Source organism: Camellia sinensis, chromosome 2, assembly GCF_055761805.1.
Source record: "Camellia sinensis isolate YWXY chromosome 2, ASM5576180v1, whole genome shotgun sequence".
NCBI lineage: Eukaryota > Viridiplantae > Streptophyta > Magnoliopsida > Ericales > Theaceae > Camellia > Camellia sinensis.
Genome location: NC_138962.1, coordinates 205,733,745 through 205,805,833, shown reverse-complemented (window position 1 = coordinate 205,805,833; position 72,089 = coordinate 205,733,745). Strand labels below are relative to the sequence as shown.

Sequence of the window (72,089 nt, the reverse complement as noted above, 5' to 3'; positions counted from 1 at the left end):
GATTTCATTACCTGCGTAGACCGCATGCTTATGATCAAATTCGTTGCCTGTGAAGACCGCATGCTCCACTCACGTGTTTGCATGTTCACAGCATTGTTATGCTCCCCACTCGCTTTGCGCTGTCACGCATCTCAAGTACACTATCTATGCATGTTGTTAACGATATTATGCCTGTTAAGTTTGTTTTCTTTGCAGGCACGATATTGTATGTGCGGTTCATTTGAGGCTGGTGCAACCAGATGAACCGCACAGGTATTGTATCCTCCGAGTGAGACGTATCGAGAATTGCATAATTCTCTTATATCCTTTCTGCATTATAGTGTAGTTTGGTGTATGCTAGCTTAAAATTGTCGCATGTATGCTTCATTACAGCTTTCTTTGCATGATCATAAGTTATGCTCGGCTTCATGCATTGTCTTGCATTTTGCCCCTGCCTTCGGGCGCATACCTTGTTGGTCTTTCATGTTTGTCTAAATCTTCGGCCTTGTCAAAAATGGGTCGTCTCTGGGCTTTGACATTCACTCCCGTCATTGTTATGACTTTCGAGTTCTGTCAAAGAGGGGCAACTGTAGACACCCCATTTTTGACCGTCCTCAAGACTTGGACGTCACCGTTTGAACACTCGGTGATCATCCATGTTTGTGTTCGTTTGGAGTTCCCGGAGGTCTCGGCTACGCGCCTTGCCTCAAGATCTCCGAATTCGACCATTAAGTGTCTGGTTGTGCACCAAACACTTGCATCTTGCCTTGGAGAGGCAGCGAATGCCTTGTGAGGCATCCCCACACACCACCGGCAGCAGATAGAGGCCACTGGCTGGCCTTTTGATGCCATCGGCACTTTTTATTGCCGGTCGGCACTGTTTCTTGCCGGTCGGCACTATTTTCTGCCGGTCGGCACTAAATTTTGTCAAAATGACATTTTTGGGCAGCCGACCACTGTTCATCCACTTTATGGAGATATTTTGTGCCAGCTGTGATAGCTGGCACCAACTCTTCCTCCCTCCATACACGTGTATGGAGGGATTGCCCTCTAACCAAGCTTGTTGTATAAGCTTTGCAAGAGGGAGTCCTATAAGAGGAAGGCTCTCCTCTTGGCTCCAGGTTAGAGACTTAGAAGCAAAAAACCAGAGCTTAGAGATATAGATACACTCTATCTCTATATCTCCCTCTCTCTCTCCCTTTGTGTGTGTTTCCTTGGCCTAAAGGTGGATTTTACCTTACTTTCGCACCATTACACACACCATTACACCTTGCTCCGAGATTGAGGGACTTGGGGGTTGTTTCTTGAGTTTTTGGACTGATTTTGATCAAAAGAAGAGGGCTAGACCATTTGTTCTTCAAAGGTTCTTCAAGGGTGAGCATCTTGCTTTATATTCCCCAAACTTGCAATAGTTTTTTACCTATCTTGCTTGCTGATTTAGCTTTTGTGTATAACATAAAAAAGGCTTATATTTTCATGCTTTAGAACTTTCATCAAGGTCGTTTTGTGGTTTGAGTGCAAACTCACCTTGTTAGGCCTTGTTTGGCCCTTTTTGTTGCCTCTTTGATAGGGCTTTGTTTATTTGAGTGTGTTGGTCTTTTCACCACTAAAAACCAATTGATTTTCAGTGATAAAGAAGGTGGTTTGAAGTCTTGCATAGGGGAGGGACACCCCTCTCCCTTCATTGTTTTGCTTCTTTACCTTTTGGTTTAAAAAGGTAGCATGTGTGCTTGATCATTTTTGGCCTTATTTCAGAAGTTTTTTAGGTGTTTTAGGTCATATGTAACCTCTGTTTTTGGCCGGATTTGTGCCTCCTAGTATGCTTATAGTACTTGCTTTGTATTGTTCCATTTTGCTTAGAAGTGCATCTCATGATTAGGCCATGATTTTTGCATGTGTTGGCTTGGTTCCATGAAGATGTTAGCACTATTTTTCCATGCTTAAAGTCTGTTGGTTATCCATTTGGTCATGTTTGACATGTTTGATAAGGTTGCTATGCATTTTGGATTGTGAGCCCTCAAGTATATGAGTCACAAGCATGCCGTAGTTGGTCTACTATAATGAGTTGAAGTTGTTTGCCATGTTATTTCAGTCCCTAAATCATGCTAGCATGCTTGCATTCATCATTCCTTTTGTGCCTTGAGGGTGTGCCCTTTTATGCCTACATTTGAACTTTAATGCATACACTCCTTCGGAGTCATTTTAGCTGCCATATTAGGAGGGTTTGGAGTCCTATTTTGTTTGCAAAAAACTCTGTTTTTACTTATTTTAATCATGCCATGAGAGGTCATGTTGGTGGGGGTAAAATGTCTCTTTTTTGTGCCATAACCTTAGGGCTTTTGGTTTGCTTGTTGGCATGAACATTGGTCCACCTTTCGGACACTTTTTGCCACTGTTTTGGGGTGGGTTAGGGCCTGCCACTTTATGGTTCAAAACCCTCTTGCATGCTTGTCTCATGTTTGTTACATAATTGCTTCATTAAGTAATGTTTCATGTTGATCCCATTGCTCAAATGGCCTAAGTTTGCATTGCACTTGCATATTGCATGCTTAGCATTACATACTTGTCATATTAGTTGCATGATATTCGGCATGTCTTGCATAATTAGCATCATGTTGCATTTTGAGCCATGTGAGCATAACATGCATTGCATTACTTGACTTGGGGTGTCAAGCCAAGTGTGAGAATCAAGGGACATTCATACTTCAAGTGATGTAATGTGCCTTGATTCTCGGTCACCGAGGCCTTTGACTCCGACTTGATAAGGCTTTGGTTCTCATTTTGTTTGTTGCATGCATATTTATATCAAGTGGCAAACTTGATCCCTTGGGCTATCATGCACCATTGATGGCTCGAGGATCGAGGATCATGCTTCCTTGAGTTCAAAGCATGATAGGAAGGATGACCATGCTCATATATGCCTGAAACCCCATGCCATGCACTGTCTGTTCTGTGTTTGCTGTCAAAACTGTCTTCTGCAGGAAGTTTCTGCCGACCGGCAGAATTTAGTGCCGACCGGCAATCTCTGAAGTGCCGATGAGTTCAAGAACAGCTGGTGGAAATTGTAGAGTGCCGGTGGGAATTCTGTCTGGCCGGTGGTGCTCTGCAGTGTGTAAAGAACCTGTTCTGGAGTTTTGGAAATTTTCAGAAAGACAGGGCAGTATAAACAGAGGTGGCGGGGGTATGGTACGGGTTTTTCAGGCGAGACGGTTTCGAGCATGCATCACTCGCGCACCCCAAGGCAGAGGCTGCGGCCCCCCCCTTTTTCCCTCTGTTGCATTCTTTCTTTTAATTAATTAGAAATTCTGTAATAATTTTATTTGCTTATTATTTGGGACTGTAATATTTTATTTGGTTCCTCCGAGCGAGGACAATTGTGTAATAAGTGTGCGTGAGTGTGTGTATGTCTTCCAACCTCACGTCTTTCTTCCCTTTTATTTACCTGCTTATGATGGTAGATTAGGGCACGTTTAATTTAGCATACCTTATGCTATGCATGCGTGCATTCATGCATTTGTATTTCATGCATTAGGCTCGGTATATCACGCTAACTGCATTTGTATTTCAATTCAAATTTGAATACGTGATTGTTGATCGCATTTCACATGCCATGCTTAGGTTAGCCGAGCCTACTTTGATTGCATCATGTATGTGTTGCATTAGGCAATCTAACATGAACTAGGACACGCATGTTTGCTAACTAGTTTATTGTTTTGGCACGGAGTACGATGTAAGTGTTTATGCTTTAGCATCTCGCATGCGTGTGAATGTTAACATGACAGTATGCTTGCCATGCGGCTAAATGCTTATGTGCTAAACTATTTGAATGCCTGTGGGTGAAGGTTGGATTGTTTGAGTTGGAAAAACTCATTGGAATCCGTGTTTTAGCCTACTTGCGAGTAGCAAATTCCAAAATACTTTTCAAAAAACAAACGGATATGCAATGCTTATTTCCAAATTAGGCAATCTAGTCTATACTTGTTTGCTGCGCGCATAACATAGTAATTCTAGGCTAAAAATTGGAATAAGAACACATAACGTTTTCAAAATCAGATATCACGGTTAGTAGAGGCCGGTCTTCAAACCGGGCGAAAGGGGGTGCTCATAGCTGACCTTCCCCGATTGTACCCAAGCTCCCGAGCCGAGACAACTCCGGTGATGACGGACATGTGGCCTTCGGCACCGAGTCAGGGTTTCCTAAATTTCCCCATTAAAAAAAATATTTAAATGGCGACTCTGTATCTGGCAAAGCAGTCCATGTTTGGCACTACTTTTTCAAAAATCTGTTTCTCAAAACGATTTGCCAGATTTGGACTCTTTGGTTCAGATTAAGAACCGTGACACAAATAGAGTCCGAACTGTAGCGAGGTCCCTCGTGGACGTGTTACACCAGGGTTCATAATCCATAATCTAAACCCAACAATAGAACCCCAACTCTTCAAACCCTAAATCCCCAATTTCCATGGTATAACACTATATGCTCAAAATGTCGATTTTGCATTTATATACTCAAAATATCACAAATCTATCTATTAATGTAAGCATTGAAGGAGAACTAGGACCTCTACCTCAAGATTGGAAGCTAAGGGTGAAGACCCATCTTCAAACTTCAATGAAATCCCCAAAATAATCGGTGAAAGTCTTGATCCTTGCTTGTTCTTCAACCTTGATGCAAGATTCATGGTGGATTGTTGGTAAGAATGGATGAAATCAAAGTTTTGGAGGTTAGGTTTTCGGGCATAGAGGAGGGGAGAAGAAAAGAGGATGAAAAAGTGAATTTTTTTGGCCAAAATGTCACTTTATAATGTTTGTTAGCGACTTGGTCACTCGATCGAATAAAATCTCGCTCGAGCGAGAATACTTTCAGCACAGAAATTCAAAATTTAAACAGGTGTAACTCTCTCATTAGGACTCTGTTTTAGGTCGTTCTTGTGTCCAAATTGAAGCCCCGGAAACAAGCTTTCCAATGGTTCTAGCCTTGTATTCAAATTCAAAGTATGGAAGGAGAAAAGGGAAAAAGAGTGACGGCTGGTCAAAAACTCAAACTCAAACTTGGGGCTTTTTATCTAATCTTACCTAAATACCTTGTTAAGGCTTCAATCAAGGTTCCAAACATCACAAAAGGGTCCTCAATTATAATATTTGAAGTTCATTTGCCAACCCATCAATATCAAGAGTCCGACAACCATACAAGTTTTAAGGTGACGGGCACCACTTTGCATCAATCCATTGTGAATTAAAATCCGAGTCATTACATCTTCAGTATTTTCAGCATCATTTTCTTTTTCTTCTTCTTTTTCTTCTTCTGCTTATTCTTTTTCTTCTTCTTCAGTGTCATCAAGTTCTTCATCACTTTCCCCACTCAATTGAGCACTAGTCACCTGTAGGTCAACATACAGTAGATATTAGTTTTTGAAATAATTGAAGTTTACGAAACTAAAAAGTTTCTCAATAATAATTCAGTGTATAAAAATAGGGAATTTTCCCAACTTCAATTGAAATTCAAATGAGATGAGGATGTGACATGTCTTATTGTCAGCTTACATAGTGATATGACTTTTACACGTTTATATAATTTGATAAGATTCCACTTGATCACCCTTGGGCATGCTTCGCTAACTTCAGAATGGATGATCAGTGTGTGCTCACACAACCAATACCACAAACAAATGTAAAGAATTTTTGTCATTTGAATAAGAAATAATACTTTCTATTATTAACAACAAACTAACAGAATAGAGTAAAGATGTACTTACTAAAAGAGCCATAACACATCCTATGACTTTTGCTGGAGTTCTGTGGTATTTTTCAATTGAAAACATTAGTGTGTTCCTTATTACTTCTGCCCAATTGTATTTTCTCATTGAGTTTATATCTTCCATGTAATTAAGAAATATCCATCCAACTGTTGTTCTTGATGTAGAGAAAAAAAGCTTCAAACAAGTGTACATACATAGCATCCTAATTACATATTCGGTGTCTTCTTTCTTGTCGCCTTTCAATGCTTTTTGCAACAAGTCCACGATGGTTGTGCTTGATAGCCTTTCAGTTTGTATGGATCTTCTTGGCAGAAATGACGATATACTTTTATTTCCATAACCAAGATGCATCGGCTCATCTCCACAAGATATACCGAAGATGGACTTGATGTTTTTTGTTGTTAGCTTTACAGTTTCTAGTCATAACTGGAAAGAACCACTGTTGCCTAGCTAGTATGTTTGAATTATTTTGAATGTAACATCATCATATTTTCTGCATTGTTTATAATTCAACTTGTTCTTCAATATTGCATCAAACAATAACCAGAATAGAGTTTTCTTCAACCTTTTAATATGCTTGTTCCTGAGTTTGATGTGTTGTAATAGCTTCACTATTGTCACCATGTTTGATCTGAAAGTTACTTCCCATTCTCTACACTTTCCCTTTAGCTTTTTCTCCCTCGAAGTTGATTATTTATGCTTTCTTATTGTTTTCCTTGCATTGCTCTTCAATCTTGGCGTTTTCATGAGTTGATTTCCTGTACGGAAAGTCAACATAGACAATATATTAACACTGAGAATGCGTCCTAAAAGAATCAATCCAATGTCATTCTCATGAAGTCTAAATTTGATAACATTCACGACTATAAAAACAAAATCAACATTAAAACTGACATTGAAAGCATGAGAATATTATTAACTAGGGATTTTGACTCAAATTCATTCAGAATATGAGAACATTGACAGTAATCGTATCAAAATAAACAATAAAACCTAAATCAAAAGGAATAGAACATGAATAACTAGAGTTTTTCAGTCATATTGATTTAAAACTTGAGAACATTTACAACAATCATGTCAAACTCAACATTGAAACCTAAATTGAAATCAAAAGAATATGATTAAGTCTGGGTTTTCATTCAAATTGACTAAGAATCTGACAACATTAACAGCAATCGTACCAAAATCAACATTAAAACCTAAATTGAAAGCAAGAGAATATGATTCACTAGGGTTTTTCACTTAAATTGACTAAGAATCTGAAAACATTCACAGGAATCATACTAAAATCAACATCGAGACCTAAATTGAAACGAAGAGAATATGATTGACTAAGGTTTTTCACTCAAATTGATTAAAAATACGAGAACATTGACAACAATAGTACCACACTCAAAATTGAAACCTAAATTGAAAGTAAGAGAATATGATTGACTAGGGTTTTTCACTCAAATTGACTAACAATCTGAGAACATTAATAACAATCGTATCAAAATCAGCAATGAAACCTAAATCAAAAGGAAGAGAACATGAATAACTAGGGTTCTTCAGTCAAATTTATTTAAAACTTGAGAACATTAACAACAATGGTACCAAAATCAACATTGAAACTAAATTGAAAGAAAGAGAACATGATTAACTAGGGTTTTTCAATCAAATTGACTAAGAATCTGAAAACATTAACAGCAATGGTACCAAAATCAACATTGAAAACTAAATTGAAAGCAAGAGAATATGATTAACTAGGGTTTTTCACTCAAATTCACTAAGAATCTGAGAACATTAATAGCAATGGTACCAAAATCAACATTGAAACTAAATTGAAAGCAAGAGAACATGATTAACTAGGGTTTTTCACTCAAATTCACTAAGAATCTGAGAACATTAACTGTAATGGTACCAAAATCAACATTGAAAACTAAATTGAAAGAAAAAAATATGATTGATTAGGGTTTTTCACTTAAATCGATTCAGAATCTGAGAACATTAACAGCAATGGTACCAAAATCAACAATGAAACCAAAACTGAAAGCATAAGAACATGATTAACTAGGGTTTTTAACTCAAATTTATTCAAAATATGGGAATGAAACCTAAATAATCAGGGTGCTAGAGCTACCAAACATGATTAACAATGAAACCTAGTTCATCAATTGTACCAAGTGCTTTTAAATTGATTCAGAATCTGAGAACATTCACAGCAATTGTACCAAAATCAATATTGAAACCTAAATTGAAAGTAAGAAAATATGATTAATGAGGATTTTTTACTCAAATTGACTCAAAGTATGAGAACATTCACAACAATCGCACCAAAATCAACATTGAAACCTAAATTGAAAGCAAAAAAAATATTATTAACTACGATTTTTCAATCAAATTTGAGAACATTAACAACAATGGTACCAAAATCAACATTGAAGCCTAAATTAAAAGCAAGAGAAGATGATTAACAGCAATGGTACCAAAATCAACATTGAAAACTAAATTGAAAGCAAAAGAATATGATTAACTTGGGTTTCTCACTCAAATTGATTCAGAATCTGAGAACATTCACAGCAATTGTACCAAAATCAACATTGAAACCAAAATTGAAAGTAAGAGAATATGATTAATGACGATTTTTCACTCAAATTGACTCAAAATATGAGAACATTTACAACAATCGCACCAAAATCAACATTGAAACCTAAATTGAAAGCAACAGAATATGATTCACTACGGTTTTTCACTCAAATTCACTAAGAATCTGAGAACATTAGCAAAATCAACATTGAAACTTAAATTCTAAGCAAGAGAAGATGATTAACTTGGGTTTTTCACTCAAATTGATTCAGAATCTGAGAACATTCACAACAATCGTACCAAAAGCAACAGTGAAACCTAAACTGAAAGAATGAGAACATGATTTTGGTGCCATTACAGTGAATGTTTTGAGATTCACAAACAAAAACAAAAACAAGAGTTTCGAAAACAAGAGTTTCAAACTCAACATTCAAACTGAAATGAAAATCAAAAACAAAAATTTCGAAAATGAAAGATTTCTCAAAAACTAGGGTTTAAGATACTTGAATCTTACTTGTTTTCACCATTTTTTCTTGTTCAGATCAGAATATTTGATGATCTAGTTTGTTCTTCTGAAATCTGAGACAAGACTGATGAAGTAAGACGAAATGTGATGCGAAATTGATAAAGGTGAGAATGAAATCTGCGAGGGTGAGAAATGGCGGGATGAACTGTGAGAATGAAATTGCGAATCTACAATTTATGTTTTGTGTTTTTGATTTGGTAAGGGTAGTTTCATAGGTCACCTATGTGAGTGCAAAGTGGGGCCATTTCTTTAAGAATTGGTAAGGCCAAATTCTTTAAAGCCACTCATTGAACCAAGCTAGAGTTCTAGGGTCATACCGGACACACCAATGAGAACAAGAACAATGGTTGGACTAACTCCTATGTGACACTACAAAAATTGCACTTTTGGCGACAAGAAATTGCACTTTTGGTGACTACTTTTGGCGATGACGTCAATTTTTCATAGCCAAAAGTTTATTTTTGGCAACGCAGTAATGAATTTTGTTGGTAAAAGTAGACCATTACCGACGCAATTTACTACTGTCGCTAAAAAAAGCATATCATTCACTAAGCGCCAAAATTTTTGGTTGGCACCAAAATTTCAAAAAATTTAGGTACGAGACTTATTTTTTAGCAACACAATGAGCGTTGCTATTAGTGTGCTTACTGTTGACGACGATAAGTTGGCATGGGCAAAGAGTTAAACATTTAGCGACGATAACACTATTCGTCAGTAAAAGTTTACTTAGTGAAACGAGGTGATTTAGTGAGTGTTTTTATTATAACTTTTGAAAGAGTTTTCAATATTCTAGTTATTGAATTGAAAGAATAAAGTGATCATTGAACTAGATCACAAAATGAACTCAATCAAGTCCAAACACACTCTTAAGTTGAGATAACTAATTTGAGATAATTTAAACTCTTCCAAAGAATATTGTTAGATTATCAATTTCAATATGTTTGGTTTTATTTTCAGAAACTAGTTTCAAAATTTATTTTTTTCCAAAAAACTAAAAAAAAAAAAAATTGGGTGAAATTTTTTTTTAAAAAAAATACTTATTATTTTTGTATAATTTTATCTCTTAGGTCATAAATAATTTTTTAAATTTTAAAAAGATATTTTTAATATATATTGCTCTCAAATTAGTTTTAATTTTTTCAAAAAAACAAATCTAAAAATTATTTTGGGTTTTTTTTTTTTTTTTGGTGATCTGCCTCTAAGGCGATGAAATTTCCCTCTCAAAATTCCCTCTTTTTTTTTTTTTTTTTTTCAGGATAGGTAAATCCCATCATCAAATCTCCCCTCATCAATCTCCATGATTTTCACTCTTGCACACCCTTCTCTCACAATTCATAGGAAAAAGATAATGAACGCGAATAGAATCGAAGACGAGGACACATGGCTCGCCGAAGGCATCACAGGGATTCAGCACAATACTTTCTATATGCATCGCGCACTGGTAATTCATCAGACCTATCAATCAATAGTTCTTCTATCAATTCTTTCATATTCAAAACCCTAATTCTCCGATTCGTGTGTTATCAGGACTACAACAATCTCAGAGAAACCTTATAATATTCGGCGCAAATGTTGTCTGAGCTCCGAACATCTAGACTATCTCCACACAAATATTTTGAACTCTGTATATATATCCTTTGATCATCGTCGACGATTGATTTTTTTTTCTGTTTATTTACTGTATCAAAATTTAATTGATTATTTGTTTACTGTTGTGATGTGTCAGATATGCTAGCCTTTGATGAATTAAAAAGACTTGAAATCTTCTTTAAAGAGGAAGATAAATATGGTTGTACGGTCTCTGACCTCTATGAACTCGTCCAGCATACTAGAAACATTTTACCCAGATTGTAAGTTGGAATCACTTGTGATTTGGTCATTCAATTCTATTGTTTTGTTTCTACTAATCACAATATTCATGCATTTCTTGTAGAATTTATGTAACTCCTAAACTATTATCTGGTTCTTATTCTGCCCAATTTATGGAATTCATTTGTTTTTTGGCGAAATTCAAAAAAAAAAAAAAAAAAAAAAAAAAAAAAAAAAAAACTGAAGGTTTGACTCTAGTGACAAAATCAAAATAAACATTGAATTTTTAATTTTATCAATTTAAACCATAATATTTTGATTTATGTTCAGTCTAAATCATCCATCTATTTTAGTCATTAAACGCAATGTAGGTGTACATAAAATATCTAACATGTAAATTTTTTGTTGAGTTTGATGATTAAAATACCAATTTTCCATCAATTTTATTTAACAAAAACAAGCAAATCAAATTTCATAAGAAAGTGAGCCAATTGAAAAACAAGGAAAAATTACATATTCTGTTTTTTATTTTTTGACATGCCAGTCTTTGAGGGGTAATAAAGCCATGGTTAACAAGAAATAGCTTGAAATGAAATTAGAATATTGTAACATTTTTTTTGTTGTTTTGGAGATCATAAGATCATGACATTGATGAACAAAGACCCTATCCTAGGATGTTCTAATCAAATTTCATAGTTCAATTTCTAGCATAACTTCTAAGCACAAAATTTTCGAACTTGTATGTGCTTAAATGCGTTAATTTGCTTCTTTCTTGTGCTTTAGCTGCATTGCTTTCAGGCACTCACTAAAATTAAAGTTCTACAAATCAGAAAAATAAATTAGAAGCAGAAAACCAAGGGCTGCTTTTGAATTTTGGTTCACAGCTTGATCAGAGCTTAAAAGACCTGCACAAGACCATCTGGGGGTCAGTTTCTCAATAGCAGCAACAATTGAAATGCATGGAAGAACACGTCTCTTCATTTCTTGCTAGTAAATATGATATATGAACTGAATGTTGATGTCTCTTTCATATGTTAAACTTGTGAGTTAATTTTGTTAATCATACATCGTTTTCTCTCAGGCCATTCAGATACTGGAATAGGATCTATGAGCCTGAGATTGCAGTAAGCTTAGTCAAGAGCTCAGGATCTGTGAGCTCGAGATTGCAACAGAAAAATCTTAAGCTGGAGAAGCGATCTTGCTTGCCCACCCCTCCTGATTCCAGCAATTCAAGAAGGCAACCCAACAAGCAACAACCAGAGTCGAGTTTTCCAGGTGGGAATCGTAGACCAAAATCTGCAAACTTGTAGCAAATCGACGTCCAATCCAGTGAGATCAGAAGTGAAACAAGGAATTTGAGTTACCTGGAAGACGATATTTCTATGCGATCAAATGGAAACATTGTCTCAGACTCAAGGATAGACACGTAAGTCACCAGTTTGGAATGCTGTGCTGAGACCAATGGCAGCCACAGTCCATCCATGAATGCTGCCAAGTACTCAGTTTCTGGCATAGACTGCAAATTTGAAGGACAAAATAAAACAGCTTGAGTGTTTGGAAATTTACGATGATCTTCATAAGAATTATCGGAAATAATGTTGTTGGCTTCGCACCTTATCATCGTCGAAAGTACCTAACAACACTGCAAAAGATGGCCACGTGACCTCACTTGAACCTTCATTGGCTCCTCAATAGTTCTTCAGATATATCCTTCAAGGATAGGTGAAAGCTTTGATTTTGGTCTTTGGCCAGTCTGTAGGGGAAAGGAAATAGGTATGGACAACAAGACATTTGTGGCCATGCTTTTTTGATCATTATGTAATTAAGTTCTGAATATGAAGACTTGGGAATATATTTTCACATTTAATAAAGTTAATAGTGAATCATTTCTCATTTGCTGCCTTAATTATAATAATCACTTCTCATTTTTACCAAGAGACAGTAAATTACTCGCGGTGTGTTTGTTTTCTCAGGCTTGCCCCATTTGCTACGCTGCGGTGTTTGGTGATGTGTCAAAGCACTAGAGTTGTCGCTAGCAAGCACAAAGAGAAGTACCTCCATTTGTATTTTGTCTTTGTCTTTCTGAGTTTAGTTTTCGTTTTTCGTTTTCGTTTTCGTTTTTCCACGGTTTCTAAACTAGGTCTACTTTATTAGCTTCTGTAGTAAAATGAAAGATCATGAACGCAATAGGGAATGATTTTGTTGTGAAGCTCATTACAATGGCTTTTATTGGTTCAAGTTTGTTATATTAGTAGATGGTTAAGATGAAACCCACTTTATGTGGAGGTTAAGACTTCTGTGCCCCTCTCGTGAAGTAATGGGGAAATTTGCCAAGTTTCTTACAGTGATTTGTATTGCACTCCTAGGTATTCTCTATTTACCCATCAATGTCGGTTTTTAAGTACGAGTACCTTTTTGTTCAGGGTAGTTCGAGTTTTTTCCTCCAAGTATGCCATGGGTTACTTCAAAACCGTAGAGTCTAGTTCGCTCTTGAACTTTGATGTGGCCTCGGTTGAAGATGGATTTATTATTCTTGTTTTTCATTTTCCTCATTGGTTCAAATTCTCAACTAGTTAATTTGGCCCTTTAACCACATTTAGGTTATTTATTTATTTATTATTTTTTTAATTTAAAATTAAACAAATAATTTATAGATATAAACACTTGACAACAATATAATGTGAAAAAGTAATTCAAACAATGTTTTGGGTTAAGTTAAAAAAACGGTTGGCAATATTTTTTTTATTTTTTATTTTTTTTTTTTTTGAAATAGGCTTATCACCTATTTGTTGTAATTTCAGGATGGGATAAAGTTCGTGTTTTTTTTCTTGTTGAACCCAAATCAAGTTTGTTTGTTACTATTTATTTAATTTTGAATTGAATAAAAGAAGTATATAAGTGTTAAAGACCCAGCTAATTGTAATTAAGCATTTTAGTACTTTTTCTTTTCGATGTGATTTTTGGTTGTTGGAATGAGTTTTTCTTTGCATGCAAACAGCTCAAAAAAAAAAAAAAAAAAAAAAAAAAAAAAAAAAAAAAAAAAACTAATGAAAGGAAAGTTTTAATTTTGATATTCTTAGTTTACTTTGACAAAGTATTGAAATTTGAATTAGTGGTAGTATTTATTGAAGAACAATTGAATCTTTCATTGTTATTCTTTTATGATTAGATACATTGTATATTTATACAGATGATGTAACAACCTCCTAACAAACTATAACAAACTTTAACTACTAACTAATCTTGAGTTAACAAACTCTAACTACTAACTAACTATCTTGAGCTGAAGCAGAGTGAGCTACTGGTGTAGAACTTGAGACTGAGTTAGCTGCTAATGCTGCTGATACTGAGGTTATCATCCCCATGCAAGCTGATGGGAGGAGAGGTGACCAGCAGCTTGGATTGAAGGTACTGGAACCGAGCAACAGACAGTGGTTTGGTGAAGACATCTGCAATTTGCACAGCAATGGGTATGTAGTGAAGAATAAGCTTCTTGGAAGCAATTTTGTCTCGGATGAAATGACAATCAACTTTTATGTGTTTAGACCTTGTGTGAAACACAGGATTAGAAGCTAATGCGATGGCAGATAAGTTGTCACACCAAAGAATAGGAGTGCTTACAAGAGGGAGAGAAAGATCATGAAATAACATTTGTAACCAACTGAGTTCAACCGTAGCATGAGCAAGAGAGCGATATTCAACTTCTGTGCTTGATCGAGAGATTGTAGGCTGCTTTTTAGCAGAACAAGACATGATATTAGAATCAAGGAAAACACAATATCCAGAGGTAGATTTGCGATCAACAGAGTCACCAGCCCAATTAGAATCAGAAAAGGCCTGGAGCTCAAAAAAACTAGGACAAAAAATCAAGCCATGAGAGAGTGAACCTTGAACAAACCGAAGAATCTGTTTGAGTATAGCAAAGTGAGCATTAGTGGGTTCATGCATGTATTGACAGCCTTGATGCATAGCTAAGGACAAATCTAGAAGAGTAAGAGTTAGATACTGTAAAGCACCTATTAAACTTCTGTATAACTGAGGCTGGTTAAAGGGAAGATTAGCAGCAGGAGTGAGAACAGGTTTCATAGACATAGGAGTAGGACATGGTTTACAAGAGGTCATCCCAGCTTTAAGAAGAATGTCAGAAGCATATTTAGATTAAGATAAAAAATAAGAATCACCCACTGCTTGAATAGAAACGCCCAAGAAATAAGAAAGATCACCCAATTCCTTCATGGCAAAAGCAGAGTACATCTGGTGAATGAGAACTTGAATATGACAGGGACTACTGCCAGTAAGTAAGATATCATCCATGTACAAGAGAATAACAGTAATGGTAGTGGAAGTCTTATGAATAAAGAGAGAGAGTTATCACAATGACTATTCACAAACCCTTGAGATAACAAGAACTTAGAGAAAGTAGAATACCAAGCTCGGGGAGCATATTTGAGGCCATAAAGAGCCTTCTGTAGCTTGCACACATGATGAGGAGATAAAGAGCTAACAAAACCAGGTGGTTGACTCATATATACTTCCTCATCCAAAGTGCCATGTAGAAAAGCATTGCTGATGTCAAGTTGTTTCAATGGCCAATGATAATGTAAAGCCATACAAAGCAAAACCCTGATGGTGGGATGCTTAGCCACAGGGCTAAATGTCTCAATATAATCAATGCCCTTTTGTTGTAAAAATCCCTTAGCAACCAACCGAGCTTTATATCTGGCAATGGAGCCATCACTGTTTCGTTTGATTTGAAAAACCCACTTACACCCAATAGCCTTCTTAGTAGAAGGAAAAGGGACAAGAGTCCAAGTGCCCTGAGTAACTAAAGCATTATATTCTTTAAGCATAGCAGAATTTCAAATGGGTGAAGTAAGAACTTGTTGATGAAAAGAAGGTTCAATATCTGTAAAGGAAGGAGTAGTACAAGCTACAAGACCCTTAGTTTTAGATCTGGTAAGCATGGGATGAAAATTAGCAGAAGAAGTAAAAGGTTGAACAAGGGGAGCCGAAAAAGGTAGAGAAGGATAATGAATAAAAAGAGAGTCAATAGGAATAGAGTGAAAAGGAGGAGAAATGGTAGATGTCTGACCAATAGGTGAAATAAGTGGAGAAGGTAAAATCTGAGAAGCTACAATATGCTGAGATGAAGGTCTAAATAGAGGAAGAGCAGAAAGGCTGACAAAAGAACAGTTCTGAGGAACTGTAGAGGGAATAGCAGAAGAGCTAGTAAGAGAACAGACATGAGGAGCTACAGAGGAAGAAAGCAGAGGTGCTGCTGGTGGACAAAGCTGAGCAGCAGCTACAGCAGACTGAGATGAAGGCTAAGCAGTAGTAGGTGTAGGCCAAAAGAAAGAGTGTAGATGGGATAAAGACTGAGCAGGAGCAGATGAATAAGTGGAAAAAGGAAAAATATTTTCATGAAACTCTACATGTCTAGAAATATAGACTTGACCTGTGGTCATGTCCATACATCTATAGCCTTTATAAGAGGAGTGATAGCCAAGGAAAACACATAAAGAGGACCGAGGCTGTAATTTAGAATGAGTATAAGGTGTTAACCAAGGAAAGCATTGGCAGCCAAAGACCTTTAAAAAAGAGTAATCAGGTAAGACATGATAGAGAAGCTCAAAAAGAGATTTGTGAGACAATTTGGCACTAGACATTCTATTAATGAGATGAATGGCAGTAGCAACTGCATCAAACCAGAATTTAGTGGGAACAGAAGAATGGTGAAGCAAAGCAATAGTAGTTTCAATAATGTGTGTGTTTACGTTCAGAGACACCATTTTGTGGGGGAGTATAAGGGCAAGAGAGTTGATGCACTATGTCTTAAGCCTTTAAGAATTTAGTCATGGAAGAGTTCACAAATTCAGTGCCACCATCAGTCCTTAACACTTGAAGTTTAGTAGAAAATTGAGTCTCAACATATGCTTTAAACGCTAAGAATTTTGAGAAAACTTCACTTTTGTAACATAGAGGATAAAGACAAGTAGAACAACTATAATCATCAATGAAAAGCACATAATACTTGTATTCAGATAAAGTAGAATGAAAAGGCCCCCATACATCACCATGAATGAGAGAAAAGGGGTTATTCACAGTAGAATTTGACAGTTTGAAGGGAAGTCTATGACTCTTAGCCACGCTACAATGTGTACAAGGACTAAGAGCAGACTTGGTTTTATTGAAAGTAAAAGACAAATACTTCTTTAAAGTAGTAAACTTCAACTGAGATGGATGGCCCAATTGTTTGTGCCAAGTGTGTTCAGAAGCACATGCAGAGGTCTTTGTCAAGAAAGCAGTAGATGAGGCAGAAGAAGCATACATAGCAGTAGGATGGTAAGAAGAAGACAACAAAGATGGAAAATGATACAGGCCTTTAGCATTATAGCCCTTGTGTAAAATGGCCTTGGTGTTCTTGTCCTGAACCACACAGGAAGAAGCATCAAAAGTAATAGTGCAATTATTATCTTTGGTGAGTTGATGAACAGAGAGAAGATTGGAAGAGATAGGAGCATTGTCACGCCCCAAACCCGCACCTAAAAGTTTGGGCATGACCACTTTAGAAACGGACATTTAACTTGATATATATATATATATATATATGAGATATGGGGCCTGAACGGAAGCATTAATATTTTAAAATAACAGAAAACCATCTCCATTGAGCTATAACTACCATGCCAGGATCACTAACGAAACATAAGGCAAATAAACATATAGTGACATGCATCTGAGAATTTTGCTATATGCTTATACACATAAATATACAGACCCAGCCCTCAAGATTGGGCGTATAACAAAAGCATTGAAAGGTAAAAGTAATATATACACTTCCTCTTTAAACAGACAATCGGGGTACAAAATCAAAAGTTTAGTAAAACTCCATAAAATGAGTTGCCTTCATCTATGTGCCTGGACACCCTGAGGTTGACATAAGAGGAACGGATGCCTTGGGTTGAGACTGACCTCCAGGTGGAGTGCCTACACACATAGACATAACATAAAGTGAGCCAAACTCAGTGAATAGTAGTACGTAACAATTTAACAATTAACTTGAATTACAATGTACATGTATAAGGGCAGAGGACATATAGTTAGCTTTATCCTGTAATTATTTTCAGAATGGCCTTAGGCCTATGGTTTTCAGCCCTTAAACAGAACGGCATTAAGCCCTTAAACAGACGGCATTAAGCCCTTTTCATGCATGTATGAACTCAAGAGGTGGCTCGCACGGATTCTAGAGGCGACTCGCATGGCAGCACTTAGTTCCATGCAGCACTTTGTTTCATACTAACAGATCATACAGAATGGCCATAGGCCCAGATGTCACAAATTGGCTATAGGCCTCACAGATGTTACAGAACGGCTATAAGCCTCATAACTTTCACAGAACGGCCATAGGCCTCATAACTTTCACAGAACGACCATAGGCCTCATAACTTTCACATCGGCTTTAAGCCCAGTTCACATATGTATGGACTCAAGAGGTGGCTCGTACGAATTCTAGAGGTGGCTCGCATTGCAGCACTTAGTTCTATACAGCACTTTGTTCCATACTAGAAATCATTAGGTCTTAAAGACCAAACCATCCATATCATGTCAGAGCATAGCATAACATAAACAGAAATCAGAGTTCATACTTGATTATACTTGGTACTTTCAATAGATCTAACAAATCAATATAGGGCATACTTGTTAGTTCCATAACGGAACCTCTGGTACCGGGAACTTGTAACATACTTGAACCACGGTATTATTACCCCCGGACAAGGGCCATAAGACCACGGTATTCTTACCCTCGGGTAAGGGCCTTGTGCCAAGGATGCCATGAATACTTATATATATGTGGACAATCATTCATTAATTCAAAACGTAACATATCAGAAAATAGAACATTTCTTGCCATATCATGTTATTATAGTACTGTAGACACCCCATTTTTGACCGACCTTAAGACTCAGACGTCACCGATTGAGTGCTCGGTGATGTTGCATATTGTGCTCGTTCAGAGGTCGCAGAGTCTCGGCCGTGAGCCTTGCCTTCGGACTTTCGGACTCTTTTGTGTTTTGCCTCGGTTTGCGAACCAGGTCCCGTTTTCTCCGTCTTCTCTTCCCAAAGGGAGCGAGAGATCTCGTAGATCATCTCTCAGTGGCTGTAGGCTACGTTTCGTGGTTGTAGGCCGTTTTTCCCATTTCGGAGCCCGGTTCCCGATTTTCAGAACCGTCGGCCGTGTGCCTCGGTTCAGGACCGCTTAACCACCTCCGTTTGCTCCGATTTTTGGTATACACCCCACCACCATCCATTCCAACGACTTGGAGCTATTTTTCAGAGCTTAGGAGCACCATTTCTCAGACCAAGAGCTGCTGGTCCATTGGTCTTCAAGGGTAAGCTTTTTTTCCTCTTTTTTGTTCCTATCTTGATCTATATCTAAGCCTTGCTTGAAAGCATTTTTTGGCTCCGACCCAAACTGAAAATAGTCATATTTTGACCCCCTCTTAATGTTTTATCAAGGGTCTTTTGATGTTTGAGGCTCCCTTTTTACACTTTGTGTTTAAACCTTCTTTTAGGCCTATTTCTTTCATAGTATTTTAAGCTTAATTGTGCACTATTTTGGGCTCGGCCATAAACTGTAAAATACCTTTTTTTGAACCCCTCTTCAACTTTGTTGAAGGACTATTCATTTTTTGGGGCCAGCAGCTACTACTTGCTTCTTTACCTCTCTTTTGAGGCCATTTTTGCATGTTAGCTTAGCCCTACTTGTGTTCACCTTTTGGCCTTGCTTAAAACTGGAAATATGCTTGTTTTAGGACTTCCTTGATTCTGTCTTTATTCTTCATATTCAAATAATGCATGCTTTGTATAGCTATAAGTCATTCCATGCGCCTAGTTTCGAGTTTCGGGTCTCATTTCATGCATCAGGTGCCATGTTTCCATGTTTCAGGGCTGTTTTGCATCATATTTTGGTACTGAAATTTGCATGTTTGCATATCATGTTTCATGCCTTGCCATGCTTTGTTAGAGTGGCATTTGTGCCTTAGGTTCGGTCCTCGGTTTGCGTGCACGTGTGCACGCATCTCGAGTGTCTCATTTTCATCTAATGGCCACTTATGTGAGTGTGGCTGAGGTCCACTCATGTTGGTGTAAGTCCATTATGCATTGTGTATGCCATTTCATTTCATAGCATTGCGTATGCTAGGTTGTATGTTAGCGCATTGTGTATGCCATGTTATCTCATGCATCGTGTATGCCATTTCATAGCATTGTGTATGTTAGGTTGTATCTTAGTTGCATTTCATGCATATCATGCATATTGCATTGTGCCTGGGATAGGAGTTAGCCTGAGCACGGGAAACAAGGGACGTTTCGTACTTCGAGTGACGGAACGTGTCTCAATTCCCTGTCACCGACACTCTGGATTGCCCATGATGGAGTTAGGTCTTGTTGTGTTTTCATATGCATTCATTCTATATTGAGTTGCACAATTCGACTCCTCGGCCATCATGCATCAAGATGCGTGATTGGTGGCACGAGGATCGAAGCATGCATACATTTGTGAAAATACATTGCCATGCCCCTTTCCTGCTCTCTTTTGCAGCAAATCAAGAATCAGCAGTCTTCCGGGGCTTGGCACGTTTTCCAAAAAATTGTTGCAAAACAGAGGCTAATTGGGGCATTGCAGTGGATTTCCATGCCAAGCAACCCGAGCATGCATCATTCATCATCCGGAGCGGAGTCGAGGCAGTCCCTAGCTTGTATGCTAGTTTACAGCTTTCTTAGTTTAATTTGTTAATCAATTAGAATTCTGTATTCATTCGGACTGTATTATTTATTTGGGACTGTATATCATTTATTCGGACCCTCTGTGCGAGGGCATAATTGTAATAAGTGTGCGTGTGTGTGATGCATGTCTTCCAACCCCACGTCTTTCTCCCTTTTATTTACCAGCTTATGATGGTTAGATTAGGGCATGTTTCAATTAGCATACAGTATGATAGCATGTTGCATTCATTCATCTGTTTTGCATGCACCGGGCTCGGCGCATCATACTAACTGCATTTGTATTTCAATTCCAAGATTGAATACTTGTTATCTATTGCACCTCATATGCCATGTTTAGAATAGCCGAGCCTGCTATAGTTGCATTTTGCATGTGTTGCATTAGGCATTTCTGTATAGTTAGGATCATGCATGGATTTCTAACCTAGCTTCTGTTTTGGCTTGGAGTACTCGGTAAGTTTTACGCTTTAGCATCCTTGCATGCGTGTGACTGACTGCCATGACAACATGCTTACCATGAGGCTAATTGCTTATGTGATATAACTGCCTGAATGCCTGTGGGTGAAGGTTGGGTTATTTGAATTGGAACAATTCATCAAATGTGTGTTTTAAAGCCCACTAGGTAGTGGCAAAATCATGTTTTCTAAGCCCACCTGAGGGTGGCAAATCCACGTCTTAGCCTACTTGCGAGTAGCACCATCAGACCATTTTCAAACAAACAAACATGAAATGTTTTGTTCTAATTCAGGCGATCCAGTCTATACTTGTATGCTGTGAGCATCACATAGTAAATCTAGGCTAATAACCGGAATAAGAACGCATAATGTTTTCAAAGATAGATATCATGGTTAGTAGAGGCCGATCTTTGATCGGGCGAGCGGGGGTGCTCACGATGTGACCTTCCCCAATCGTACCGAAGTTCCCGAGCCGAGGCAACTTTGGTGATGACGGACATGTGGCCTTAGGCAAACGAGTCAAGGTTTCCTAAATTTTCCCAAAATAAAATATTTAGGTGGCGACTCTATATCTGGCAAAGCAGTCCATGTTTGGCACTTCTTTCAAAATCTGTTTTCTCAAAACGATTTGCCGGATTTGGCCTCTTTGGTTCAGACTTAGAACCGTGACAATTTTAGAGTCCTGAACTGTAGTGAGCCCAATATCAAATGGAACGGGGGGGACTCGTTCCTCCCCGGGGCGTTCGGGGACATCTACAGTTTCTGGCGACTCTGTTGGGGAATTTAGAGAACTTGACTCAAACTCATGATATCTGGTTTTGACTACACTTATGTGTTTCTTTGCATTGCATTTGCATTGGTGCGCCTAGAACACCGTGTTTGCCATCTGCTATTCCTGAACGGTTTGTCGGAGGCTTGTCTTGTCAAGGCATGACCATAAGGCTGACCGGTTGTGGGCTCTGCCAGTATGAGAACACAAACCCCGGTTTTACCGGGGCACCCTTTTTGACCATTCGACCTAGTGCATATTCGGATCCATAGTGACCATTCCAAACTAGGACAGGTGCTTACCCGTTTATAGGTTGTTTGAAACCGCTGCGTGCGTAGTGAAACCCTAGCTCCTGACAAAATAGGACAGGGAAACCCTACCCCAACATAGGGGTGTTTTGGCTCTCACTTATCTGTTATGTGCTTTTAGAGTGTGTCTCTACAGGAATGCATGTATCAGTTTGCAAGTTTGGGCATCAGGCCTGCGGGCACCAGTTCAGTATTTTGGGATTCAGTTTACCCGAGGGTAACAGGTTACAGGCCGAATTTTGGGGCAGAATTCAGTAGAGGGCACAGTCATCCCGTTATGCTCATATCTGTTCTGGTGAAATCAGGCTGAGATGCTGCATGTTTTCTCTTTTGCTAGATAGTCCTGGAACCATAGCTTCAGAAGGCTCCAATATCCCCCAGGTACACCGAACTTGTGTTGATAGACTTTGTCGGGTCAGAGATTCAGTTCAATGGCAATAGAGGCAGGGTAAAAAGGTCAGTCAGGCGCAGACCACCAGTACAGTAGCTACCAGCTCAGTGGTCTTTGAACAGCCTTGTTGAGATTTTGAGTCTACTGTAGAGATAGATATATTGGTGGTTCAATCAGATCAGGACAGTATGTCAGGCTTAGAAGAGATGGTGTGCCAGCTCCAGAATAGTATGAAAGCCATGCAGCAAGATGATGTCCGTCAAGCGGAATTCGCCAAGCAACAGGCTGTGGTTATAGCCCAACAGGCAGAGACAATTGCCAGGTTAGAGCAGCAAACCGGAGTATCTACTTCACACCAGGCTCCTCCCCCATCAAGAGTTCCCATACTCAGGGAGGCAACCCACGTCCAGGATGATACGGACATTCCAGGTGGGCCAGCTCCGCCCCCGGTTCTACCCCAGCTATCTAAAGCACCAATCAACCCATCGGACTCCCCCTTTGAGTTCGAGACGGATCCCATGGCATTGAAAGTGAGCAAGCTTGAGAAATTGTTCAAAACGTCTCAGGGGGCCCACTCTATTCCCGATATAGAGGACGGTTATGCCGACTCAGTGGTGACATTGCCGGATCGGTTCAAGATGCCACATATCGATCGATTCGATGGCTCTGAAGACCCAATGGTGCACCTCCAGTTGTTTTCTGATATCTTGAGGCCAATGGGTTTGACAACAGCCCAGAAATTGTCACTATTCGACCGAACCCTGTCTGGGATAGCCGCAATCTGGTATGCAAAATTAGAGAACTCTGTGAAATGGAACTGGGAAGAGCTAGCTGAGGCCTTTATTGCTCAATACTCCTACAACACACAGATCGAGGTCACAACTCGTGATCTTGAAGTCACCCGCCAAGAGCCAAAGGAGGGTTTCTCAGAGTTCGTGACGAGATGGAGAGCGAAGGCCTTAATGATGACTACAAGGCCTTCCGACAAAGATCAGATCAGGATGATTATCTGGAATCTGCATGGCAAGTTGCTACAAAAGATGGTCGTTCTACCTCTGTTTACCTTTCCAGCCCTTCATGAAATGGGGGTTCAAATCGAGGACGCCATCAAACAGGGGGTCTTCGCAGAAGATAATGAGCCTTTGAAGAGGAATGTTGCTCGCAGTTCCAATGCTACTACTGATGGTAGCACAGCTGCGAAATGCTCAGAAGTAGACACTATCACCACTTCCCTCAATGGCCAAAAATCAACCACTTCAACTCGGCCCCAAGCCCGAAAGTTCAACCCTCTTTACATGAGTCTTTCCCAAGCTTTGAAAAAGCTACAAGAAGAAGGACACCTAGAACTCCTAGAACCCCAACCCCTTCCAAATCCTCTTCCACCAAGATACGACCCAGCTAAATACTGTGCCTATCATCAACAACACGGTCATGATACAAACCATTGCATCCACCTCCGTCATAAGATTCAGGATCTTATTGACGAAGAGACCCTAGCTCCACCCAAAGGACCTCAGGTTAGTACTGACTCGTCACCTTCCCATCTCAACCTCATCCATATACTGCCGTCCACCTATGACCCCAGCATATACATCACCCCGGCCCATCTACCCAAGCCTGAGGTGTTTATCCCGGAAAGCATGGACTTATGCATAATGGGTGCATCTGAACCCCAATCATCCCAAACCCGTGAACCCACTACTTCTGAGCTAAAGAGAATGATCGAAGACCTTCAAAGAACTGTGAAAGATCTAGCCTCTGGGACATTGGCTCCATCATCGACCACAGCACATGCTAGGAGTTTCACGGCAAAAGGCTCCCCAATCTTGGGACGGGCTGCGTTTGAAGAAGGTCGATCCCTTGACCAAGTGGAGGCGAGTGGTGAAAACAAGATAGGGGCGGACATGGATCCCCATGAACATATTCTGTTGGCTGTTGAGGCTTTGAAAGCCGAGGGACTGAACAAAGAGCAAGTGCTCGCAGTTGTTGCAAAAACTGTGGACGACACTTTTGCCACTCAGAATGAGAGCATTTTGAATCAAGGGGCAAGCCGGGAGAAGGGTCGTTGTATCAGAAACGTTCCTTTCAGTTATAATCCTGCACTCAGAAGAGATCAACAAACCAAGCCAGCACCTGCCAATCCCTTTACTGGTGCGTCCAGCAAAAATCCACAAACCTTGAAGTATCTACCCCGAGGTCAGAGAGTCTTCCATGCTCTCTATATGCCTTTGTCCAAAGCTCTCTAAATCCTTGTTGGACAAGGCCATCGCAAACCCCTTGAGCCTCGGCCTCTCCCGAACCCTCTTCCGGCTATGCATGATGCTACCCAGTACTGTGCTTTCCATTAACAAACCGGTCATGACACCGACAGTTGCGTCCGTCTCTGCCACGAGATACAAAATTTGATTGACAATGGGGTCATCCCCGCACCAGGTCCTGCAAAGCCTATCGGCACTTGATCAGTGAATTTGGGGGATAATGTGATGTGATTGGGGGGATGAACCACCTGCGAGCAGCGCTCAGTTTACTCCAGATATGGTGGATGGCATGCACTGTCTTGAGCATTTGCGAATGCTAGCTTTTGTGCTTTCTGACTTGGGTATTGGGTCAGTCTTGTTGTTTTGTTTTGAGTTTGTCTTTTTGTTTTGAGTCAGTCTTTCTTTTTGTTTTGGGTCTGTCTTGTTGTATCGAGTCAGTCCTGTTGTATAGGAGTCGGGTGATTCCAGGGGGTGTTGCCTTGGGCATCACCATTTTGTTTTGTGTTTGTCTTTTCATTTTGTTTTGAGTCTGTTTCTGTCAGGGAGCCAGTTGTACCAACAGATTTTGAATGAAACAGCAGTGATTTTCACGCTCTCGCATTTGCTTCTGCCTTGTGCCAGTTGTACCAGAAATTCCAAATGAGATGGCAGTATTTGATTAGAAGCTGTGTCTTTTCTATGCTTTGAATTCATTGCATCGACCTAAGTTTTTCAAAACTTTTCGAACACTGCGGTGAAAACGAAGAGGAAAGAATTCCTCGGGTTTTGCAAAACTTTGATCATTCGAGAGAAAGAAAGGCGTGCTAAGCCCTTAATGAATGAAATCATGCTTGTTAGTGTGAGTACTGGGAAGGATCCTAGCTTGATCCAGATTAGTTCTACACTGTCTTCAGCGCGAGTGACTGGTCGCTTTCTTAAAAGATTTCAAAAAATGTTTTGCGCGGTCCTGCGAAGACCTGTGTAGAATCGCTCTTGAGATTGTGCAGCTTAGGATCGCTCTCAGCCTCGAGACTCGACCCCTCTGCTTTCAAAACCTTGAACTCGAATTCAGAACGTTTGACGGTCAACTACAATGTGAGGCCTGTGTGGCCAGATTCAAAGCAGCCCTCGAACAAGAGGCAAGGAAGTCAGATCAAGAAGACCAGATGTCATCAAAAGAAGCTTGCGAAGCTAGGTCAGAAGCACCCTTCGAACTAGGGGCAAAAAAAAATGTCAGACAGCTCGAAAAGCCAAAGGTGGATCATTCCGCAAGTCAATGAAGATCGGCAAGAATGCCAAATCCCAGAAGGGAGGAAAGAAGAAAGTATTGCTGAAGGACAGCCGAGTTCCTATCCACAACACTAGGGGCAAATTCAGCCCCCATTGGATGGACTTTTACTTCGTCAGCAAATAACAGCCATTCTCCTGGATTCAGACGACTTCAGGATCTCAAAACCATTGGACATGGACAAAGCTACACTTTTACCCTTGAGAGGCTCGCTGGGCCGAAAACCCGGAAGGGCGACCCAGGCAAAAATTAGAGCAAGAAAAAAAAAAGAACAAAAAGAACAAAAAAAAAAAGAAAAGTGCAAAGAATGAAAAAAAAAAAGAAGAAAAATGAAGAAAAATGCAAAGAAAAGAACAAAAAAAAGAAAATCAAAAAAGAAAAGATATGCTTATTCAAAGTTGGCTGGACAAAGCTGTCTCCCGCACGTGCGGGAAACAGAGCCGCACGTGCGGCTCTAGGCAGTTTGCTGTCCGAAAATGGCTCTTTTTTTTTCCAACACTTGTTTTTTCCATTTTTAAACTTGGTTCTTAACATAAATCACTCAAAAACATGTAAAATTATCTCATAACATGATAAACTAACATCAATCAAGTGCAATTCCATTTTAAACAAATCAATCTTTGCCTCAAAAATAGAAATTCAAGTCTCATCTTCTATATAATCAAGCTTCTATAATATATACCCCAAAATCATACAAATACATCTTACACACGGTTGATCTTCACACCACAACTTGGTATTCCGTGAATCATTCTTAAGATTGAACCCAATTCAAGCAAATTTAAAGAAATCAAGGTTCAATTCCTTGAGTTTAACTCATTTCTTTCATAACCCAACACACTTGTTCATTTGCATATTAATTTTCCCCAAATCCATCATTGATTTCATGTAGTAGATGCATTATTTACAAAGATAATAGTTGAAGCCACATACCTTAACTTAATTCCTTGTTTTTCCCCTTTAATCTCTTCAATTTTCCAAGCTTCCATGGATGATCCTCGTTTCCTTTCTATCTCTCTTTCACGGTTCTCTCTCTCCCTCTCCCTCTCCCTTAGATATTTTATTTGACTTCAAAATGATAAAACCCCCAACTCACATGGCCTATCCATATATGTATATATCACATACTTAAGCTTAACACAAGGGAGAGCCAAACGTGGCCTTACGAATCGCGCAAAATTAAATTTCAATTAAACTTTCCAGATGACTCTAAAAATTATGATGATCATAAATATGCCCCCTGTTCTAGTTTCTGAAGCCTCTAAGGGTTTCAATTTGCAGTACCAAGTTAACCACCCAAACGTACATTAACGAATCCAGCAAATTAGATTTCCAATTAAGTTTCCCAAATAGTTCTAAAAATTTCAATTAACACATCCAAGTCCTCAATTGTGATTTCTGAACCCGTAAAGGTCGGTAATTTCAATTTTAAAACCGTGGCTCAACAGTTAATTCCTCAATTTAAACACATATCATTAAATTAAAATGCATTAACCCATAAGGTCGTAAAGGTAATATTTAATACGGATTTTGGGGTCGTTACATTAAAAGTGAGTAAAGACAAAATTTAATCAGTTTAATCATCCCTAATCAAATTTTGACAAAAATGCTTATTATTACTTAAAAATTATGCTGATCTCTGATGTAAAATCAATTTCAGGTAATTAAGCCACTATGGCTTCCAATTTCTAATTCAATCATTATAATTGTGACAGATGCTTTCCTTACCAAATAGATAGAGGTTTCAATTTATAAGAGCCATGTGCTTAAACTAAATTTCTCGAGAGATTTCACATTAAACATTTAAATGCACAGAACAAGGGACTAAATTATGCCAGAAACACATACAAGGGTCGGGTTATTACAAGCATGGAGGAGTTTATTGAGTATAAAAGAAAAATGAGGAGTATGAAGGATACCTTTACTTGTGTGATGAATAGGAACAGAAGTGCCATTGCCAATTGTGATCTAATCAGGACCAGTATAGGATTGAGACATAGTGAGATTGGAGAGATCATGAGTAATATGATCAGAGGTAGCTGAATCAAGATACCAGGGAGCAGCCTCAGATAGAGAAGGAGGAGAAGCAGAAGCAACATAAGCTCTTGGTAAAGGATAAGCAGAAGAGAGTTCAGAAGAGGACTGAGATGAAGAATGTTGAGAAGAAGCAAGTGGATGCACAATTTGATAAAAATTCACATCCAGTCTGTGCCAACAATCAAGAGTCGTATGGTTACCTTTGCCACAGATTTAACATATTATAGTAGGTGAATAGATTCTTCCTCTACCTCGAGAGCTCTATCGTCCATTACCATGAAAAGAGCCTCAAAATCCTCCTCTTTGGCTTCAAAAAGAGGATCGTCCTCCTCTTGAAGAAGAAGATCCACTGGTGGAATCTCTCAGTGACACATAGGCAACTGTGTTTTCGTGTGATTGCATTTTTCTCTGTTTGGAGTCTATATGGAAAGACTCAGAACACATAAGAGAAATTAAGTCTACCATGGAAATAGGTTCTATCCGAGCACGAACAGTAGTTTTAAGAGCATCAAACTCATCTGACAAGCCATTCAGAGTAAGCAATACCAAATCTTCATCATCCATAGGTGATAAAGCAAGAGCTAATTGATCAGCAAGCTCTTTGATTTGAGTCAAATATTCTTCAATTGATTTGGAACCTTTGGTTAAATAAGTCAATCAATTCTTGATTTGATAGATGTGAGAACGAGACACCATGGTGAAACGTTTGCAAAGAGCAGTCCATACCGCGAAGCTATGTTGCAGATGAAAAACAGAAGAAAAAATTATAGGTGTAAGAGTAGCAGTTATACAACTGAGCAGATGAGCATCAATCTTGTTCCAAGTTGCTCGATCTGGATTCAAAACTTCGCAGATGAGCATCAGTCTTGTTCCAAGTTGCTCGACCTAGATTCAAAACTTCAAGGCCATTGGAGTAAGTGATCATCAATGGAGGACATGGAACTGATCCAATTGCAAACTCTAACAGATCAGTAGCTCGTAAAATATTTTGAAATTGACTTCGCCATATAAAGAAATTGGTGGAATCGAGTTTAACTGTGATGAAAGAATTCAGATTGGAAATCAAGAGATTAAGATTTGCAAGTAAAGAAAAAGAAGATGAAGAAGATGATAAAGCAACCATATGTGGATCAGAACTATGCTCATAGGAGCTTTATTGTAGCTTTGATACCATGAAGAACAATTGAATCTTTCATTGTTATTCTTTTATGATCAGACACAGTGTATATTTATACAGATGATATAACAACCTCCTAACAAACTATAATAAACTCTAACTACTAACTAATCTTGAGTTGACAAACTCTAACTACTAACTAACTATCATGAGCTGAAGCAGAGTGAGCTACTGGTGTAGAACTTGAGACTGAGTTAGCTGCTGATGCTACTAATGCTGAGGTAGTTTTATCATTTGTTACAAATGCCAGAAGATAAGATAGAGACTTTCGTTTTTTAATATTTTTTTCAAAATTCTTGATTGGGTTTTTATAATTTTTAAATGATAACTATATCAATTCCACATATAATTATTTAAAAATATGTAATATAATCACATCTAACAAGCCCCACGAATTAAAATAGCCACAAAATGTGAGAATTAAAATAATTCAATAAAAGAAAAATACCTCCTGTCATGATGTTCAAATCTTTGAATCTTGTTCTTGATCAAGTCTCTAATGTATAAATAGAACCACTCACAAAACACAAAACACTTTTATAGAACCATATGGAAAAGTGAAAGGAACAGAATTTCAAGCTTATTCTATCCACAAACAACGTCTGTATTTTGATGACTATCACAGGCATATATAGATAGGCTTGGACCCATGATCCAAGTGTAACTCTTTATAACTTCCCACCATCAAGGAAGTTGTAACTTCCCATGAAACCACTATATGAGATAGTAAACATGTTTCACGTTAGTTATCCATTACCCATTAACCTGATTAAATATATATATATATATATATAAAACAAACATGTGGCATATAGGCCACTTTATGGATATTCTTATATTCTTCCACTTGGCACATATAACACATTTTGTTGACTTTCGGGTAACTTACAAACTGATTATGGCCATTAAATAAAAATACCCAAACCTTAGAGTCATAATACACAAATCATGGCTGTTATACTCTATCAATTGAGTATTTCCTTCCATATATTTCATTGTATGTTACTCTCAACTTTATGTGGTGTCGTTCTTTATGAATAACTTCTAATAAGTTATTCTTGGTCCAACAATCCCTATGGATCAATAGTCCCAATGGACTGCGTAGCATCACAAATACTTTAGGTGCACAAAATGATATTTTTCTTTAATAATAATCAAAATGTCATGACAAAATAAAGCAAAACAAAACAATAACTAGAAAAATTATTGAGCTAACCAATTAGTCTCATGCCTTCAACGTGTTTTGAAAACACCTTTACAGAAAGACCTTTGGTCACGGGATCTACAACCATCATATCGATACTAATATGCTCAATGCTGACTTCTTGCTTCTTAACACGGTCTCAAACAGCAAGATACTTTATGTTAATATGCTTGCTTCGGCTACCACTTTTGTTGTTGTTAGAGAAGAAAACTGCAGTCGAATTATCACAGTAAACCTTTAATGGCCTAGAAATTGAATCCACAATTCAGAACCTTGTGATAAAATTTCTTAACAAAATAGCCTGTAAGGTTGCTTCAAAGCATGCTATAAACTCTGCTTCCATTATTGATGATGCAATTATCGTCTCTTTGGCGCTCTTCCATGAAATAACACCGCCTGCTAGCAGATAGACATATCCTAAAGTGGATTTTCTGGAATCTTGACAACTCGCAAAATCCGAGTCTGAATATCCAACTACCTCAAGACAGTCAACATGCTTGTAAGTAAGCATGTAGTCGTTGGTTCCCTTTAAGTACCTTATGATTTTCTTTGCAACCTTTCAATGATCCATTCATGGATTACTTTGGTATCTTCCAAGCATCCCAACCACAAATGCAATGTCAGGTCGTGTACAAACCAAAGTATGCATTAACTGCCTACGACAGACGCATAGGGAATGCTAACCATTTGTTCCTTTTTCAAATCATTTTTCGGACATTGACTTAAACTGAATTTGTCACCCTTTAAAATGTGCGCTACATTAGGAGTGCAATCACTCATCTTGAATTTCTCCAAAACTCTTTCAATATAGGCTTATGAGACAATCTTAATGTCCTTTTGGACTTGTCTTTGTGAATCTCTATGCCAATGACATAAGAAGCTTCACCCATATCCTTCATTTCAAAATTTTGGGAAAGAAATTGTTTAGTATCATGTAACAATCCCAAATCATTAGATGCAAGTAAAATGTCATCCACATATAGAACTAGAAAAATGTATTTACTCCCACTAACCTTAAGGTATATACAATTGTCCACAACATTCTCTGTAAAACCATATGAAGTAATAACATTGTGGAACTTTAAATACCACTGTCGGGAAGTTTGTTTTAGGCCATATATGGATTTCTTGAGCTTGCAAACTAAGTGACTATCTTTATCACAACAAAAATCTTCAGATTGCTTCATGTATACTTCTTCCTCAAGATCCCTACTTAAAAATGTCGTTTTCACATCCATTTGATGTAGCTCTAAATCAAAATGAGCCACTAAGGCCATGATAATTCTAAATGAATCCTTTTTTGAAACCGGATAGAAGGTATTATGCTAATCGATGCCTTCTCTTTGAGTGAAATCTTTAGCTACAAGTCTGGCCTTATATCGTTCAACATTGTCATTTGAGTCTTTCTTGGTCTTAAAGATCCATTTACAGCCAACAACTTTAACTCCTTTAGGCAACTCGACAATTTCCCAAACTTGATTCTTAGCCATAGATTCCAACTGTTCCTTCTTGGCATCATACCATAATTTAGAATCATCATTATTCATGGCATTAGAAAACGAAATAGGATCATCTTTATGTCCGATGTCAAAATCAGACTCCATTAAGTATGCAAAATAATCACTAGAAATTGTTGACTTTCTAGCTCGTAAGGATCTCCTTAATTCTGTAGTCTCAATTAGGACTTGAGCTACAGGCTCTATGTTGACTTGTTCCTCTTGTGGTGGAAGTTCTTGAATTTGTTGATTTTCAAGAACATCTGGTTGATTATCTTGAAAGACAACCAATTCACCTATATTCACGAGTGTTGTATCCGGATCCCATAATTCCTCCCACTCTATCTTTCAAGGGTAACTCACACTATGGTCAACTTCCTCAATAAACTTAGCATTTATGGCTTCAACAATTCTAAGTGCATTTGAAGGACAATAAAATATGTAGCCCAATAAAATCTATAGCCCTTGGAGCTTTCCATATGGCCTATGAAAAAACCACTAACTGTTCCGGGGTCTAATTTCTTTAAATGTGGGTTGTACACCCTCACTTCAACTGGGCAACCCCAAACGTGGGAACAACCTTGGACGGAACCCTATTTAAGATATACACAGCAGTTTTCAAAGCTTCACTTCACAAATTTATAGGCACATTAGAATAACTAAGCATACTCCTTACCATGTCCATAAGTGTTTGGTTCATTCTTTCAGCAATACCATTTTGTTGTGATGTGTCAAGCATTGAATATTGTGAAATAATGCCTTCTTCCTTGAGGAACTTAGCAAACGGACCTAGTAATTGTCCCAATTCTATATACCTCCCATAATATTCTCCACCCTTGTCTGACCTCACAATTTTAATTTTCTTTTTTGCTTGTTTCTCTACCTCTGCTTTATAAACTTTAAAGGCATCAAGTGCCACGACCTTATCAAACAAGAGGTAGAGATACATGTATCGTGTATATTCATCAATAAATGAGATAAAATATCTCTGATTATTCAAACAAGGTGGAGTAAATTATCCACAAATATCAGCCTATATGATTCCAAGAATTTCCTCACTCCTTTTGGCACCTTTACTAGTCTTGTTGGTCTACTTTCCCTTTTTGCAATCCACACAAATACCAAAGTTGGTAAGATCAAGAGTCACAAGGACTTCATCATTAACCAACCTCTTTATTCTCTCAATGGTGATATGTCCCAATCTCCTATGCCAAAGTACAGAGGAGTACTCATCAACAACATTACGCTTAATGCCAATATCACCATGCAAGGTTAAAAGATTTTGTTCAAAAATAGGATCCAAATTTAATTTGTACAGACCATTAATTAAAGTACCAAATCCTACAGAAAGAGAGTCGTTAAATAAACTAAAATTTGTACCAACAAACTGAAATTCAAATCCAAACGATACTAGTCTAGAAACAAAAATTAAATTTTTAGAAAAAGATGGAATGTTAAAAGTGTTTTCAAGATCCAAAACAAAGCCACTATTTAAAACAAGTCTGAAAGTTCCCGCAGCTTAGACGTGTGAACACATCCCATTGCCTGAATAGATGCCTTGTTCACTTCCCGTCGGTTTCCTTAGGCTGAGGAAGCCCTACATGGTATTAGCAATGTGAATTGTAGAACCCGAATCAATCCACCACTCATATTGATGAGTATTAACAAAATTAGATTCATAACACACAAGAGATATAAGATTACCTTTCTTCTAAAGCCATTTCTTATACTTGGGACAGTCTTTCTTCATGTGATCCTTTTTCTTGCAAAAGAAGCATGTATCCTTATTGCCATGATTTTTAAATGGCACTTTACCAAGCTTCTTTCATTTCTTATCACTTTTGCCCTTTTTGCATTGCCCTCCTTTATGTGTTACTAAATGGGCACTTTCCACTTTTCTATGCTTCAATCTCCCCTCCTCTTGAACACACATGGTCAAAAGTTCATTGATAGACCATTTTTCCTTCTGTGTGTTGTAAGAAATTTGGAATGTTCCATATTCCACATGAAGAGAATTGAGTGTGAAATTGACAAGGAATGACTCAGAAATCACAATCACTAAGGACTTAAGATGAGCTGCAATGTCCCTCATTTCCATAATGTGCTCACGCACACTCCTAGAATTGTTATGCTTCATTCTTGATAGTTTGTTCATTAGGGTGCTTGGCAATGCCTTGTCAGAACTAACAAATTGCTTTTCAATAGCCCTCATGTAGTTCTTGACCTTATCAAATGATGGGATTGATTTGCTAATGCTCTGGCTGATATTTGACTTTATGAGCATTAGGCTTAAGCGATTAGATCGCTCCCACTTATCATAAGCACTCTTTTCTGCGACGGAACTCTCGTCCATAGGTTCAGGAGGTTCATCCACATGGAGTGCCAGATCGAGGTCCATGCACCCTAATGTTAGAAGGATTTTGTCTTTCCAATCTAAAAAATTATCACCATTCAAGAATGGAATACGAAAAGACTCATTAGACAGTATAGAGGTAGAAATCACTTTAATTACCAAGAACATTATTAATGCTTTAAAACAATAACTATAGTCTGAATCAACCAATGTCAAATTTAGTAACAAATCTAAACCTTCCTGTGGGTAAAGATTACTAAACTTTATTAGATTTGTTATTACTTTATAATAAGACTAATGAATTCCGAAATATTCACGGAAAAGAAAACTCATACATGTGGGTTTAGAGTGTTCAATCCCTTTAATACCCAATCCATTATCTTATTCTAATTAAATTTCATAAATAACTACTTTCCTATGGAACCAAGAAATTGTTTATGAAACATAATTACAATAGAAAATACCAAATTAATTTTTTTTAACTTTATGTGATAAAAATGCTGAGAATCACTACATCTTTATGTCTTAAGATATTGTGGTTACTCTGAAAACATAATAAATTTTTTAATTATGGCATAATTTATTAATGTGAGCAAATCTTTATGATCACAACAAGTACATAATAAATAACATATGCAATCAGAGTAATATCATATGAAAAATACAAAGAACAAACACATATAATTCAACCTTATACTAGATTTTGCTTAAAAGTTAGACTAAAATAAATTCCGTAAGTCCAACACACAATACATACATGCTCTTATTTCACATAAATTTTCATGAAATAAATAATCTTGATACATGTAATGTGATGTTACACTATACTAGAGAGCATGTCAATTATTATGAAAATTTATAAGGCTTTTAAAGGATATGTTAAGATAGTTTACTGTATGAAATTCAAATGAATTTACTTACTATTTAAACATGCAACTATAATAAACAAAATATCCTTAATATCATATCCTTATAAAAATCTAGAAATAAATTAAAGTCTTTAATGTCTTTTAAAATTAACTAAATGGACCCAAATAAATACATGAGAATTTCTAGATTTTATGCAAAATGGTCTTCAATGTGTGTCAATTAATGAAAACTCATACTTAATGATATACAGTAGGTTTTCAAAACACAGCAAATTTAGAATAGGAATACTTCTAAATTAATATAAACACTACTATTATAAAACAAGATGAATTCTATTATCACCTCTAATTAATTTATATCATGCAACAATTTATTTCTAATAACGAGAAAATTAACCAACACGTTTCAAAAAAAAAAAAATCTTTTTTAAACAAGATAAACCAAATAGTAAGCGTTTATATTAATTTCAAAGGTTAATCTTTAAATAGTACAAAAATATACAAGTGAAACTACAAATCTTGTATAATAATGGTTGTTGTATAAATCTAAAATCCACCATTAAGTAGTAGAATATCAAACCTCTCTCTCTCTCTCTCTCTCTCTCTCTCTATATATATATATATATATATATAACTTATTATAATGGTCTATAGGTTATAGATTCTCTTCACAAGAAAAAACAAAACAAAGGTCTAAGAGCTCATGGTGGTATGTCAAACTGAATGAACATGCGGAAGCATTAAGAGACGTAGAAAACAATAGGACAAATTACATATACCTCCCTCGAGGTTTAACTAAATTACAGATACCCTCTTGAGGTTTCAAAAATTACAAATACCCCCCTGAGGTTTATATTTTCATAATAAATTACCCCCTGAGGTTTATATTTTCATAACAATTTGCCCCCTAATTTGTTATGCAAATATAACCTTCAGGGGGTATCTGTAATTTCTCAAACCTCAAGAGGGTATCTGTAATTTTACTAAACCCCGAGGGGGGTATATGTAATTTGCCTATTAAAATGAACTGAACTAATGCATAAAATTGCAAATATCTACACCATAACAGAATTGAGGTTCAAGAAAATATATATATTGTAATGGCGTCCATAAAAATACAATAAGGCTAAACAACAAAATATGAGGAGGCTCTGATACCAATTGTGAAAATTAAAATAATTTAATAAAAGAAAAATACCTTATGTCATGATGTTCAAACCTTTGAATCTTATTCTTGATCAAGTCTTGAATGTATAAATAAAACCACTCACAAAATACAAAATACTTATACAGAACCATCTAGAAAAGTGGAAAGAACAGAATTTCAAATCTATTCTATTCACAAACAGCGTCTGTGTTTTGATGGCTATCACAGGCATATATAGATAGGCTTGGACCCATGATCCAAGTGTAACTCTTTATAACTTCCCACCATCAGGGAAGTTGTAACTTCCCATGAAACCATCATATGGGATAATTGACATGTTTCACGTTAGTTACCCATTACCTATTAAATTGATTAAATATATATATATAATAAATAAATAAATAAACATGTAGTATATAGGCCACTTTATGGATATTCTTACACAAAAGTCATCCAAAATTCGATATTGGATGTTTTCTCAATATGTGTTCTTACCGAGTGTATGGTTCACAAGAACGATCAGGACATCAAAATATTTGTTATTTATTATTGTAAAATAATAGTCATTTAAAAAAAATTAAATAATTATTTTATTCTTCTTTAATTATAATGAATCAAATACTGCCAAGTGTAATATCAGAATAAATAAATATAGTTTGCCAAGTATTGCCTATGAATGAACATCGAATTTCCTTTAACCTCTTGTTTTTTTTTTCTATTTTCTAGTTTATTGTTTTTCTCTTCTAGTTTCTCACAAACCAAACTAGTTGTCTCCTAAAAAAAAAAAAATGAATATATAAAAGTAATCACATTCCATACTCAGAACAAAAATTTTATCTAAAATTATGAATGTGTGATTGAAATTTTAATCTTTACATAAACTCACAACACATCATTTGAATCTCAACTCTCCATTTAATTTTTAAGTATAGACTTTTTCATAAAAAAATCTCTCAAACCACATGCATTGAATATTTGTGTTCAGTTCTTGAGGGCAGTTCCGAATTCTTCGGGCATGGTGAACTTTAAAAATAGAGTTTTAAATTTTTTTTTTTTTATTAATTAGTACACATATAAAATTTTGCTTTGCATAATCAGTAAAATTAATGTAACAAACACAATCATATCTTAAATCCGGGGAAAAGAAAAGAAAAGTTTTATTTTCAAAGACAGACAATAACTTTGACAAAAAATAACAAAACAATAAAAGCATAAAACAATAATTATAATAATTATAATAAAAAAGGACAACAAAAGATAATTAAATAAAAGCACACCTTAAGAACCAGACACGAAAGGGTTGACTTATTCCATTTCCTTACCAAACTTGCACAACTGGTATTCTCTTCAACATTTTATACGGGACACCTATAGTTAAATAACAATAATTTTATGCATTTACAAAAATAATCAAAATTTATTCAAAGAAGTATTATATGGGTTGATTTATCATATATATATATATATATATATATATTGTGAGGATATATTTTCTGAGTACCAACACGTGGCCAGGGTGACGCCGAGGTGCTACGTGTCCTGGTCATGACGCTGAGGTGATCTCGGCAAGGCCAAGGTTAACTCCAAAGATATCGAAATTCGAGATAAACGGATAAGGCACAAGAGTCCTAGAATTGAAGAAGACTTCAGTTTGGGTAAAAATGAGACTCTTAAAGAGTTTATCCTAATTCTACTAGGAGTCCAAGATTAGCAATAAATCCTAAGTCCATTAGAGCTAGGCTTCTATTTGGGACTAGGATTGTGCTGGCTATAAAAGGGAGGCACCCCCATGGGTCTAAGGTATACTTTTGATATTCTGTCTAGTGAGTTAAGCACTATTGGTTATCTGTGAGAGATATTGAGTACTGACTTGATCGTCAGAGTACCCCAGGTGGACGAACCACCGCCGGAGTCTCTTCTTTCTGTTGCAGGTCAGCCAGGTGTCACCTATTCTGTCAGTGCTCTCTGGTTGAAAACTGAGTTAGCAGTGTGGTCGAAAATCAACAATTTTATGCAAAAATTATTTCATTTCCTTGCCAAACTTGCACAACTTTGTTGATCAAGTTTCTAGATTGGATATATATATATATATATATTTGGGAAAAGAAAAGAAAAGTTTTATTTTCAAAGACAGACAATAACTTTGACAAAAAATAACAAAACAATAAAAAGCATAAAACAATAATTATAATAAAAAAGGACAACAAAAGATAATTAAATAAAAGCACACCTTAAGAACCAGACACGAAAGGGTTGACTTATTCCATTTCCTTACCAAACTTGCACAACTGGTATTCTCTTCAACATTTTATACGGGACACCTATAGTTAAATAACAATAATTTTATGCATTTACAAAAATAATCAAAATTTATTCAAAGAAGTATTATATGGGTTGATTTATCATATATATATAATAAATAAATTTGAATCATATATTAATTTTTTTTAGATACTTGCTATTTTTAGTTAAGAAATTAATGACGATCCATATTTATCAATTCGAAATAACTCGTAATTATTTGATGATTTTTAATTTTTAACAATTTAAAAGATGAATTGATGAAACAATTAGGCTAATTTAGTTAGTCATTTATGTACATTTGAGAAGTTAAGTGGTCAATTTTATGGGCTTCTTGTTAGATTATAATTATTTAATTTAATATACGTCTTTTTATATTTATAATTAATTTTTTATTAGATAGAAAAAGAGGGGAAAAAAATTTCATGCTTTGCTTCCATGGACAATAATCGTGAATAGTGCACGAAAGTCAAAGAGAGTGATAGCAACCTTGCCACAATTATTACAAAATTATTGAATAGAATAGAGGTTTTTAAAAAGGAAAAAATATCAAATCATTAACATTTAAAAAAAATTAAAAATCAATAATAAATTTTATAAATATTAATAACCAAGATCATAAAATTTATTATGTATATGTAATTATTTTTTATAAAACTATATTAGGATGTAATTGCCCCTTTTAAAAACATTTGTTTTGGGAAATAGATTAAAATTTGGATTTTGACTATTTTTAATTTTTTTTTTTTTTTGAAAAAATATGTAAAAAAAATAGAGAGGTGATTTGACTTAAAATAGATTAAAAGTCAAAAAAATAATTTTTAATCAAGTTTTTAAATTGATAGAATATATTATTACTGTGCCGGTGAATTGAATATAAACTTAACCCATGATGAATGCATATTCTTGTACCTTACTACAATAGCTATCAAATAAACAATAATTTATTTAAAAATAATTTTTATGTATAATGATGTGATATTCTTTATTTCATTTAATTTAAATTTAATCATTTTGTTTTGTGATTATAGAAAAGGTAAAAATAACTCCTCTTTTATTAGGCTAAAATAATTAGAATTAACAAAAATGATACGTGGGGGGTGTACAAAGGACTGACAATCATTGTGAGGATGGACAGCTGCACCAGCCTTGAAACTGAATTGTGGGAGGTGTACAAAGGACTAACAATCATTCTCCAAAGAGGCTTCAACAACGTGATTGTGGAAATCGATGCTCAGGAAGTAGTCAAGCTGCTTGAAGAAGGCCTTGGAGACAAACACCCTTACAGAGGTCTAATGGAAGATGCAAGGATCATATTCAATGGCTGCCAATGCACTGCCCAACATGTCTATTGTGAAGGAAACTTATGCACGGATGCTCTAGCCAAATTGGGAGCTGCACAACTTGAAGACATCTTAGTTGTTAATGACCCACCAGCTGAGATTCGTAAGCGGCTAGTGACTGATATGTTCGGGATGGGTAGAGAGAGAGAGCTTAGTCCCATGTATTTTGTTTTGTTTCACCGTAAAAATATGACAATGACCTATTTTGGGAATTTGGTTAAAAGTCACTTAACCTATTTCAAGTCACATCACCTCTTTATTTTTTTCCATATTTTTTTTTTCAAAAAAAGCTATAAAAAAAAAAATCAAGGGTTCAACTTTTAACCTATTTTTCAAAACAAGCCAATATCATGACATGAATTATAGCAAGTCTAATTAACCCAACACATGAATTTGAAGCAAGAGTGAAAATTGAATTAAAGCTAAATATATGTATTTTTGTGCAGATAAATTATTGAGGAAATAACAAATCAGCAGATATTTGTAAAAATAATTTCAGATCAATGAAAAATTTTACAAATTTTAGCAATTAAAATTATAATTTTTTTCATGAAATAGTAATTATTTTAAAAAGATTCCATTGGTATGTAATTTCTCTTAAATTATCCAAAAGGCTCAAAATACGATGCAATATTTTTTAGAATATTTCAAATTAATCACGTAGTGAAAAGTTTATCAATGTGACAACTCACTTTTGTTAGTGCACATTATAAATTTTCATTGACGAATAATACTACATAAATGTAACGTCACAAATCCATTAACTTTTCATATAATTGTATCTGTATATATTTATTGAGTAATCCTAAACATAAATATAATTTTCACTAGAATTTTTTAAAATTAAGACAAAAAGATATGTCATTTGTGTATAGTGGCCAATAAATAAAATTTAAAAACCGTTATATATATCATTTTCAATATTTTTATTGTGTGTCCATTTTACCCATTTTTTATGTTTCTTGACATGTTCATGGCCCTATATGGGGACCTTCCCAAACCGAATTCTCACGAATCTTAGTGGCACACCACCTTTCCATAATAGGTAAATTAAAAACAAATAAATAAAATAAATATGTTAAGAATATAAAAATCAATTACAATATCAGAAACATAAAAAATACAAGTAGATTTAGTTTTGAAGAATTTTATTTATTTATATACATTGTGTATCTGGTTCTATAATTAATTTATGAGTCTGCAGATTTATTCATAAACATTTTTTTTTTTTAAATGTGGAAAATTTGATATTTGGGTTATAAACAGATCGAGGTTATCATTGTGAAAAGTCAATCCCATGGATTAGTATATAAAGGGGATAGTACTCTCTCACTCTCGTCATCCAAGACACAAACCAACATAGAGATCGAAATGGGAAGCCTAGGAAGTTTGAGGCAATGGCCTCAATTTGTCTATGCTTTGGTATTTTGCTTAGCAGCAACTAGTGTTGTTGCTAATACGCCTTATATTTATGCTTCACCACCTCCACCTCCTTATATTTACAAGTCTCCACCACCACCATCACCATCTCCACCACCACCTTACATTTACAAATCGCCACCTCCCCCATCACCATCGCCACCACCTCCCTACATTTACAAATCTCCACCTCCACCATCTTCATCCCCGCCACCACCCTATATGTACAAATCACCACCTCCTCCATCACCATCACCGCCACCACCGTATATTTACAAATCTCCACCTCCACCATCTCCATCGCCACCACCACCCTACTACTACAAGTCACCTCCACCGCCATCTCCATCTCCACCCCCACCTTATTACTATAAGTCACCACCTCCACCATCTCCATCACCCCCTCCACCATATTATTACAAATCTCCACCACCACCTTCTTCGTCTCCTCCTCCACCTTATTACTACAAGTCACCACCCCATCTCCACCACCACAAGTCACCACCACCACCATCGCCATCACCTCCACCACCTTACTATTATAAGTCACCACCCCCACCATCTCGATCACCACCACCACCATACTATTACAAATCGCCACCACCACCATCTCCTTCTCCACCACCTTCTTACTACTACAAATCACCACCACCTCCAGTGAAATCACCACCTCCTCCATACATATACAAATCCCCACCTCCACCAGTGAAGTCGCCACCACCACCCTACTATTACAAATCACCACCTCCCCCAGTTAAATCACCACCTCCACCTCCATACTACTACAAATCACCACCACCTCCAGTGAAGTCACCACCTCCTCCATACATCTATAAATCCCCACCTCCACCAGTGAAGTCACCACCACCACCCTACTATTACAAATCACCACCTCCCCCAATGAAATCACCACCTCCACCTCCATACTACTACAAATCACCACCTCCACCAGTTAAGTCACCACCACCACCCTACTACTACAAATCTCCTCCTCCACCATCTCCATCACCACCACCTCCATACTACTACAACTCACCACCACCACCGCACCATTATTAAGTCAACCACTGCCACCTGTGTCTCAACCCATACTATTTAAGGCCTGCAGCTTAATTAATATTGCATCAGCTTGAATTGCAACAAGAATAAATAATTCCATTTTTTAAAGTTGTTTTTGAAGGCATTTGTGGCATTGTTTTTCAATTTTTAATTTAAACAAGTTTATTTGTGAATAAGAAATCCCCACAGTGGAGATACTTCTTTGTGTAATTTTTTTGTTTTTGTTTGTGCAAAGCTTTCTTTTCGCTATCAGTTTATTGTAATAAGCAATGAAACGATGAATTTCAAATGCTAAGAGTAGCCTTATTGTGCTTATCTAAGTTGTACCTTCTGTTACTATGAGAATCCCTTAATTTCTCAATAACCCTTTATTAGTCAGGCAAATTAATTAATGTTCACTACAAGAATTAACACTTTTGGCAACAAAAAAATTGGTCGCTAAAAGTCGATTTTTGGTCGGCAAAAGTTATCCGCGACCAATTTTTTTTGTCGCTAGTTTGGTCGCCAATTGAGGGTCGGCAAAAGTAATTCGCGACCAAAATTTTCGTTGGTCGGGAAAAGTTGAATTTGCCGACTAAATTTTTGGTCGCTAAATATATCATTACTGCGACTAATCTATTCTGTCGCAAAAATATTTTGGTTGCGAAAAGTCGCCTTTTGCCGACCAAATATCTTAGTCGCCAATTGTCACATTCCACGACCAATAATTTTGGTCGCCAATTAGCACATTCAACGACCAAATTTTTTTGTCGCCAATTGTGACAATTGACGACAAAAAATTTTGGTCGCCAATTGTGACATTTCGCGACCAATAATTTTGGTCGCCAATAGTCTCATTCTGCGACCAAAATTTGTTTGGTCACCAATTGTGACATTTTGCGAACAAAAAACTTTGTCACCAATTGTGACATTCTGCGACCAAAATTTGTTTGGTCGCCAAATGTCACATTTCGCGACTAATCACTTGGTCGCCAATTGTGACATTCTGCGACCAAAATTTTTTTGGTCGCCAATTGTGACATTTCGCGACTAATCAATTGGTCGCCAAAACTATAAAAACAAAACCAAATTTTGGTCGCCAACATCCAACAAAATAAACCTGTAATTTATAATAATCCATCCAATTTATTCAATATAATCTGTAAAAAGAAGAAATCATTCAAACCAACAAATAAGTTGAATCATCAACATTCAACAAAATACATATATCAACCATTTCTGAACCTCTTTAATTAAAGTCAGCAAATATTATAAGTTTACATCCACAAATAATTCGAAACTACATATTTCATCTAGCATAAAATTTAAAACATAACAAGTACTTGTTATTATGTTTGAAATTTTTATCCATGCACATCAACCCAAAAAAATAACTACTAGTCTACCAAATATTTTTTATACACACCCATCAAAAAATATAACTAGTAGTGTATCCAAAAATATAACTACTAGTCTACCCTAATATTTTCCATATACATCTATACAAAAATATATAATCCTTCCAAAAATGCAAAAAGTGCCAATTTGTCCTGTACAATTTAGCTTTGTGCACGAGTTCATCCATCTGTACCAAAGAAAAAGATAAATAATGTCAGTTAAAATTGGACAAATAATGAAAAATGTCCATGAAAAGCAAAGGTCACATTAGCAAATTAAATGACTACCATTATCAAATTGTAAATAAAACAATAGAGAGGAGCTAATTCAGAGCAGTTTTGGACCCCAAACGCCCCGGTTTTGCCTACTTTGTCACACTTTTATGTCCTACATAACTAATAATGCGTTATCGAAGCATTGCTTGCTTTCACAAGTTTGTTTGATCTAGGCCGAGGTGACCACTACGATCTCGGGTTGTTTCCAAGCTGTTTCCAACTATTTGCCCCAACCGGCTCGTTTTTTGCCTTCTCTATCACATTTTGGTTTCCATGGAACAGTCAAAAATTCTTGTTTAACTATTCATCCTTGGATCAGTGGAACATTACAATGTTTGAAGTTTCTATACTAGTCAACATAAACTAAACTGTAAATTCCATCTTTTAAATATTGAACTAAATTAGTTTAAAGACAATCATTTCTCTATGATATTCTCATCAAACGTTTATTTGCCTTTACTTTGAACATAAATATAATCAAATATGGTTTAACACACTTACCAATTACCATGACTATCTATTGTCGAGAATTTGGTGGATTGTGATTTTCCAAAACTTGCGCCAACATGCTCTGAAGTCCAAAAAGCTGCCGCTGCATCTCCTCACGTTGTCTTGTATTCTCTGCCTCTTTCATTTGTAAAAAAGCTACAAAAAAAATTAAATTAAAATTTAAAAAAAAAAAAAGATACTAAATATCACTACTGAATGAATAGCAGAGAGAGAGTGGTTGAGAGATGACTATCAGTTTCACTTACTTGCCTACAAAATTAACATACTAAATATGCACTAGTTCATTTTGATGACAGGAAAAGATTATACTAAATATGCACTAGTTCATTTTGATGACGATGAGCTGTAGAGTGTGTAGAGATGGCTTGGGATTCTTTTGGTTTTTGCTTCATGGCTTCAATCCGTTCTAAGATATCTACAACTTCTTTCATGGGGGGGCGTTTTCTAGGTTCTGATTCCAGGCACTGTATAGTGAGTTGAGCAGCAATCAACGCTGCCTTTGAAGAATATTGCCCTTCTATCCGCACATCCATAATTGATTTCAGCTTCCTTTTGTTGGAGAGAAAGGGCTTTGTCCAATCAATCAGATTATGCTGCCCACTGGGGCGTTTGGAATCAAGTGCCCGCAAACCTGTCAGCATTTCCAGCAGCACAACACCGAAACCGTACACGTCGCTCTTCACATATAAATGACCTGTTGAAAATTTGAACTAATTCATTTTACCACAAGGGACGGGTTTTTTTAGTTTTTATTTTTCGACCTAGATCATATGAACTATCGACCAAATAAAACATATAAGCAGGAACCTTTGCCTCTCATGTGCTTGTTCATAGAAGATGTCTTTTGGGAATAATTTCTATGGTTCAATTCTCTAAACATTTTAACAAAAAAGGATTCTTATTTACCTGTTGCAACATATTCTGGAGCAGCATAACCATATGTGCCCATAACTCGTGTTGTCACATGCGATTCTCCACCTGAGGGCCCCAATTTCGCCAAGCCAAAATCTGAGATTTTTGCATTGTAGTTCTGTAAAAAGAAAACAAAACACACAAAAGCTTTCAGAATAATTGTTTTCCATGTTTGCCCCATTTTATCGTAGGTCATGTTTGTTTCAATGGAAAATACACAGGATGAATCTCATTACATGAATGCCGTTAGAGGAAATATCTATCTACATGATTGTGATGTTGATACACCACTTGTTTTGTTGAATGATTTCAAAAGATGAAATGGCAGTCCCTGTATTCTAGATAAGTGCTCAAGTCACTCTCCCAAGTCTTGAGACCTTATTATAGACCTTGTCATTAAGAAAACACAGATAACAAGTACTGGCCAGAATTCATGATTCGTTCCTCACTAGGAGGAGGTCACAAGTTTGACGTTCCTTCCCCCTCTAATTGATACAAATTTTTGCAAAAAAAAAAATATGGATACCTAGGGGTAAGCCAAGCTTAAAACCCAGGTTCGAGCCCCGGGATCAACTTCCCCTCCCCTTCCCCCGCCCCAAAAAAAAATGTACTCAACTCTTTTCTTACATTCCCTTGTCACTCAAACAGAGGACGCACATTCCATTCCAAGATAGTCACCATATTCAAAGTTCCTTTTCCTACTTATTCTTATTGTCAGTGCCTTTTCAGAACACAAGTATAAAATCCAACTCATTAACTTACGAGGCACGATCATATAAATTCTCACCCCATCAAGCAGTATATTAGATGCTTTGAAGTCCCTGTAAATGACTTTCTTGTCTGATGTGTGCAAGCAAGCAAGGCCCCGTGCTGCACCAATGGCTATTTTGAGCCGTATGTCCCAAGAAAGTGGCTCAACAGCAGAACTCCCTGCACAACCAAAAAAATCCAGCAATCAATTCAATGCAATATAACCATGGACAGCTAGTTTTTCTTTTCTTTTCTTTTCTTTTCTTTTGTTCTTTGCTAAAGTTCTTACGTCTGAAAAAATGGTAAAAACAACATTGCATGGGTGAGAAAAGAAATCTCAAAGCACCAACTTCCAACACCAGTGCTGGCATGGTGGAGGCCAGCCAAAACAGTGATCACCATCCTTTTTAGGTGAACCTTATTGATTGAGTTTGAAAGCACCACGTATGTGCATATGACTCAGTGGTGGTGCTATGAGAGTAATGAATAATTTTCCAAGAGAATAAATATAAGGGTGATTAAGAGACGGATGTTATTGGATATAACAAACCTCCACACTTATAGCCAACAGGACGGTCAGAGAGGTTGCAGCGTTTGGGAATGGTTATGGCAATTTCAGGGTTGACTCCAGAGTTTTTAGCAGTGTTGGAAAGCATAACAGCGCAAAGGCATCCAGGGTTCTGGCCCAACTTCTTCACCTGAAGGCAGCAAGCACTAGAAGGTGTAGCATTTTCATCCTTTGCTGCTGATGCACAAGGAATCAACTTGAAAGCTTCTGTGTCTGGAGAAGCCTTTCCACATTCACCAGCCCCATTAACCCCTCCAAGCTCTGCAATGCCTAGAAACAAAAGAAACCCCAGAACACAAATGTACTTCTTTGGAGCTTCCATTTCTTTTACTGCTGTGTGTGTGTGTGTGTAGCTCAAACTCTTTGCAACTCCATGGGCTTTATAGAAAAAGATGACTGGATTACCAACTAGCAAGTAGGATCAACATAGTTGGTGGGTACACAAGAAAACCCACAAAGTCAGTGGAAAGAGCACTAGACCAAATTTTGTTGTTTCTATGTCAGCCCTTGCTTCACTTAAGAAGGGGTTTTGAGGGTTATCTGGCAATTTTTAGCCAATGAACACTCAGATGCCTGCCAAAGTCATCACTCACACTTCATTATTTTGTTCATCCTTGAATATGCAAAGGGAGTTTATCACAAAAAACTGTCGGTGACAATGACAATAAACTGTCAGTGACCAATATTTAAAGATCACAACGCCACCCATACTCTGGAATTTTGTAATATCTGGTGTTGATTATTGCAAGCTAAAGCATTTCATCCCAACTTTTCGTATAAGTTGCAATAACCTCCCATTTTGAAAAAAAAAATAAAATAAGCCCCACAAATTTAAGTCACATTGGGCTCCTATGAAGTTTAAATTCACATTAGCCTCATTTCAATAGTAATTCATTAGTCAGACGAATAGAAAATTTATATTGTCATCTTTTTTAAATCAAAATATATATTTTACCTTATTTATTTTTGTGCTCTCTCACCAGATGTATGAGTTTAACTCCTTTAGCATTACTGAAAGAGAGATCAATATAATAATGTCAAAACTATAAGGTTTATTATATTTTCTCCAGACTTGAGGATAGGTTTATTGCATCAAACAGTATTACACAACTTCAATAATTAAAAGATCGGTATTAGTTCCAGAAACTGCACCAAATGAGTAGTTGCTTCTGATTGTGCAACCATATCTTCAAAAGAAGCTGCGGATCTGCAACATTAGCCAACCCAGTGGTAATAAATGTATATATTAATGCAGAAAGCATTGTAGGTAACAAAGCACAAACCACAATCAGAGCTCAAAATGAAAATTGAGATCAACCTGCATCAATGCTACCAAGCTCATTATCTGTGTCCACAAAATCTACGTATCGAGCTCAAGTCCTCTGGTAAATTATGGCTTGCAATTTTTCATAGGAATTTTGAAGAGCTGAGCTTGTTTGGTTTGAATTTTTAGGATTTACTTTTCAAAAAAATTGAATTTTCTTTTTGTAATTTTTTTTTTTCACTAAATTTTTTTAATATTCTAAACAATTTTATTAATTTTTAAATACACCAAACATAAATACACTTCAAGAATATAATATTTGTGAAAAAAAAATCTTTAAAAAATTCACTAAATATCAAAAATACAAAAAAATAAAAAATAACAAAAATATGAGAGTTCAATACATTTTACGTATTCTTGTGTATTTATTGATTTTTTTTAAAAAAAAATTTACAAATATTTTACTTTTTAGATGCATAGTAAGATGCATCTACAAAGTAAAAAATTTGCTTAAAACTCAATTTCAAAAAAATTAAATCCAAAATATTGAAATCAAACACACTTTCCTCCTATGATGCTGCTTACTCAATTTTTCTTATTTTGCACCTTATAGAGTATGCTTAGATCTTGTATTCCTGGAAGGGGAAAAACAATTTTTATTTTGTTCCTTTTTTTTCCTTTTCACTACACATCCAAAATTCAAACAGTCTCATCCCCACAAAACTTATTAACTGCCAATCCAAGGCACCTATCACCAAAGGATAAAATAGCAGTGGTGAGATGCTGACATATGGCACTATCTAGTTCTGGTTCTTTCTTTTCTCTTTTTCTTTTTTTGGGACATCAATGTTGCAAAAACCATTGTGTTTACAAGCCTGGTGTTCAAGTATTTTAGAGCTAGAGAAACCGGCTTTGAGCAAGGAAAATGAGCTCCACTACTATCTCAAATATTTTGACCAATCACTGCACAACTTCAGAAATGTCAAAAATATGTTATGCAATACATAAATTTGTATACACAGTCAAAGTTTGGACACAAATTAAAAGAGCCCATGCCAATTACAAATCTAGGAAGGGATGTGCACTGCCTCCAAACCCACCAATTTTCATCGGCTCACAGGCTCACATTAAGGGGTTAATGGGGAGGAGAGCACGAGCTTCCCAATCCTATTCAATATAGATTTATAATTTAACCTTAAAAGGTTGGTTATCCTTCATTTTGCAAAGACAACCAATAAAATTATGTTACAACCATCTCTCGCTCTCTCTCTCTCTCTCTCTCTCTCTCTCTCTCTCTTCCATTCATAAAACAAATAGAAGAAAACACACAATTCAATCTCTAGTATGCCTCTTCTATCATCCTCCTTCCTCCCAAAATTTTCATCCCTTATTATACCAAAGGTAACATAAGAAAAAACAAAACGTATTTTGACAACACAGATGACAAAGCGGACAAAGAATATAGTGGAACTTGATCCATGAGGCCAATTGGGCAAGCACACTCCTAAACTTTAAAAAATAATAAAAAATAAAAAACCCACAGATCAATAATTTTTCTATGGTTTATCTCATCAAGCATCATATTATTGCACATATGAACACCAAAAAATGTATGCATATGCATCAAGACACCCTTCAACCAACAGAATTCTTCTCTTTCATTGCATTATCTTTGAAATAGTTACGAACAGTGTTATTAAATGTGCACCTAGGCCCAAGTCCCACCTAGGCCCAAGGTTTTCACCTTGCAGTGTTCCAAGCTAGGCAACTTTGATAAATCGCACTTAAGGCGTGCGACTAGGCCAAGGCGCAAAAAAGCCCAAGGCTTGCGCCTTGAGGGCTTCTTTTTTTTATTATTTATTTTTATTGTTATTTTGATTGGTTTTGTTTAAAATCTAACCATTGATTAAACATGATGCAACTATAAAAGATCCACACTCTTAAGTACACATGCCAATACATTGGGCATTCAGCCACAAATCAACAATAGAAGAAAAATTTGTCTTAATTTCTAATCTCTAAAGAACACTTTACTACTGCCTGCTTTCGTTATCGAGTCCAGCAGCTCCAAAAAATCTTCTTCACGTTGCTATCTTCTTCTTCTTACATTTCTCTCTCATTCTTTTCTCTTCTCTTCTTCTCTACATCGTTGTCTTCTCCACTTCTCTTATCTACGTTTCTTCTTCTCTACATTGTTTTCTCGTACAAGGTACGCCTCACTTCAGTAAAGCCTGCACCTCACCTTGTGTCTTGCGTCTTGCACCTGGGCCCCAAGAGACCTTGGCGCCTCGGTGCGCCTATCGCTTTTAATAACATTGGTAGCCAAAATTCAAGGAAGCTATCTAATGGTGTGCTTGACAGACAAATAAATGCAAATACCTGACTCATGACAGATTTCAATATGTCACATTATCAATAAGATCACAAGATTACAACATAATATTAACCAACAAATTCTTCCCTCTCAATGCGTACTCTTGGAAAGAAAAGAATTCAAGGAAAGTATCACGTAGAGGGCTAGATATATAAATGAGTTGAAGGTACCTCATCAAGCAAGTTACTCTTATCTCCAATCATGACTCAACTCTTCACTAAAGATTAGAGTAAAAATTTGAATAAAATTTTCAGTGGATCTATAACATTATCACTATTAAACTTAAATTTTAAAATAAAATCTCATCTATTCCTTGCAAATGGCTAATTAAATAATGCTACATGTCACCAAATAGTTAGAATTTGAGTTTGCAAAAGTATCTCCCTTTATTTGGGTAGAAAAATGATAAACTCAATTTGATATGAGTTTGAGACAAAATGGAGGCTAGAGAGTGGTTTGGAGTGTGTTCTTAATCAAATATGAACTTGAGTTATAATTTGAGCAAAGACAACATCTCCAGTCCTTACTTTTTACCCATATCAAATTTAAATGGAATTATTATTAAGGCACTAGATGGCAAATTCATTACACTTGAGTTCATTAAATAAAAAATTTCTCCTCAAGTCTACATATGTATAATCCAGTCAAGAACACAACTAAAAAGTCATTTTTAACCATTCCTCCTACATTCTCCGACTAATGCCCCTAAACTAGAGGAACTAACAAAAGGCAAGCAATCTAAACTAGGGGGAAAAAGTCCCAAAAATCAAATCTGCAAGACTGCAAGAAAATGTTCAAAACTCAAATCCTCAATAATAGAACAATGTTCTTTTTTTTTGTGGTGTGGTTCTAATGTGTTTGGCAGTTGACAGATCAGACCTATATGAGCTCAATATATAGCACAAATCAATTGGATAGCACAGAAATCATAGGCCTCACATCACATAAACAGAATTACCATGCACATGTATTATATGTAATCGATGCATATCAATCCTAGGAGTGGTTATGCTTGAAGAACTCAATGCTGAAGTAAACCATGTCATCCTACCCATTTATGGAAGTAGATAGAACAAGACAAAAAAGGTGTCCGTAGAGAGATTTGTGTGATCCTTTCGCTCTACAAACCTGCTGAGAATCGGCAAGGAGAGAGAGAGAGAGAGAGAGAGAATGGGAAGGGATGGAGCATGGGCAAAAAAGACTCTTCAACCATATTTTTGACTGATGAATAACATGTCCATAATATAAAGACTGTAGCGGAAATTTTTTAATTTGATGAATTTAACTCGAATAAATTTGTCATTTATTGCCTTAACTCTAATAATCCCAATTTCAGTAAAATCTCTCCAACCTTGCCCAAACTTGTTTTCTTTACTCAAATCAAGAGACACTTTGATCTACGACTCCACCACTCACCAAGCTATTACCAAATTTCAGCTTGACCATTTTAGTACATTTTAGTATTCTATATTGAATGACACACTTGCCAAATCCACCTGTGAACGCAGGGGCCTAAGGGTGGCTTGTGGCCCCTGCTATGGTCACAAAAATTGTATTAATTCTTATTGTTTTAGTTCTTTCTGTATAATGCAAAGGGTGCCATCCCTCTGCCACTCACCAAGCTTTTACTTCACCAAATTTCAGTTTGACGATTTTAGTACTCTATATCGAATGTCATCACTATTAAATCAAAATGAGTTACCAAAACACATCCAATTGTCACCACTATTAAATCAAAATGAGTTCTGAAAAGTTATGAAATTAGTGATGTTTGGTTATGATCCATTGATGTTTTTGCTTTATGTTATGAACTCAGTGGTATTTGGTTAAAATGTAGTGTTGTATATGAACCAAATGAATTTATATGCACTTTTTTTAAGTGGTGTTTGGTTAAAATTTTTATACTTTTAAAGCTCTAAGTAACATCATGTTTCATACAACATAAAAGTGTCCACAAAATCATATTTTCTTGCTTTTTAAAATTTTATTTGTAGATTTAATGATAATCTTTAATTTTTATGTTATTTTTTAGTTGAACTTAAATATAATATTTTCGTTCTAATGAAATGAGAAAAACTATGGTACATATGCACCTTATAACTAAAGAAGAAAATAACATACCTTCATACTTTACGAGCTATAACTAAAAAAAAAAGTTATAACCAAACAACACGAGTCATAACTAAAATAAAATCAAAACTAAAGAAAAAAATTAATCATAACTAAAACAGGAAATGGCATAACTTAGGAGTGCTTGCGATAGGGGATGTTTATAGTAGAATTTCCCGAATGAAATAATTATAATTTTATTGTCAATTTTGAATAAAACTATCAGTGAGAGTTAAGATCAAAAACCATATAAATTATCAAAATAACATCACATTATGTCATGTAACAAACACCATAATGAGTGATCTGGTACACAGGTGTGTATTTAAAAACTTTCATTAAAATTAAAATGGAAAAAAATACATATATCTGAAGCAATCTAAGAAAGGAACATAGAAAGGAAACTAGTTCCTTACACTTAAAAAGCTGATTCAGGGGAGAGACTGAGAGACTCTCTTTTCTCTCTCACTCATTTTGTGCCTCTGTCTGAACCGAACAGAGACTGCATATCCTTGCTCCGTCCGGTTATTCTGAAGGCATATTTACCTATATATATAAATCTTGTGTATATATCTGTCCAGGTATGTATATATATATATATATATGTACACAAGCATAGATACACATACACATCAGCTATATTAAATTTGTTAATGCATAAATTAGTAAAATATGTCCAGACAGCCAGCCCTTCAGTTATGTACACTACAGCAGACAGACAGAACAGGCACTACAGCAGACACACAGCACAGAACACACTCTAAATCAAATGCACCAGAGCATAACAACAACCAGGGCAGCAGTTCACAAGTTAATATTAGACCAAACTCTCCTTCAATAAAGAGGAGCTTGGAGCTAGCACAAGCTCCAAGCTTCAGTTGGTGAGAAACCAACAAACAAAGCGAAGCAACAGAACCAACAAACAAATCAGCCAATAGCCACTGCTGAGCACAATCAGACCAACAAGGGGCAGCCAAGAGTTGAAAATCAGCAGAGTAAAAGAGCTGATTCTACATACATGAACAACATTTGAGTTTTAAATAAATAAATTACACTATTAATTTGGAAAACATACAACATATCTCATCAATTTCATATAATTAGACTAAACACATTTAATGTATGTCGAGAATTTAGTTCAAGTAGCCCAACAAAAGCAGCCAGCTACACTCAATGGAAGACTAATTCCAAGAATATTGGCAAACTAACAGATCAGCAACACTATTAGCAGACTGGCAGACAATTAGCAAGACTAACAGCTTCAACCCTCACAAAATATAGAAACATTCCACTTACCTTGGTACTTTTTTTCCACACAGTTACAATCACAATACTATTTGTTCTCAATCCTCCTTGTGGCCTTTTAGTTTTGCTGATTTTAGCAGATGTATCAATATTGGGGTCTGTAGGGGCCTGGGAGGGTTAGGCTCTGTGTGGGAAAGAGGCTCAGAGGAAGGATAGGGAAGTGAACATAGAGATGACAGTTTGAATGGGGGAAACACTAAAAAAAAAGTCTAACCTATCAACTAGATTGCCTTTGGAGTCTTAGATCCCAGCACTGGGACAGCATGTGCCTCATTTAAGGGTACTTAAAAAATCTCAGGAATAAATCCTATTAACCAACTAATTTGTTCGGAAATCAAATTACAAATAACTTACAAAAGCACCCAAAAAATTATATTCTCATTAAGTATATTTCCCAATATAAACAGGGATCCTTAAAGAAATAGGAGCAAAAAAACACTACAAGAACATCACAGATTGGGGGACTTCACAAACAATAACACGAAATCTTATAATCGACATATCCCAGTAGCAAACATCAACACAAACATTGACAGGGAGAGGGAGAAACAGGCCGAGACTGAGATCATGAGAGTGATACAGAGGATTTATACCTGAAATTGATTTTAGGGCGAGTTGAAGATGCTCCGACAAATCGCGATGGTGAGGGCCCTGGTGGGTGAGACATTGTAGAACAAGACGAGTATGAGGAATCAAAGAGAAAAAATGAGACCTGAATTTTATAAACAGAGAGAAACTATTATAAGTTGAAAAAAATACGTAGATGAATCAGAAATCCCCAAGACGAACAGAAATGGCGACGAGGGACGGAGGCGCAGACGGTGGGGAGGCGCTGACGGAGGATGGCAAGGTTGATGGTAAGGTGAGGTGATTGGCGCGACTGAGCTTTGATCGTATTCGCCTGAGGTGTGAAAGAGGCACGCCTAAAATTTTTATGTGTGTTTGAATTAGTAAAGTTATCCCCTACCAAACTGATGGTCGGGTAATGATTTTTGATACCAAAACGACGTCGTTTTGGTATCAGTGACCAAATTTTTTTAGTCGCTAAAATAGCATACACAGCTCCCTTTTAAATGTCATGCTCCTGCTTATATTTTTGGCGACAAATACTGCAATTTGGTCGCAAAAAATTACTTATTTGCGACCAAATATTTTGGTCGGCAATAGTCTGAATTTTTAGCTACGAAATTTACTTTTGGTCTGCAAATGGAATTTTTCTGCGACCAAAATTTTTTTGGTCGGCAAAAGTGGTCGGCAAATGTGTAAATTCTTGTAGTGGTTCCTTTCCAATCATTTGATATTCGAATTATACCTACATGATAAATGAATATGTATTATTTAATAGTATCGTAGCACTACATGGTATTACTTAAGTGATGTTCGTAGCAAAAAATTTTAAAATCACATTCAGAAAAAAAAAAAAATTTAAAATAAACAAGTTGACTTAAAGAAAGTTCGCCAAAGAAGAAAAATTAATAAAAAGCTACTAAAAATGAGCTGTCGTGTTTTTTTGCCCAATTGCATGACCCAAAGAACTTCAAAATGCCAAGCTGTAAAACTCTTGCACTCTTTTCTAAAAATAATAAATTATTTAGATGACTCAGTTGGTTTAATTTTTAAGTTTTTATTTATAATTTTTTTATTAAAAATTAAATATTGATTTGATAAAAATCATAATTATATGATTTTATCACATTTTCTTTTTTTTTAAAAAAAATCAATAATCTATTTTCAAAATCATACATGTTTATTTTTAAAAATAAATTTGATAAAATCTTATAGTTTTGGCTGTCAAATTAGTCTCATATTTTTCTTAATTGAAAAATCTACACAAAAACAAATGGAACAAATTATTAAAATGTGCCTCGTAATTTGGGACGGTCATTTTCTCCTGCTCCATTTCTGTTGGTAAAAATTTAGTTCAATCCTAATCGACAATGATTTGATTGACAAACTCAAACCAATCTTTAAGTAAACACAAATAAAAATCAAAATTTGTGGTTGAGTTTTATGCCTTAAACAGATTAAGGACTTCCCTGGAGGTAATTAGGCAAAGAAAAGATAGAACAAAAAAGAATATGTATTAATTCGAATGAATTGTCACTTGTCACTAGTTACAAGAACAAAAGATTGAAGAAATACAACAATCGACAAAAGAAAAGAAGATAAATGGGGGTTGGAAAAAACTACTAGTTTAATCTACTCCTAAAATGCTAATTTAGAACTACTCCTAATAATTTTGCACGTGTATTTGATGGTTGATTCATTTTCTTTTTTCATTCTTCAAGTCCCCGTTTTATACTTGCTTGGCCACCTCATGTTGTAGCAATCAATCCATGATCTTCCTTGATTTTTGCTCCACTCAACCATATCTCATATCTTCATAGGAACTACTTTCAGATTTTGTGCTTTGACTTGATATTGATCCCCCCGATTTTAGCATATGGTTTCTAATTGATTTCAATAAATATCTTTATTGGCTTTATTTAATCTTTTCAAATCATATCATCATCTCTTCCATGACACGTTACTATCATACTTATCACGCTATGACAACATACATGTCGACAAAAATAATAAAAACAAATATGGTCAAGGTTATTTTTTGAAAATAGTTTATAATTTCAATCAACAGACCATAATTGAATTTGGCCATAATTAATAGGCCACAATCGACAGAAAAATAAAATGTGGTGCAAACAGTTTCACACAGGTTTTCTCCGCCTGAGGAAGTGGAACGGGGACGGATTTTGTTTCTCCCACCTCGTTATACTCAACCCCGCCCAATTATATTTAATTTTTTTATTATAATAAAATTAAAATACTAAAATATTATACTTAAAAATTAATTTTTACTCATTTATTTTTGGATTAATTACCTAAAAGTCCTATCTACATATTTGGTAGTAGCTTAGGTCCTGGCAAAATGTTTTTAAACCAATATGTCCCATTTATAGATAAAAAGACGTTTTTGCCCTTCAACCCAAACAAGTGTATATATAATAGCATTGACGTTATTTACTAGAAAGAAAACACAAATCAGTTATGGAAGTAGATGAAGATTTGAATCGTGAAGGATCTTTAGAGATTTCTCGATTTGGTTCGCTATTATACATAAACTGATTTCTTAGTTTTGACAGATTCGTGGTTAAGGCTTTTTTAGTTGAAATCTGTTGGAGTTTGTTATGTGCAATTTCGAGTTATAAATTGAAGAATTGATCTGCGGGTTTATAGGTATGTATTGTTTCGATTTTGCATATTATGTGTTTTTAGAATTTTCTTTAGTTTTGATTGAATTTATTTATGAGAATATGTTGAATAATTTCAATTTTTACAAATTGAAGACGTGATTTGCTGGATGATTTCTTGGTTTGGTTTGGTATTTTATTAATTGAAAACGTGTTTTGTGAAAACTGATAAAGTTCTTAGTATTGTTATGTAGAATTTGTTCTGGTTTTGTAGTTTCAATAAACTGAGTATTGTGCTAGCTTTTATTGATGCGATTTTTTTTTTTGTTTAGATTGAAATATGGCTAAAGGTTTTACGAGTGTCCTAATTTTTTTGTTGTGCAAGTATAATGGTTGCACATTTGCAATTAAGATTGATCGGAATATTACATATGATCAGTTGGTTGATAAGCTATGTTTGAAATGGGATAGTTTACAATCTGATAACAATTGCCTATCTTACTCATTGCCTGGACATCCTCGTTGTACGTTGGACAACAATGAGGAGTTAGGATTGTTGTTGGCATTAGTTATTCATTTTGATTCAAAGTGTATTGATGTTGTTGTGAGAGGAAAAAACTCAACCATTAACTGTGGTAATCTCAACAAAAAATTGGATTATGGAGAAAGTGAGTCAATGTTGGAGCTTGAAGGTTGTGATATTGCATTGTCTCATGACAACAACAAGTCTGTGAACTTGTCAGATAGAGCACCTATATCAACCAATAGGAATTCGAGGTTGGAGGTTGAAGAAGAGGTTGATATGTTATCATCGTTTTGTCAACACAAGGAAAAAATATTGTTGTCTACTGGTTGGGCAGTTAGTATTACACATGTAGGACAGAAATTTGAAGGTAGAATTGTTGAATCTCGTAATGCATTGTCGAAGTTTTCTATTGAGTGTGGATTTGAGTTCATATTTGTTAAAAATGATAAAGTTCATGTTATCGCACAATGTTTGTTTAGAGAGACAAAAGGTTGTATGTGGAATGTTCATGGTAGAGTGAAGAATGCTAATATGTTCTTTTATATAAGGAAGCTCAACAATGTCCACACATGTGGTGCTGAAGTACGTACAATGAATCATTCTCGTATGAGTTCTGATATAGTTGTTGATTTAATTGTTGAAGATGTTCGTGATAATTCATTGACATGTCTAGTTCATGTTGTTCAGGATTTTGAGGCATGGGCTGAGAGTTAGCTATCGTCAAGCTTGGTTGGGGGTAGAGAAAGCAAAGGGTGATATTTTTGGAGACTACTTAATGTCATTTGACCAGTTAAGATGGTATGTTGATGTTGCAAAGAGTTACAATCCAGGGAGTTACATTGAGTTTGAGTGTGACGATGATACTAACGGTTTAAGAGATTATTTGTTGCTTTTCATGGTTCCATTAGTGGATTTGATTATTGTCGACCTCTCTTATTGATGTCACATTTTTTAAGGGAAGATTTAAAGGAAATTTACTTGCCACTACAGGAAAATATGGAAGTCAAGGTACACAAGAAATCTGTTTTCTCTGTTCTGGAATTGAGAAAGTTCTCAGTTTAGAAATATGATTGAATGTTCTAAATTTTATATAATATTGTTGTTGTATATGCATTTTTTATTTTTACAGTTATTTAATTTAGTGTTTGATATTTTGAATGTTAAAATGTTACCATTTTCTAAGAATAATTGAATATTCTCATTTTTTCTGTTTTGTACATGCAGGGTTCTTTCCTGTTTGTTTTGCAATTGTTGGCTCAGAGAATCAAGACAACCGGCATTGGTTTTTGGAGCATTTGAGTACAATTGTTTCACCAGAACGAAACATTACATTCGTGTCAGATCGTAACCTTGGATTAGTTGAAGTTTTGCCAATGGTTTTCCCAATGTCTTTCTATGTTTATTGTTTATATCATTTGAAGGTGAACTTGAGGCATCATTTGCATGGTATGTTTTGTGGATTGAAAGAAAAGCTGATCACTTTGTTTAGGAAATGTGCATATGCTCTAACTAAAGAAACATTTCATCAATGTTTGGTTGAGTTAAAGACAGAAGGTGGGTCAAGAGTTGAAAAGCTTTTAGATGACATACCACATGATCATTGGAGTAATGCATATTTTCGAGGGCAATGCTTTGGAGAGATCTGGTTGAATGTAGCTGAATCTTTCAATTCATGGATACGGCAGGAACACCATTTACTTATCACAAAGTTGATTAATAGCGTAAGAATTAAGTTGATGAGGAAAAATGCTAAGAAGCAGGAGCTTGTTAATAAATGGAATGGTGTGATATGCCTAGGGGTGTAATCGAGCCGAGCCAAGCTGAGTTTATCAATGTTTGAGCTCGGCTCGATTTATTTTGAAGATGTTCGAGCTCAGCTCGAGCTCGAAGCGAGCCCAAATATGTCAGCTCAAGCTCAGCTCGCATAAAATTTGTCTAACTCGAGCTTTGTACTGTCCCAAAATATTTTTTTTTAAATAGTCAATGCATAAATTAATTGAGTAATAATTGGATTGGAGTGTTGTGTAAAGTTATGTGCGACGATGGTTCAATTTTGTAATAAAATTTTTTTTTTAAAAAAATATAATTTTCGATCTCAGAAATTATGAAAATTTTATTATGTTGTTCTTATAAGAGTCTAGCATGTGGGATAAAAAAATTGGAATTTATTGGTGAGTATTTATTTTATGAGAATTTGCAGACTAATTGGTGTTCAGTTTAATTTATAGCAGAATTTGAAATTTGAGTTTTAGGTGTTTGGACCATGATTTGAGATAAATTGTTAGGTCTATTTTGGTATATAATTAGACCATGTTTAGCTTTTAGGTGGGACCCATGACTTAGATTTAATTTAAATTGAGTTTGTTTAATGACTCATGTGTAACTGTTTGGTCCTTTTTAATTACGTGATTGGTAGTAATCACCTTAGGAGCAATGTTTTCAAAACCGGACCGGTGAGCGAACCGGAAAAGATACCGGGTGGATGGGTCACCGGTTCAACCGTCGGGTCAAAGCGGTCGAACCGTGACGTCATAATTAATATTATATAATTAAAAAATGTAATTATAAATTATAAATAAATAAAAATATATATAAATAATCAAATAAAAATAAAAATTGATGCATAATATTTATTAATAATATTTAATAAAGTCATAATTGATTAAAAAAAGTCACTTATTTTAAAGAAATTAAATTTTTTAAACATTCCCTCCAAATAAATTGATTGAATGCTAGATTTAATTTTAGAGGGAAATGAAATTTTCAACTCTCCCTCCAATCAATATGTTTCAAATAATTTGATTGAATCCCACATAGAATTTTGTAAGTTCTCTTTGAAAAATGTTTTCCTATAAATAGGAATAGACTTTCATAATTTTCTCAAACTTTCAATGAGACTCTTCTTTATGAGAGCAGACTCTTGAAATAAGAATTTTTAGTCAAAATTTTAAAATATTTATATATATATATATAAGAAAGAAAGAAAGAAAAAAAAAAAGTAAAAACGAAAAAAAAAAGAGACCGATCTGACCCTCCCGAACCGGTCTGGGTCACCGGTTTTACCGGTTCGACCACTGGGTCACAGGTTTTTCCCGATTTTGGCGCCACTCCGGGTTTAGGGGGTTGACCAGACCGAAACAAGGCCTGGTTCCCGGTCCAACCGGTTCGACTGGCCGGTCCGGTCCGGGTTTGAAACCATTGCTTAGGAGTTGTTATTATTTATTATATAGCCCTCGACAATCAACAACCTTTTTGTAAAGGCCAAAAGTGAGGAAATCACTCCTACTAGATCAATACCTAGAGAGAATGTAAGGTTTTAGAGAAAGGAGCTCTCAAAATGGGTTTTAGAAAAAGTAGGAGAAAGAAAGGAAAGTAAAAAGTGATTTAAAATCACCCAGCGGATAACTCATATACGCATGACCCGCTCGAGCGGAGAACACAACGCTCGAGCGCCAAGAACAAAAATCTAGACACGCTCGAGCGCAATAAGGCCCGCTCGAGCGCCAAGACGCAAGAATAAAGCACTTCCGCTCGAGCGCGAAAACCAGTCCGCTCGAGCGTAGATTTCCACCTCCCAGAACTTATACCCAGAAAGTACTACTCGCTCGAGCGCCAACAAACCCGCTCGAGCGCCACCGCTCGAGCGTAAAGAAACCCGCTCGAGCGTAGAAATCACAACTGCAGAAGTTTTGCAGGAACACGAAATACTGGAGGTGTGCAATCCCGCTCGAGCGCAAGAAGACCCGCTCGAGCGGATCGCCTAAAAACTGGGCAACAAGGAATTGAAACCAAGGCCTAACCAACCTGTAACAACCCTGCCCAAAACGTCCTAAAACTCAATCAAGTGGAATTAAAGGGCGACAACAAGATAGATACCACTACTAACTTCACGGAACCGAGTCCGGAATACAACAGAACAGTAAAGGGACAACCGAGATCGCTATAACCTCCCCCCCTTAAAGAATTTCGTCCCCGAAATTAAACACAAGTTTTTCAAAAACAGGTTTTCTCCATTCTCAACAATATTACAACATAATATTAAACAACCTGACCCATTACCGGTCAATTCCATCTCTTTTCGAGAGGCATTTCACAACATATAGTACAAGTGCATTATCAACATGCATTTTTCTTCCATCTCCAACCATTTCCAACATACATGGTTCACAGTTCATATCATAATCAATATACATGATACAACTCCAATTCTACAATATAGCCAACATATGCAATATCATAATCAACTCCCATATCAAGGTAAGCTCTACAACATACTTCCATTAAACCAAAACATTACCAATGTTTTACAACTCAAGACATATATAAAGCTCTTAAGTCCAACAACATTACAAAGTTTAAATACAAGATTACTCGTCAACAAACAAGTCCGGATATTTCTCGCAGACCTCCAACTCACGTTCCCAAGTGGCTTCCTCCACTCCGTGATGTTTCCACAAAACCTTTACCAAAGGGATGGTCTTGCCACGCAGGATTTGATCCCGCCTATCCAAGACCCGAACTGGTCTCTCCTCATACGAGGCATTCTCACCTACCTCTAAGTCGGTCCAATCTAATACATGCGATGGATCCGGCTCATACTTCCGAAGCAGACTCACATGAAACACGTCATGCACTCCGGACAACTGTAGCGGCAAGGCTAAACGATAAGCAACCTCGCCGATCCTCTCAAGGATCTCAAAAGGCCCAATAAATCGAGGGGATAACTTCTCACTCTTCCCAAACCTCATCGAACCCCGCCTAGGTGATATCTTCAGAAAGACATGATCACCTATCTCAAACGCCAAAGGCCTCCTCCTACGGTCAACATAAGATTTCTGACGACTCTGGGCTGTAACAAGCCTCCTACAGATAAGTTCAACTTTCTCTGTCGTCTCCCTAACCAGCTCTGGACCCAACAAAGGTGCGTCACCCACCTCGGCCCAACAAACCGGAGACCTACACGGTCAGCCATACAAGGCCTCAAACGGTGCCATACCGATACTAGACTGAAAGCTGTTGTTGTAGGCAAACTCCACCAATGGTAAGTGCCTCTCCCACGTCCCACTAAAGTTAAGGACACAACCCCGAAGCATATCCTCAAGGGTCTGAATAGTACGCTCGGACTGCCCGTCAGTCTGAGGATGATAAGCCGTACTAAAGGTCAACTTAGTACCCATGGCACTCTGCAAACTCTGCCACAACCTAACAGTAAAACGAGGATCTCTATCTGAGACGATCGTCACTGGGACCCCGTGCAATCTCACTATGTTCCGAATATACTAGTCGGCGAGATGATCTACCGAATCTCTCACGCGCATGGGGATGAAGTGCGCCGACTTAGTCAACCGGTCTACAACCACTCAAATAGCATCACTACCCCGCTGAGTCCTCGGAAGACCTACAACGAAGTCCATAGTGACATGCTCCCACTTCCACTCGGCAATAGGCAAGGGTTGCAACAAACCCGCTGGCCTCTGATGCTCGGCCTTCACTTGCTGGCAAGTAAGGCACTTCGATACGAAAACAGCCACATCTCTCTTCATACCCCGCCACCAATACTGGCGACCCAAATCCCGATACATCTTAGTACCTCCCGGATGCACCGCAAGGCGCGAATGATGGAACTCTCGGAGTACTTCCTCTCGGCAAGACTCCGGCACGAACAAACGGTCTCGGTATCTCACACTCAAGTCGGGATACACCGTCAAACCCTTCTCAACCTTCCCACCTGAGATCTTCTCTCGGAGGGATTCTACCTCAAGGTCACCTCTCTGTGCCTCTAACACTCTAGTCACAAGTGTAGGCTGCGCGACAACGGAAAACAAGGCCGCAGCCTCAACAGATTCACCCAGTAGCAAATCAAACTCACCAAGTGCTCCCAACATCTCCCATTCTCGGATGGCAATACAAGCTACATCACTAATGGATTTCCTACTAAGGGCATCGGCCACAACATTGGCCTTCCCCGGGTGATAATGCAGCTCAAAATCATAGTCCTCAATAAACTCCATCCATCTCCTCTGCCTTAAATTCAAGTCTCTCTGTGTAAATAGATACTTCAGACTCTTGTGGTCTGAGAACACCTCGAACTTCTCACCATAAAGGTAGTGCCTCCAAATCTTCAAGGCAAAGATCACTGCTGCTAACTCCAGGTCGTGTGTGGGGTAATTCTTCTCGTGAATTTTCAACTGACGTGAGCCAAAAGCTACCACTTTCCCCTCTTGCATCAACACACAACCCAAACCCTCCCGTGAGGCATCACAATAAACCGCATAACCCAACCCTCTCTCCGGAATAATCAAAACCGGAGCGGTGGTCAATCTAACCTTCAGCTCTTGGAACGACTTTTCACAAGTCTCACTCCATACAAACTTGACCCCTTTCCGCGTCAATCTAGTCAACGGCGAAGCTAGCCTGGAGAAATCCTTCACAAACCGACGGTAATACCCAGCTAATCCCAGAAAACTGCGGATCTCAAACACACTCTTAGGCTGTGCCCAATCTTGCACTGCCTCAGTCTTGGATGTATCAACAGACACTCCTTCCCCGGATACCACGTGGCCTAAGAATTTCACCTCTCCTAGCCAGAACTCACACTTCCCAAACTTGGCATACAGCCTATGGGCTCTAAGCAACTCAAGCACCACTCTCAAGTGTTCCTCGTGCTCCTCCTCAGAAGGCGAATAGATAAGGATGTCGTCCACGAAAACGACTACAAATCGATCCAAGAATTCCCGGAAGATCCAGTTCATCAAGTCCATAAAGACTGCCGGTGCATTGGTAAGCCCAAATGGCATCACCAGAAACTCATAATGGCCATACCGCGTACGGAATGCCGTCTTAGGAATATCCTCCTCCTTGACCCTCAACTGGTGGTAACCCGATCTCAAGTCTATTTTAGAGAAACAACGAGAACCCTTCAACTGGTCAAACAGATCATCTATATGGGGCATAGGGTACTTATTCTTGACCGTAGCCCGATTCAACTTCCGGTAGTCTATACACAATCTCATGGCACCATCTTTCTTTTTAGCAAAGAGGGCCGGTGCTCCCCACGGCCAAACACTAGGGCGAACAAAACCCTTATCTAGCAATTCCTGGAGCTGAACTTTCAACTCAACCAACTCTGCTGGTGCAAAACGATAGGGTGCCATAGAAATCGGCGTCGTGCCGGGCACTAAATCAATAGAGAACTCTATCTCTCGGTGAGGTGGCAAACTAACAAGGTCTTTGGGAAAGACATCCGAATACTCACAAACCACCCTCGGCAACACAAGCTGGGTCTCATCACCCTCACCACTCTCAAAGCTAGCAAGTAGACCACTAAGCTCACTCTGCCCTCGCGAATCATACCCTGGTGGCAAAACACTACCAACCTGGTCTCCCAAGAAATAGAACCACTCCCCGCTCAAGGTACAAACCGTGACCCTCTGGCGGTAGCAATCAATAACAGCTCGGTATGACGATAGACAGTCCATACCCAAAATAACATCAAAGCCCTTCATGGGCATGACAACAAAAGGAAAAGGAAGCCTATGGTCGGCGACCTCTATATCACACCCTCTAACACCTTGTTTCAAGATCAACTCACTACCAATAGGCGATACCACACATATAGGAGATGCTAACTGTGCCAACTCCAATTCCAAAATAGATGCAAATGCAGCAGACACAAAAGAATGAGATGCACCCGTATCAATCAATACACTAGCAACCGAGTTACAAAATAGAAAGGTACCTCTCACTACTGATGGAGCCGGTACTAGGTCCTGCGCGGTAACAGCATACACGCGGCCTGTAGGCCCCTGATCCACCTGCTCACCTCTAGGAGCATATGACTGCTGCACTGACTAGGATGACGAAGCTCCCGGATTGGCCCTCGAGGCCTACACAGACTGAGCTGGCTGAAATCCCTGCGTCTGCCTAGAACCAGACGCTCCCGATGTGGCACCCAACTGTGGGCAATACCTCTTCAGGTGCCCAGGCTAACCACACTGATAACAAGATAAAGGCTGGCCCCTACCCTGACTCTGGCCCTGAGGTCTAGCTGAAGAAGAAGCAGCTCACTAACCCCCTCCCTTCTGCGGGCAACCTGAAGACTTGTGACCCAGCTGGCCACACGCAAAACAAGTCAGGCCTCCCTGACTACCTCTCCCGGAGCCTGCACTCGGCACTGGGAAGGTCGATCTAACAACTCCACCCTGAGACTGTTGAGGGTTATAACCCCTCTGTCTCCTGCCATCACCCTGACCCTCCTGGCCCCGCTTGGAGCCTCTATGTTTCTCCTCGTCTTCCTCCTGCATCATAAGCTCCATATGAGCTGCAGCATCCACTAAGTGTCTATACTCTCGGATGTAAGACCCACCAACCCTCAACTTGAGGCCCCGCCTCAACTTCCGCTCAAACTCATAGCAACGGCGTTCTTCGGACGCCACCAACTCAGGTGCAAACCTGGACAAACTAGTAAAAGTGGCCTCAAACTCTGCCACGGACAAACCCTGCTGATTAAGCCGGCTAAACTGATCCCTCAGCTTCTCCCTAGCAACTGTAGATAGGAACCTCTCCTAGGAAGCATTCACAAACGCCTCCCATGTACCACCAACACGAGCCTTCTCGTACTTCCACCATTGACCCGCATCTCTCTTCAGCTAGAAAGATGCCAAGGTCACTTTCAATGCTCCGTCCTCGATGCCAAGCATCTCGAACGTCTTACTCATTTGTTCTAACCACTCGTCAGCCTTCAGTGGTTCCTTCGGATCTCCAACAAACTCGTCCGGATTAGACCGGAAGAACTCCCTCTTCAAGAAAGAAGGCCCTGCCTCAGCAGCCTGATTTCCTGCTCTGAGAATACCCAAAGCTCCTGGTATCTCTCGGGCCAAGGCACTCATAGCCTACTGACCCGCTGGCTCGGCCACATTGGCCTGACCAACTCCCTCCTGCACTGCCGGGATATCACCCGGTAAAGGTACTTCCTGCCTCGCAGGTCTACCACGCCTAGCACCTCTTCCTCGTCCTGACATCCTAATAAAGGTAATACAGAATGTTAGCACACTCACAAATGTGCCAAAACTAAACACTCACGTCCTAATGCATCGACAACTGTAATTCACCCCACGTAAGCACATAAACACATAAGCACTTACGAATTTCATTTCCGGATAATGATAGTCCCGAGGCGTTACTAGAGTTCCGATTAGAAACAGCATTGATCAAGTGCCTTTCCAACAAGACTCACAGAAACCCAAGGATCCAATCAACATCCTAGAAATTAAATCTCATACCCACATAGTCACATAAGCATGTTATCAATTAAGCACATAGCATATGACACTACATCTAAGTCTCTATCAAGCGAGACAAACCCATTGTGATACTAATCACTTCCCACGTACCCAGAGTATTCGAACCCGGTACGCTCTGATACCAAGTTGTAACGCCCTCAAAATAATAACATTAAATCCATCAATATAGACATGCGTTGACATATAAAAGCTCTAATTTCTTCTATTTATCAGAATTCCATTACCAAAAGTATTACATGTTAACAACAAAAGCAAATGCCCTAAAGGCTTACAGCTTTCGAAGTTAACACTTGGTTAAAAAGAAAAGTGTTCTAACTCGATTACATATTAAGCCCTTGGCTTGAATTTACATGTAATACATCAAAAGAAATAAGACAACAAAAGTGTGTCTGCCTCTAGCCTTCCAAGCTATGTCCTTGGAGGTGGCATGCTACCTGTACCTGAAAAATGATATTCCCATATAGGGTGAGCCACAGCCCAGTAGAAATATACTAAACCAAATATGAACAATGACTAAAATATTACCAGTTGATAGATGGCCAACACTGATACTTTCCCTTATCACACTTTACAGTTTCATGACATGCAAGTCCATGTTACAATCCATTTTCCAATTCCTTTTAAATTCTCAATTTATAACCATGGCTCAGAACCTAGCCAAACAACTCATATGAGGCAATAACCCATATTAAGCACTTTCCCATTTCATAATATATAAGCATACTAGCTCTATCACACACCAACAGATAAGCATACAAGCTATATCATCACTTCCATAGATATGCATAGGAGCACTATCACACTTCCAAAGACAAGCATATGAGCTCTGTCAGCACATTAATAGATAAGCATATGAGCTCTATCTATGGAATCTATCCCCTATCTCCTCCCAACAACGTCCGATTTAGAGGTCCATCCCCTATCTTCCCCTAAACCATGGAGTACATCCCCTATCTCCTCTAACACAACACAATGCATATAAACAATAATTATACACATCATCACGCAACACATAAATTTAATGTATTCTTTCAACCGTCATACTCAATGACACATTCCAGTGATTAGTTCCAGTTTGCCTAATCATCATGCATTGTCTACAACAATCAAGACTATCCTCCACCGATAGCCTAAAACAGTTATTTCTTTATAGAAAATAAATGCAACAATGAATATATAATCAACATTTCAACCAGGTGAGCGATAAATGACCCAACTACACCCTTTAACCCCTTCCCTTTCCAATTTTCACATTTTCAAATCAATCCCTCATATCCAACAATTAGTTATACAAATTAATCAATCAATGTAATTAGGGCATTTTCCATAATTAACATTACAACCCTTAGGTTCCATTTTCATTAATGTTTCAACATTAATTTCACTTTTCCATGCCAAACATGCATCTAGGTTTTATATAACTAAAACCCTAACCTTTGTAAATTTACACAAAAGCCCCCAAACTTTCACAAAATTACCAAACTAACCCCAACATCTCAAAATACTAAAATTTAAAGACAAAGTCCATTGCAAGGAGTAGGTTATCCCTACCTCAAAAGATGACTCCCAACCAAGAAGGTGAAGAAAACGAAAATGCTCCAAACCACGAATTTCTCGGATCAAAAGATAGCCCTCGACGATCAACAACCTTTTTGTAAAGGCCAAAAGTGAGGAAATCACTCCTACTAGATCAATACCTAGAGAGAAGGTAAGGTTTTAGAGAGAGGAGCTCTCAAAAATAGGTTTTAGAAAAAGTAGGAGAGAGAAAGGAAAGTAAAAAGTGATTTAAAATCACCCAGCGAATAACTCATATACGCATGACCCGCTTGAGCAGAGAACACAACGCTCGAGCGCCAAGAACAAAAATCTGGACACGCTCGAGTGCAATAAGGCCCGCTCGAGCGCCAAGACGCAAGAATAAAGCACTTCCGCTCGAGCGTAGATTTCCACCTCCCAGAACTTATACCCAGAAAGTACTACCCGCTCGAGCGCCAACAAACCCGCTCGAGCGCCACCGCTCGAGCGTAAAGAAACCCGCTCGAGCGTAGAAATCACAACTGCAGAAGTTTTGCAGGAACACGAAATACTGGAGGTGTGCAATCCCCGCTCGAGCGCAAGAAGACCCGCTCGAGCGGATCGCCTAAAAATTGGGCAACAAGGAATTGAAACCAAGGCCTAACCAACCTGTAACAACCCTGCCCAAAACATCCTAAAACTCAATCAAGTGGAATTAAAGGACGACAACAAGATAGATACCACTACTAACTTCACAGAACTGAGTCCGGAATACAACAGAACAGTAAAGGGACAACCAGGATCGCTATAAAGTCAAACTCGTGGAAGACTTCAAGCCTACTACACATAAATAGAGATCACTTTACCTTGAACAACATTGTGTAAACGATGTAGGACAAAAATTGTTTGAAACATGATACACTAAAACGACGTCGTTTTGTTGCTGAGAGGAATTGCACAAAAGAGTCCCACATCGGTCCATGACAGAAGTATGCTTGAGATGAATGCTTATAAAGTCCCGCATGGCCCATTGCTTCTCTACTCAAGTAAAGCAAATGATTCCAAAGTTACAATAACATATATATAATAGAAAAAAATTTGAAAAGTTTAATATTTTATTAATTAAATTTCCACATATATATAATAGAAAAAAAATTGTAAAGTTTAATATTTTAGTAATTAAATTTATGAATATATTATATAATTATAATATATATATATATATATATATATATGTCTGAGCTCACGAGCCTATCAAGCCGAGTATTATTGAGCTCGAGCTCGGCTCGTTTGTTAAACGAGCTTAAAATTTAAGCTCGAGCTCATTTATTTAGTAAGCGAACCGAGCTCAAACGACCCTTAACGAGCCAAGCTCGAGCTTGTTTATGAACAGCTCAATTCATTTGCAGCCCTAGATATACCCCAAAAGGGAGTCCAAGTTGCATGATGCTTTTAATACTTGGAGGCCATGGATTGTTAGTTCATCTGGGAATGATGTCTATGAGGTGCATTCACATCCATCTGTTTCAGTTGACATTAGTAGACGAATATGTTCTTATAGTGAGTGGCAGTTGAAAGGGTTTCCATGTGCAGATGGAGTTAGTGTAATACAAAATAGTGGGCATGATTTGAGTTTATTTGTTGATCAATACTTCTATGTTCAAAGTTATCAAGAGTCCTATTCTTTTCCCATATATCATGTTCCTTCAATTTGGAAACTAGATTGTAATGTTGATGGTGATAGTGATGTTGTTCTTCCTCCTTTGTCTAGGAAACAACCAGGAAAGCCACATAAGAAGAGAATTTGTTCCAATTGCGATAAAGTAAGGCAAATTACTTGTGGTAAATATGGGAAGTTTGGCAATCATAATAAGAAATCGTGTAAAGAGGCTTTGTGATTTTTTGTAGTTGTTTTGTGATTATAAAAATTTCATATTCATAAATTTCTTATAGTAGCAGTTTGTACTGTTGAGAGCTGAATAATAATCTTCTATGTTTTGAATAAAGTGACATTGAATTGAAAGTGAAAATATTCTTAGTTTCAAATTTTAGTTTTGAAATTGTTTGTGATAATATTGTTTGGTTGGCTTTATATTTGTTTTTAATGTGAATTATTTGTTTGGTTGGCTTTTGTAAATAAACTTAACTATTGAATGCTTGTTTTGAGGATTATGTGAATACTGTATAAAAGTGAACATATTCTCAGTTTAAGTTTTTAGTTCAAAATAGATGATTTTGTGATAATAGTGTGAGGCTCTTGTTATCAATTGACTGAATGTGAATTAATATTCTAAATAGATGTGATCAATGCTCTATGTTTTGAATAAAGTAACAGTGGACTGAAAGTGAAAATATTATTTATTTCGAATTTTAGTTTTTCAAATTGTGATAATATTGTGAGGGAGCAAATAAATTGTATTGATAATATTGTTGTTTTGAAAATTGAGTGAACACTGTATAAAACTGAAAATATTCTCAGTTTTTTAAGTTTTAAATTTCAAAATAAGTGTAAGAAATGGTTTTGGAAATTCTGGAAAAATAGAATTTTTCCTAAACTTTGGTCTAATTTCTAGGTGGGACCCATATTCCAAAGTTGGCTGGTCTAGGTGGTAACGCATTCTATGCCGCGTTGTGATTCACGTGGTATATTTGGTTGCTCAAAAGCATTATCGGGTGAATGAGAAATTGAAGCCAAAGTGTGCTCTGTGGAAATGGAGTTTTGTTGGAAAATCTTTAAAGGTTTGAATAAATGTTTGTCCCACATTGGTTTGGTGGGAAGAAATTTATGGGTTTATAAAGCTTGGAATTATAACTTGGGAAGGGCCCCAATGGGCACCCCAAGTTTGTCGAAGGGAGAGGTTATGGGAAAATTGAGCTAGACCCATTGGACCCAAAAATAACCACGCGCACCGTCACCGCCGTCCATCTGGTCGGGCGGGCTGGGCTGGGCTTGGACGCGGGGGCGTGGTGTATGGTTGGGTTAGGCTTGTCCGGCCAAAAACATTTGAATTTTATTTTTCGAAAATTAAATTCAAAATCGGGTCCAATTTTTTCCCACCTGGACAGAATTGAATCTGTTTAAATTTCAAAAAAAACCCGGTTGGAATTCTGTACAGGTTGATATCTATCCGAATTCAAATTTGAACCCAAACAGTTCCATTTCAAACCCAACAGGTTAAGTACTTGTTCAAACATGTATGCTACCTGTTCAATTCAAATTGAAAGGATACCACTACATCTATAAATAAGATAAGTCCCTCATTTGTTTTTCATTCTAATTTTCGTCCATAATTTTTCTTTTGCTCTCCGCATATTTTGCTGCATTGTTTTTTTGTGAGAAAGAGTGTAAACACATACTGTGTTCGTTGTGCGAATAAATTGTAGTGCTGCATTTATTCGTTGTTGATCATTTTATCCTAGAAGATAGACGTCCGAAAATATGAAAGCACCATGGAGAGGATGAATCTGTCATAAGGACACAGTGTTAGACACTGGACTTGATCAGAATATTTGTTCAAGAAATTAATTTTGTATTTCGTTTGTTGTTATGTACACAAACAGAATTTAATTTTTCAAATACAGTGAAGATTGTCCAACAATCTTAAGACAAATTATTTTTTGGAGTCTTCATTGTATTTATTTTTCTGTGCTTTCACAAAGTGATATTCTGGTTAGAAAATACAAATAGTAGTAATATACTGTTTGAGAAATAGTAGTAATATACTGTTTATTTTCTTTGACAACTAGTAGTAATATACTGGTGTCATTAACAATTACAGAATATTAATTTGTGTTACAGAAAATTATAGTGGTATTTTATTTTTCTAATTTTAGTAACAA

The 72,089-nt window shown here is 37.0% G+C and overlaps 4 protein-coding genes and 1 non-coding gene across 10 annotated transcripts; 2 read left to right on the top strand and 3 right to left on the bottom strand.

The window, feature by feature from the left end:
- Window positions 1–31,612: 31,612 nt before the first annotated feature.
- LOC145819386 (uncharacterized) lies at window positions 31,613–32,732 on the bottom strand. Its single transcript, XM_082913373.1, has 2 exons — window positions 32,460–32,732; window positions 31,613–32,128 (listed from the first exon to the last, which is right to left on the bottom strand). The coding sequence occupies exons 1-2, from the start codon at window positions 32,730–32,732 to the stop codon at window positions 31,613–31,615; spliced, it is 789 nt and encodes a 262-aa protein (XP_082769499.1).
- A 6,851-nt stretch (window positions 32,733–39,583) lies between these two features.
- On the top strand, window positions 39,584–40,262 carry LOC145819385 (uncharacterized). Its single transcript, XM_082913372.1, has 2 exons — window positions 39,584–39,932; window positions 40,243–40,262. Exons 1-2 carry the CDS (start codon window positions 39,584–39,586, stop codon window positions 40,260–40,262), a joined length of 369 nt encoding a protein of 122 aa, XP_082769498.1.
- An 877-nt stretch (window positions 40,263–41,139) lies between these two features.
- On the top strand, window positions 41,140–42,589 carry LOC114288767 (uncharacterized). The gene has a single exon (XM_082916654.1). It carries the CDS (start codon window positions 41,168–41,170, stop codon window positions 42,272–42,274), a length of 1,107 nt encoding a protein of 368 aa, XP_082772780.1. The 5' UTR covers window positions 41,140–41,167; the 3' UTR covers window positions 42,275–42,589.
- A 988-nt stretch (window positions 42,590–43,577) lies between these two features.
- Window positions 43,578–54,662, bottom strand: LOC114263394 (putative serine/threonine-protein kinase PIX13). 6 transcript variants are annotated; one of them, XR_014362376.1, is made up of 8 exons: window positions 54,478–54,662; window positions 54,312–54,369; window positions 46,649–47,239; window positions 46,136–46,278; window positions 45,343–45,466; window positions 44,682–45,130; window positions 44,428–44,571; window positions 43,578–43,838 (listed from the first exon to the last, which is right to left on the bottom strand). XR_014362376.1 is itself a non-coding variant. In XM_082916652.1 (7 exons), the coding sequence occupies exons 3-6, from the start codon at window positions 46,986–46,988 to the stop codon at window positions 44,444–44,446; spliced, it is 735 nt and encodes a 244-aa protein (XP_082772778.1). In that variant the 5' UTR covers window positions 46,989–47,239; window positions 54,312–54,369; window positions 54,478–54,662; the 3' UTR covers window positions 43,578–43,838; window positions 44,428–44,443. The 6 variants fall into 6 exon arrangements, 3 of the variants coding, with proteins under 3 accessions (XP_082772778.1, XP_082772777.1, XP_082772776.1); XR_014362375.1 differs by lacking the exons at window positions 54,312–54,369; window positions 54,478–54,662 and adding an exon at window positions 52,830–52,938 and having other exon boundaries at window positions 46,649–47,873; XM_082916652.1 differs by lacking the exon at window positions 44,682–45,130.
- Window positions 52,777–52,954, bottom strand: LOC145820790 (small nucleolar RNA snoR138). The gene has a single exon (XR_014362850.1). It is a non-coding gene; the product is annotated as a small nucleolar RNA snoR138 (small nucleolar RNA).
- Window positions 54,663–72,089: the final 17,427 nt, after the last annotated feature.

What these genes read in the sequence shown, in the direction of transcription:
- LOC145819386 (XM_082913373.1), bottom strand. Translation starts at nt 32,732, where the DNA reads ATGTATCTCTACCTCTTGTTTGATAAGGTCGTGGCACTTGATGCCTTT. An exon ending in ACCAAACACTTATGGACATG is followed by an intron (nt 32,129 to 32,459) that starts GTAAGGAGTATG and finishes TACCCTTGAAAG; the next exon opens with ATAGAGTGGGAGGAATTATG.
- LOC145819385 (XM_082913372.1), top strand. Translation starts at nt 39,584, where the DNA reads ATGGACAGCTGCACCAGCCTTGAAACTGAATTGTGGGAGGTGTACAAA. An exon ending in GACTGATATGTTCGGGATGG is followed by an intron (nt 39,933 to 40,242) that starts GTAGAGAGAGAG and finishes ATTTTTGTGCAG; the next exon opens with ATAAATTATTGAGGAAATAA.
- LOC114288767 (XM_082916654.1), top strand. Translation starts at nt 41,168, where the DNA reads ATGGGAAGCCTAGGAAGTTTGAGGCAATGGCCTCAATTTGTCTATGCT.
- LOC114263394 (XM_082916650.1), bottom strand. Translation starts at nt 46,988, where the DNA reads ATGGAAGCTCCAAAGAAGTACATTTGTGTTCTGGGGTTTCTTTTGTTT. An exon ending in TGTTGGCTATAAGTGTGGAG is followed by an intron (nt 46,279 to 46,648) that starts GTTTGTTATATC and finishes TTGGTTGTGCAG; the next exon opens with GGAGTTCTGCTGTTGAGCCA. An exon ending in TCCAGAATATGTTGCAACAG is followed by an intron (nt 45,131 to 45,342) that starts GTAAATAAGAAT and finishes AATTTTCAACAG; the next exon opens with GTCATTTATATGTGAAGAGC.